The sequence below is a fragment of the Schistocerca cancellata genome, chromosome 1, assembly GCF_023864275.1.
Source record: "Schistocerca cancellata isolate TAMUIC-IGC-003103 chromosome 1, iqSchCanc2.1, whole genome shotgun sequence".
In the NCBI taxonomy this organism is placed as follows: domain Eukaryota; kingdom Metazoa; phylum Arthropoda; class Insecta; order Orthoptera; family Acrididae; genus Schistocerca; species Schistocerca cancellata.
Window position 1 is genome coordinate 100,955,208 of NC_064626.1, and position 72,089 is coordinate 101,027,296.

Below are 72,089 nucleotides of genomic sequence, written 5' to 3' on the forward strand. Positions count from 1 at the left end.
TGCGCGAACCTTACCGTCAAACCAGTGAGTTCGAAAGGGGGCGCATTACTGGCATGAGAGAATGTGACGCATCCATCCGGGAAACTGCTACTCGTGTGCGAAGAAGTGTTTCTGCAGTACAACGGGTGTGTGCTGATTTGTTCGTGGAAGACCGTAGAATGCGACCAGATCGCACCACTCAGACCACCCACTAGAAGGTCGACAACTCATCCGAATGGGAATACAGGAAAGATCTGCGTCCTACTCGGCTCTGGCGCAACAGTGGGACAATGCAACACATCGTACACTATCAGTGAAGTCCGTTGCCGTTGATTGTGGGGTGGATTACGTGTGCACCGTCCACTTCTCCGCCTGTCTTTGACGAATGCACAGTAACATGCTAGACGGCAATGGCATATAGAACGACGTCACCTGGAACCGTATCACATAATGTTTTGGGACGAACCCAGGTTCTGTTAGTTTTACGAGGTGCATTCAAGTTCTAAGGCCTCCGATTTCTTTTCTAATTAACTACTCACCCAAAATCGATGAAACTGGCGTTACTTCTCGACGTAATCGCCCTGCAGACGCAGACGTACACATTTTTCACAGTGCTGACTCCATGATTCCATGGCAGCGGCAAAGGCTTCTTTAGGAGTCTGTTTTGACCACTGGAAAATCGCTGAGGCAATAGCAGCACGGCTGGTGAATGTGCGGCCACGGAGAGTGTCTTTCATTGTTGGAAAAAGCCAAAAGTCACTAGGAGTAAGGTCAGGTGAGTAGGGAGCATGAGGAATCACTTCAAAGTTGTTATCACGACGAAACTGTTGCGTAACGTTAGCTCGATGTGCGGGTGCGTTGTCTTGGTGAAACAGCACACGCGCAGCCCTTCCCGGACGTTTTTGTTGCAGTGCAGGAAGGAATGTGTTCTTCAAAACATTTTCGTAGGATGCACCTGTTACCGTAGTCCCCTTTAGAATGCAATGGGTAAGGATTACGCCCTCGCTGTCTCAGAACATGGACACCATCATTTTTTCAGCACTGGCGGTTACCCGAAATTTTTTTTGTGGCGGTGAATCTGTGTGCTTCCATTGAGCTGAGTGGCGCTTTGTTTCTGGATTGAAAAATGGCATCCACGTCTCATCCATTGTCACAACCGACGAAAAGAAAGTCCCATTCATGCTGTCGTTGCGCGTCAACATTGCTTGGCAACATGCCACACTGGCAGCCGTGTGGTCGTCCGTCAGCATTCGTGGCACCCACCTGGATGACACTTTTCGCATTTTCACGTCGTCATGCAGGATTGTGTGCAGAGAACCCACAGAAATGCCAACTGTGTAGGCGATCTGTTCGACAGTCATTCGGCGATCCCCCAAAACAATTCTCTCCACTTTCTCGATCGTGTCGTCAGACTGGCTTGTGCGAACCCGAGGTTGTTTCGGTTTGTTGTCACACGATGTTCTGCCTTCATTAAACTGTCGCACCCACGAACGCACTTTCGACACATCCAAAACTCCATCACCACATGTCTCCTTCAACTGTCGATGAATTTCAATTGGTTTCACACCACGAAAATTCAGAAAACGAATGATTGCACGCTGTTCAAGTAAGGAAAACGTGGCCATTTTAAGTATTTAAAACCATTCTCATTCTCGCTGCTGGCGGTAAAATTCCATATGCCGTACGGTGCTGCCATCTCTGGGACGTATTGACAATGAAAGCGGCCTCATTTTAAAACAATGCGCATGTTTCTTTCTCTTTCCAGTCCGGAGAAAAAAAATCGGAGGCCTTAGAACTTGAATGCACCTCGTAAAATTATGGCCGTATTTTGGTTCGCGGCAGACAGGAAGAGCGGCATCACAGTGACTATGCATTCGCACAAGACATATAGCGCCAACTCATGGCGTTATGGTACTTTTTGGGAAACCGCAAACCGCAGTTGGTGCGTGTGTAGGACACTAAGACCAACATAAGCTACGTGAATGACATCCTGCGACCTGTAGCCATACCTTTTCCACACAACACCGCAGACACCATTTTCCAGCAAGATAATGTATTACCACATGTTGCTGCACGAACACGTTTCTTCTTGGTGTCACAGGATGTCAGCCTCTGGCTTTGGCCCGCCACATCACCAGACTCTTGTTGCCAGCTTAAAACGTGTGGGATATGGTGAAACGACGGGTGCAGTGCTGTGACCCAGTGCCAACCGCCACGGATGAACTTTGGAACCGGGCGAATGCAGCTTCCATAGCGGTATCACAGGACGCCATGAGCACCTTATAAGCATCGATGCCGCTATGCATGGAACAAGTTATCAGGGCCAGTGACGAACCCTGTGCCTACTAGGCAACAGAATCCGTGATGAACCGAGGTGACTGAAATGTTAATCATTTCTGCAGAGCATACCAGTGTTCGTCTCCCGTGAATATGAACATTCTATCTTCAGTCGTTCAAGGTGTTCTGTTCCTTCTGAACATGGGTGTATAGCCTGTACCACTGTCTCAATTGTTGTACAGTTTGCGATGTAGTATATAGTCTGTACCGCCTTTTTCACCCTGTTGTGTTCATTCGAGCACTTCAAAAATCTTTCGTGAGTGGCTATACGCAAGGACACCCTGAGCTCTGGACCACAAGGGTATCTAAGTACTGCCGCACTTATGAGGAGTTTGAGAAATATTTCCTACGCAAGTGCCGGTCTGCCAGAGTTTAGGAACGACTCTGTAATAAGGTCTTCAATGTGGAGACATTCCAGGTTCGTCAGGGTAGTTAAAGAAAAGAATTCGAGACGAAGTGCTAGTACGACCCTACGTCTGCCTGTGATGTGTTGAGGATAATGAAGGTGAAACTGCTGATACATATCAGAGGAAACACTGATAAATGTATCAGAATCCAATTTTGAGGAATATTTGTTTATCCTGGCGTCAACAGATCAGGTCCACGAAGACGAGAAAGCCTTGAATAATAATGTTAAATTTAATAACAACTATAATAATGATCATATTTCTGAATCAAACCATCACAGAAATCATGTCAGACAACATGATGTGCCAGAAGAACAGCGCAGTGGCAACAGTAAACACTAACAAAATCATAATAATCACTTAAATAGGCACAAGAAAGAACTTCATGAGAGCAGGCGCTGTCCTCTCTACGAAAATCACAATTGCTAGAATCAGTGGCACAACCAACAAAAAAAGTCATCAAACCAAAACCAAAGTTGGCGCAGTCAGGCTCTTAACATGTACGTGGCAGACGATGGCAATCCATGTCTGTGCAGGAGAACAACGACAGCGTTACATTCTGAAATGATGGTCAGACTAGGGATAGGGGCAGAATCAACCTCTCCTCTGGAAAATGCCAAATTGAAGTTGATGGTGTTAAGGTACAGGTAGAATTGTTTAAATTAGATGGTAATCATGGCAAACATTTCCAAGACCTCAAAATAAAACTAAGAAGCAATGAGGCTAATTGCATTAATTGGACGCTACGTGCGATGATTGATGTCACCTGTATTGAGGAACACATAGTTAACAAAATAAAGGAGTCTACATATTAATATTATTTATTTATTTAACCTGATGTTAGGGCCATAATATAGTCTTACGGCTGACCACGGTTCGACACATACAGCACTTTTTTACATAACAGTCACCTAAGAAATAACAATTTAAATATTACAAATAGCGTTAAAACGATTTGAGTGTCTATAGTGACAATATGAGTAAATAATACCGACAAAATAATTGAAGTATATAATACTAGTTAATAAAGTTAATACCGGCAGTACATTTACTGCTCCTGTTGCTCCCGCTAATAGTACAACAGTAATTTAAATAATAATGGAAGTATTAACAATAATGATAGTGTCAGATTCGAAAAAAAATTGACAAGTGTACAAAATAGATATTTTCTGATATAGCGAGTTCTGGGGAAAGAAAATTTAAGAAGACTGCACCAGCTGAAAATGCTGTGAAGTGAGGGAGATTTGGTTGGAAAAAATGATATACAAACCTAACCGCAGAGTACAGGGATAATGGTAATCTTTATTGTTGCTTTAGCAGACTTGTCATTAACTGTCTTCTGAAGCTGGAGATGTTACTCAGTTGCCAATGCAGGAAGTTATTCCAGAGAGAGTTTCTGCTACTGAGAAAGACTTAGAGAAAGTGGCTGAAAGAGTGGAACGGAGTGGATTTTGCTCTGATGAAGGTGGGTGTTTCTGACATGTGGTCCGGACAAGAGTGGTAAGGTTGAGGAGAGGTATGGAGGACAGTCTACGCTGGTAAGACAGTAGAGATGACAGAGGGTATGAAAATCTCTGCGCTTGTCTGCACGCAGCAGGATAGCTGTTCGTGTCGTGGTGAAATATGATCAAAGAACAGAACATCACAGTTATAAAGAACACAGGCACGTTAGTACGTTGACTTCCCTTGATCATGGTATAATACGCAGTCGTGTGTGATTTGGGCTGGCAAACGTAAATGTTATATTGTGAGAAGACGATATGAGCCTACTTGATTTATATCCACAGAGTCTGGGTTAAGAACTAAAAATTGTAAAAAAAAAGTGCCGTGAAGAAACGCTTAACATCACAAGTGGACGCGAGTATCAACTTGCTGCTACTCAGCAACTGTTGCGACAGTTAGACTTACCAGGCTTGCCAGCCAGCATTGTTACTAAAAAACTGTGTGCAACATCCACCTTCAAAATACAGGGTGTATCAAAAAGAATTATCCTATTTAAAAACTCATAACTATTATGTTGATTATGATGCCTGCGTGAACAACGTACTGTTGGAAAGAACAAACTCCCGAGGTTTACATGGTTCCTGCTGGGTAGCAGCAGTATGTGCCCACTTCAACTCTAGTAAGAATGGTGTCGATACAACGGAAAGAGTTTTGTGCTACGTTTTGAGCAGTGCGGTCGGCAGCAACTGTTCAGCATGACTTTCGTGGTAGGTGTTGTGTGGATCCGCCTACAGTATAGAGCAGTAGACGATGGCATGAAAAGTTCCGAGAAACAGGTTATTTGTGTAAAAGCAAATCGCTGGGTCATCTCCGAGTGCCGGATACAGAGGTCGAATGCATCCGCCATAGTTTCACAAGGAGTCCGCAGAAGTCCGTTGACCGTGCAGCTCGACAGATCAACATGCCTCAAATTTCCGTCTGGTGTGTGCAGCGTCAACGATCATAAAAAAATTCAGCTGCACAAAGCTCTTTGTGACGGTGACAAACAACAACGTGTGGAGTTCTGTAGTTTTGTTGTTGGCAAAATGGAGAATGACAGTTTTCTTCCACACTTAGTGTTTAGTGACGAGGCAACGTTCCATTAAATGGAAAGGTGAACCGTCACAATGTGAGAAAATGGGGTACGGAACACCCACATGAAGTTGTTCACCATGAGAGGGACTTTGCAAAATTTAATGTGTTATGTGCAGTTTCATGGAGAAAGGTGTGGTCCATTTTTCTTTATCGAGAACACTGTTACAGGAAGCACATATCTCGATTTGCTTGAGAACTTTCTTTTCACACAGTTGGAGACTGATCCGATTTCATTTACCAACAGGATGCGGCACCGCCATACTGGAATCAAAGGGTTGCTGAACATAGGATCGGTTGCACGACGGACCTGAGCAATACCATCAGGACAATGTGAGACCCCATACGTCCAGAATTGCTACAGAGTGGCTCCAGGAACACTCTTCTGAGTTTAAACACTTCCGCTGGCCACCAGACGCCCCAAACATAAGTATTATTGATCATATCTGGTATATCTTGGAACGTGCTGTTCAGAAGAGATCTACACCCCTCGTAATCTTACGAATTTATGAACAGCACTGCGGGATTCGTGGTTCAAATGGTTTAAATGGCTCTGAGCACTATGGTACTTAACTTCTATGGTCATCTGTCTCCTAGAACTTAGAATTACTTAAACCTAACTAACCTAAGGATATCACACACATCCATGCCCGAGGCAGGATTCGAACCTGCGACCGTAGCAGTCGCGCGGCTCCGGACTGAGCGCCTAGAACCGCTAGACCATCGCGGCCGGTAGGATTCGTGGTGTCGGTTCCCTCCAGCATTACTTAAAACATTAGTGGAATCCATCTCACGTCGTACTGCGGCACATCTGCCTGCTCGCTGGGCCCCACACCATATTAGGCTGGTGTATCAGTCTCTTAGGCTCTTCAGTGTAACTGGGATGGGTAGTAACAGAGAACTTTAGGAGTACAGAAATACAAGTCGATGAGGAATGAAATAAGTAGGAAGTTCAGGGAAGCTAAGACAAGATGACTGCATGAAAAATGTATGGAAATTGGAAAAGAAATGATTATCGGAAGGACTGACTCAGCATGTAGGAGAGTCAACCTCCGCTGAAATTAAAAGCATGGGCGGTAACATTAGGAGTGCAACGGGAAATCCACTGTTAAATGCCGAGGGTAGAGCGGATAGGCAGAAGGAGTACATTGAAGTCTCTGTGAGGGAGAAGATTTGTCTGATGTGATAGAAGAAGAAACAGGAATCGATTTGGAAGAAGTATGGGATCTCGTATTAAAATCAGAATTTAAGAGAGCTTTAGAGGACTTAAGATTAAACAGGGCAGAAGGGACCGACAGTATTCCACGAGAATTTCTAAAATCATTGGGGGAAGTGGCAACAAAACCACTATTCACGTTGGTGTGTAGAACTCACGAGTCTGGCGACATACCATCTGACATTTGGAAAAACATCATCCACTCACTTCCGAAGACTGCAAGAGCTGACAGTGCGAGAATTATCGTACAATCAGCTTAAAAGATCATGCTGACAAGAATAATATACAGAAGAATGGAAAAGAAAACTGATGACGTATAAAATGATCAGTTTGACTTTAGGGAAGGTAAAGCCACCAGAGAAACAATCCTGACGTTGTGGTTGCTAATGGAAGCAAGACTAAAGAAAAATCAAGACACATTCATAGATTTATCGACCTGCAAAAAGCGTTCGACAACGTAAAATGGCGCAAGATGGTCGGAATTCTGAGAAATATAGGGGTGAACTATAGGGAGAGGCGGGTAATAGACATTACTCGTATGTGCAAGCACCCAGAGGGAATAATAAGAGTGGACGACCAAGAACGAAAAGCTCGGAGTTAAAAATGGTGTAAGACAGGGACGTAATCTTTCGCTCCTACTGTTCAGACTGTACATCAAAGAAGCTGTGATGGAAATAAAAGACAGGTTCTGGAGCGGAATTGAAATTCAAGGTGAAAGAATATCAGTGATACTATTAGCTGATGACGGTGGTATCCTGAGTGAAAGTGAAGAATAATTAAACGATCTGCTGAATGGAATAAACAATCTAATGAGTACAGAAAATGGACTGAGAATAAGTCATAGAAAGACAAATGTAATAAGAAGTAGCAGAAATTAGAACAGCAAGAAACTTAACATCAGCATTGATGCTTACAAGGTATAGGAAGTCATGCAATTCTGCCACCTAGGCAGCAAAATAACCAACGACGGATGGAGCAAGGAAGACATCAAAACCATGCTGGCACTGGCAAAAAATGGCATTGCTGGCAAAGAGAAGTCTACTAGTATCAAACATACACCTTAATCTAAGGAAGAAATGTCTGAGAATGTACATTTGGAGCACAGGATTTTAAGGTAATGAAACACCGACTGTAGGAAAACTTGGAAAGAAGATTAAATCGAAGCATTTGAGAGATGGTGCTACAGAAGAATGCTGAAAATTTGGTCGACTGATAAGGTAAGGAATGAGGAGGTTCTGCGCAGGATCAGAGAGGAAAGGAGCATGTGGAAAACACTGACAAGGAAAAGAAGCAGGATGATAGGACCTGTTAAAACATTAAAGAAAGACTTCCGCGGTACTAGAGGGAGCTGTAGAGGGCGAAAACTGTAAGGGAAGACCGAGATTGGAATCATCCAGCAAATAATTGAGGACGCATGTTGCAAGTGCTACTCTGAGATGGAGAGTTTGGCACAGGAGAGGAGTTCGTGGCGGGCCATATCAAACCAGTCACAAGAGTGATAAGAAAAAATAGCCAGTGGAAAGGCTTAACTGTAAAAGTGTCCCCCTCTCAAAATATTAACTAATAGCGAGTAAAACGAACATAATTCTTAAGTGGCTGGCGTCTACCTGTCACTTGATATTATTCATATTTTTGCTGATGCTTCTCCAACAGGAAAACTCATGTGGAAAGTAAAGAAAATACATTAGGGATTGGGCCATGTGAGCAACTCCAAAGCCGTTACTTCAAACAACAAAACTTTAAAGACGTTAAGTGGAAACGCTGAATTATCGCAGGAAATACGTCTGTAATGGCAGTTACTTATTTAAGGGTGGAGTGAACCAACGTGCTGTGTTCATAGCAATTGTTTGCGACCCGGTGAAAAAGGTTGTTGCCCCAAGCACAGTTCTCGGTTAGACAAGTCCAGGCAGACGCCAACGAAAATAATTCGCGGAATTAACTGAATTTCACTGACGTCGTTGGAGTGCTGATAGACGTTAATTAGGAAGTGGATTTGCTCACCAAAAATAGCGTTTATTTCAAAATTCATTGTTATCTTCCAAGAAGATTTAACTGCTGCCACAGTTACCAGTAATACTACTGCCAGAACCAGTTATCTTTAGAAAATACAATTGTTTGAAAACACAGTGTTGATACATGTGTAACTGGCAATAACATTTACTGAAAAAGCACTTAAACATGGCAAAAGCATTAAACAATTAAAACTCAGTATGAAACATTAAAGCGTTATGCTTATAAATAGCTATCTCTCAAATTTCACTAAAAGTGAAATTTTAACAATATTCTGTTAATTAATTCAGCACATTATTCTCGCGGGTTTTAAGCACCATGAACTTCCAGATTAAACTTTTGACATCTTCCGTCCTCCGGCAGAAACTTAAACATTGAAACATAAAGGGAGGTTAATTAAATTAATTGCAGTTTATTATGAAAGTAGAAATATCCCAGAGTCTTTTCCATTGCCTTGTGCGATTTTTCTAGTTTAATGTCAGCGGATAAAGATTACAAAATAATTCGAACTGTAGCTCTAAAAGAGATCAGATAATGGGTGCAAAGCAGCATCAAACTACAGCTCTTGCCTGCGAACAGCGAAGATGAAGAGCCCAGAGGCGCACTGTTCTTTTAACTGCAGATGCGATTCGCTGCTCAGAGTAAAGTATTACGTTGGCGCATAGGTTCGTAGCGTTTTTCCATAACAAAATCAAGAGGTACACGTAACAGACTTTAGTCATCAATAATTTATTCTCCTAGACTATTTACAACAAGCTGCAACGCTAGGGTAACTTTTCTATTCCGCGACTGTTTTGAGGCGAAGAACTCGTGGAGGCATCTTCGGAGGGCATTTTCGCCCGGAAAGGAACTTCCTTGAAGTTTGTTCGATAAAGAGCGGAAAAGGTGAAAATATGAGGGCGCAAGATCAGGTGGGTGCGTAATGACTTCCCAACCCATCCCCTGTATAGTGTTTTTGTCAGTCTAGCAGAACACGGGCGGGCGTTATCGTGAACTAGCATTGCCTCACACCGTCTACCTGGTTGTTGTTCTTGGACAGCGTCTCCAAGACGTCTCAGTTGTTGACTATAAATGTCAGCACTGATGGTTATACCTCGGGGAAGCAATTCGTAGTACACCACACCATCGCTGTTCCACGCTGTTCCATCAGATGCGTAACATTATCTTTCGTTGCTACGCGCATGTCTTTGTACGGATAGTTGCTGCTTTGTTCGGACTCAACCGTTCGTTCCTTTTTCCTTACGTCTGCATAAAGACACCACTTTTCGTCGCCAGCAGCGGCACAGGATACGAATGATCGGTGCTGTCCACGAACCAATTTATGACGAGCATGCAGAGATGCACATATTGTCACCCGCAGATTTTTGTGTTTTTGGCATAGAGCATGGGATAATGATACTCCCGATTTTTGAACCTTCCGTATTGTATGCAAATGTCAAACGATTATCGAATGATCACAGCTTACTACCTTTGCCAGTCCTCGAGTATACTGACGTGGATTATTTGGATTAATGTTTTTAAACGATCATCAACTCAGAGGGTTTTCCTGAACGTTGAAAGTCACTAATATCAAAACGGTCCTCCTCGAAACGAGAAAACCATTTTCTCGCCTTGCTCTGTTCAATGGCATTATTCCCAAAACTGTGCAAATATTTCTGGCTGCCTCCGCTACTCTCATCCCTCCACTTGTCACTCCATGTTCAAGCGTCCACAGCTCCATTCGCCATTCCCAGATGACAAAATGACAGTACGTGCTCTCAAATAGCTACAGTGAACTACAAATAAAAAATGTCAATGGACAAATAAACCTAACATGCAAAACAAAACCGCTACGAACTTACGCACCATTCTAAATATTATGATCAGCTCATTACATCTGATTTTAAACAACTGCTGTTGCGCGGATGAAGACGAAGTAATTCAGATTTAATCCAAAAATTATGGAAGAGTAGATAAGTTACACATTTTAGTAAAACACGTATCACGATGAAACTTCCTAGCAGATTAAAACTGTGTGGCGGACCGAAACTCAAACTTGAGACCTTGCCTTTCGCGGGCAAGTACTCCACCATCTGAGCTACCCAAGCACGACTCACGCCCCGTCCTAACAGCTTTACTTCCGCCAGTACCTCGTCTCTTACCTTTGGTAGAGCACTTGCCCGCGCAAGGCAAAGCTCCCGAGTTCGAATCTCGGTCCGGTGCACAGCTTTTATCTGCCAGGAAGTTTCATATCAGAGCATACTCCGCTGCAGAGTGAAAATCTCATTCACCTACCACGATGTTCACAATTGCGATAGATGTGGGGCGAGCATTTACCCTTATCAAAAGACTCACACCTCGACATCACGCAGCCACGCAGCAATGACACACGTGAAATATGCTACATGGCCCTATACTTCGGTCTTCAGTCACCCAGGCTACGCAAACAAACCACATGCTCTCCCTGATTCATGATGTTGACGCTGTTTGTCGTTCTTCTGCTGTTCTACTACTACTACTACTAGAACAATTGTGTCGACCGTTTCCGAAGTCCATTATCTCGAAGTAACAACAGTTTTCAGTAATGAGAGAAAACTGTCACTCATTGTTAATTGGTTATCATTGTTATTCTTTATTTATTACAATTTTCTTTTATATTATGCTTTTATATTTGTACTGCCCGCAAAACGCATCACAGTATTTTTATTTAAAATAAATATTTTACTTCCAACGTACGACTTTTGAAACTGTAATCTGGAAATGTTTTGGTTTTAAAATGATGGGTACAAATGCAAGTAACAGACATTTTGTAATATTTATTCCTGTTACAAAATTATTAGTGATCACTAGAAAGAATAACACAATATATATCCATTGATTAATTTTTTTGAACAATTGCCGTCACATTTACATTAAAATCGCTCGTCATTATGGGACAACTACTTTTTACATCAAATACTGATCTGTTTTTCAGCCTTTTCAGGTGGTTCTCTGACATCGGATTCTTCGTCTAGTTTAGCTCCAGAAGATATATTAATGTCCACTCAGCGTGGTCCATAGTGGTTCCGTAAAAGGACTGCTGTATTGTTTCTTGTTTTACCATTACACCTTGACGTATCTCTGCTGGTTTTACTCCCACGCTGGATTTACTCCTCTTGCAGATGCTTTCACCACATGCTATATCAATGTCATAGCTATGCGCCCCTTGAACAGAAATAGTACTCTGTCGTTCCATTCTCATTAATTACGTTTTAGAGTGCTGTAACCGAATGTGCCACGAGAGGAAGGTTTCATAGCATCTTTCAAGAGATATCTTCGAGTCAGCAACATGTACATCTGATCCACGTTTGTAGGTAGTCGCTAGACAGTCGCAGAGTTTCCGATAATGTCACTGGGGTTCAAGACAGTGCTTTTTGAACGTGTTTCGTTTTCATTGCGGCAAACCAGCCATTATTTAGTAATATGTATTTGCGCCAAAATCCAACTCTGACCTTCCATTCTCATTAATTTCGTTTTAGAGTGCTTTAAGCGAATGTGCCACGAGAGGAAGGTTTCATAGCATCTTTCAAGAGATATCTTCGAGTCAGCAACATGTACATCTGATCCACGTTTGTAGGTAGTCGCTAGCCAGTCGCAAAGTTTCCGATAATGTCACTGGGGTTCAAGACAGTGGTTTTTGAACGTATTTCGTTTTCATTGCGGCAAACCAGCCATTACTTAGTAATATGTATTTGCGTCAAAATCCAACATCACACGTATACTGACACGAAAAACATAAAATACAGAAAGCTATTCAAAATACGAGGATGACACGGCGGTCATATGGTCCCGATGGGCCACTTGTGGCCTGAAGACGGCGTTCTCAATCAACGTAAAGTCGCATTTTCTCACAAGGGATATTAACATAACATTAAAATTTATTCTAAATACGACAGTTGTACTGAAATAACAGGATTTGGAATCTTTTGTATTTTCAACATTGCAGCGCGATCAGCAATCGTGATAATCTTATATGTGAGAAACTATCAGCTTAGATTGCGGTGATGACACCAACCTTTACCTACATTTCAGCTCCCGAGGCTCACCGCACGGCGTCCATGGAGACGAGGCCCACGCCAGAGCTGAAGTCTTGGTGTTGACTTAGTACTTATGTACCGTATTTTTAAAATGTGACTACGTCTATTCAGACTGTTTTAGTTTTATTTATAGACCATGCCCACTTAGCCAAATTACAGATTCAGGCATATCTTCAAAAGAAAGCAGAATTACTTGTGCTGAAACTTAGGTAACGGTTGGTTTCACTACCGCAATCGAGGCTGATAGTTTCTTACGTATTGGATTTGGAAATGTATCTTTTTCAGAGCATTAAATATGCACTGAATGTATTGCTTTTACGTACTGAATTGTCAGAATTTAACGTCTACTGCAACTGTGGCCATCGTGGACATAATGGTGTATGGAACTTCAGACAAACTTCGGAGTTCCTTTTACACCAGAAATGGCACCTACTGGAACTTGTATGATTTTCTAAAATCTGCAGCTCGAAGCACGCTCTTTCGACATATAAAAAAGTTAATAGTGGAAAAAATGGATTTAACGGGTTTTGGAAATGGACAGCTGACGTCGTCGTACTAGCGTCGTCTCCGCGGTTACTGTTTACTGAGCTGTGGCTGCACACTGGGTCATCGACGACTCGTTATCTTCACTGCCTTGCCACACTCGCCAACCTTCCGGGTTGTTTTTCCCTCTTATTGTAATTTCATCCCCCTGATCCACGTGCGCTAACCTTCCAACACCGCACTTGTGATTTATACCTCCACAACTGTAGGCAGAGTTAAGGAAACCAGAGACAGCACTTTGGTACCGAGCTCTGGCGGAGACGCGATTAAGCGAGACATCTGTAGTCTCGGCTCAGTCGTAATAGTGGGACTTATCACTTCTCTGTTAACTTGTGGCATTGACTGTTCCGGACGATGATTGGGAACTGTGGGCTCCTAACTTTCTAATCAACCTCCATATTATTGCACTTGGCCTCCCGTGGCCGTCATCAGAAACGTGCTGTGAGTTACAGTAAACTAGCACAGTTGTGATTAAGCAACTCGCACTGTGAATGCTTCCAGTACAGTTCTGCATATGCTACCAAGTGGTCCAGCGTGTCTCCGTGAAATATCACGATAGAAACTCTCGAAAAGTCGACCGAAGCACTCTCACTCCCAAGCGCAATAATATTGTGGTCGATTAATACACGCACAAGCACCGAGACGTAGATATCTGCTCCTATGTACCTAGGGACGGCCTTCTTAGCTGAGTGACTAACGACCCGACGAAGGCTACATGCCATCCACCTAACTGTCGATCCCATGCGTTGCGGGATGGTACATATGGACTAACGCAGACTGAACTAAGGCCAAACACGCAAGCGCTGGAAACTGGTCCGCCAGATACTGGCTCCCCTCCTACGCCACCCTTTGCTTCGATTGCGCCCCAGGAACTCTTTCTTCCCGACGCCGTCTGTTTCCCGATGACCCGGTGAATGCGGTCAAATGGGTAAAAGGAATGGCGATACACTACATGTACCGCGAAAGCGAAAAGGATGTCTTGTGAACGAGTTCGAGATCTTAACGAACAGAACGCAGCAACGAAACTGGGGTGTGCCGGGTGTGAGGAGAAGTTGACTCGCAAACGTGATGTTTCCACGATCCCCATACGATAACAGAAACAATCTCAGGCTGTATGCAGCAGCCCCTGACACTTCGACGGTTGACGTTGACGACTGGTGATGCCCGTTGAAATGACGACCACCTCTTACTGGCCGCCCACTTCGATAAGGTGATGCCGGCGGGCAAAAAGGCCCTTTTTCGCTCACGATGATGTCATAATTTTGGGGGTTTGGCTCCCTTATATTTGTTGATTTAAAATAATAACACTAATAACACAAAGGGCTAAGCGATTCTATGAGAGACAGCAGGTAGAACATATCGATCGGGATTCCTGAAAAAACAATGCCAGAGACTTCTATGAGACGTTAAAATCGAATTTGAAAGGATACCAATCCCCTAGTCTTTGTTTTATAGACGAAAATGGAAAGCTCGGCTTAACCAACAAAGAAAACTGTAAGATCATGTCTCATACTAAAATGAATACTTTCACGGCCGGAAATATCATGTCCATTATAATTATCCGGGCTGTTCTGCCGTGGTCGGTTGATGAATTCTGTGTCAATTCCCAACGTTTCGTCTCCGTCTGCGGGAGACATCTTCAAGGGGGTGGGTGTGTTGGACCTTCCGTCTTGCTACGGACCCCCTTGAAGATGTCTCCCGCAGTCGGAGACGAAACGTTGGGAATTGACAAAGAATTCATCAACCGACCACGGCATAACAGCCCGGATAATTATAATGGACAGATCATGTCTCGTTATTTTGAAAACCTACTTCATTGTGATGAACCGAAAGAAAGATACCCTACATGTGCCGCGATCCACAAACTACCCAACTCATCTCCACCTAGTAAAGAGGAGAGCAAAGAGATCATCAACAACCTTAAGAATTATAAGGCAGCTGGAGAGGATTCAGTAGTGGCGGAACTACTGAATCTGGAAAAAATGAAACTCTAGGTGTACTAGTCCAACTTTTTAAGGAGATCTGGGGAACTGGGATGATACCAACTGAATGGCAGTCAGCTTTAATCCATCCTTTATACAAAAAAGGTGATAAAAAGAATGTCAGTAACTATAGGGGCACCTCATTAGTATGTGTTCCATATAAGATTCTCTCCAAAGCGATACAGAACGGAATAGAAGGTCGTCTTGACCAACTGCCTGGGGAATATCAAGCTGGTTTCGGAAAGGGCCGTTCTTGCGCAGAAGAGATCTTTAACCTGAAGTACATCATCAGGTACAAAAAAAACGAGGAAATAACTACGTAGTCGTGTTTGTTGATTTTCACAAGGCATATGACTCCATTGACCGACAGGCATTAATGAATGTTTTGGAAGAGTTTGTGGTGGATGATTAATCAAGAAAGCTCTTCAAACAAACTTTCACTAACACAGTGTCAAAAATAAAATTTATGGGTGAGATATCAGAACCCTTTACAATCAGAACGGGTGTAAGATAAGGAGATGGACTGTCCCCACTCCTTTTCAACTGCATCTTGGAAAAGGTCATTCGAGGGTGGTCAAAGTTGTTAGCCCAAGGAGAAACAAACGAAGAGCAGTTCAGACTTGGTCCTAAGAACAAAGGGGTCTACATAGACTGCTTTGCCTTAGCGGAAGACCTGGCCATTTTTGCTAACAACATATAGTCATCAGTCAACAAGATCAATAGGCTGTCAGAAATTGCTGAAAAAGTTGGACTCCAGGTCTCTATTCAAAAGACAAAATATATGGCGAACATCTGTGGTGGACGTGAATGGATGATCACCAATCTGGGAAAAGTCGGACAAGTTAAGAATTTCAGGTATCTCAGCAAAGTCATCCAGGAGAATGGATTAGAAGGTGAAGCAATTAATGTCAGGATGAGGAGGTTAGACCAAGCATACCATCTGACAAAGAATACCTACAACATGTGGTGTCACCGCCAGACACCACACTTGCTAGGTGGTGGCCTTTAAATCGGCCGCGGTCCTTTAGTATACGTCGGACCCGCGAGTCGCCACTATCAGTGATTGTAGACCGAGCGCCGCCACACGGCAGGTCTAAAGAGACTTCCTAGCACTCACCCCAGTTGTAGAACCGACTTTGCTAGCGATGGTTCACTGACAAAATACGCTCTCAGTTGCCGAGACGATAGTTATCATAGCCTTCAGCTACGTCATTTGCTACGACCTAGCAAGGCGACATTACCAGTTACTATTGAGATTATGAAGAATGTACCGTCAAGAGCGATGTTCACCATTTATGGATTAAAGTTAAGTATTCCACCAGCTACGTCCGTTTTTTTCTAAAGTCTAATTTCCTTGTCCTGTTCCAGACCTCACGCCAGCCTGCGTGAGCTAAAACGCGTGCCTTTCGGCTTCCTCTAGTCAACCGGTGTTGGCTCTCCTGCCAACCCACAACACAACAAAAGGTCTACGAGTATAGGGGCAAAGTTTCGGCACTATAATACTGTTGTAAAACCTGATGGCTTATATGCGTCCGAAACTTTGACCATGAATAGACAAGGTCAAGCTGAGCGGCTGGAAAAGCGAGAGCGTAGGATATTAAGGAAAATCTTAGGTAATAGATGGGTTGATGGACAAAGGCGAATGAGAGCAAATGAGGACCTGTACAGCAAGACAGAACCTATCACAGCGTCCATTAAGAAGAGACGATTCTTGTCCTACGGTCATCTCACGACGATGGACGGCGATCGACTAACAAAGAGAATATGGAGTTTCACCCGATCTAAGATTCAAATGATTCAAATGGCTCTGAGCACTATGCGACTTAACATCTATGGTCATCAGTCCCCTAGAACTTAGATCTACTTAAACATAACTAACCTAAGGACATCACACAACACCCAGTCATCACGAGGCAGAGAAAATCGCTGACCCCGCCGGGAATCGAACCCGGGAACCCGGGCGCGGGAAGCGAGAACGCTACCGCACGACCACGAGCTGCGGACGCCGATCTAAGAAAACAAGGCCAAGATGTGAGAAAGATGCTAGGCAGATTGGTATCTCAGAGACAGAAACTCCTGAGAGGATCAAATTTGGAAGACTGGTGAGCAACTAACAAGGTTTTAAAATGGCATCAACGTCCAAAAGACGGAGAGGACCATTATCTGAAGAGCATAAACAGGCACTTCCTGGCCGGCCGGGATGGCCGAGCTGTTCTAGGCGCTACAGTCTGGAACCGCGCGACCGCTACGGTCGCAGGTTCGAATCCTGCCTCGGGCATGAATGTGAGTGATGTCCTTAGGTTAGTTAGGTTTAAGTAGTTGTAAGTTCTAGGGGACTGATGACCTCAGAAGTTAAGTCCCATAGTGCCCAGAGCCATTTGAACTACGCTCTTCCTGGTGGGCTCGGAAGATTTGAAGGAAGTCAAAGCGGGAACAAGAATAAGACCTGAACACTAGAGTGAAGTTGTTGTTACCACGTAGTCCATAGAGGCTCAACCCGATAGTAAAAAATAAAAAAGTTGTAGTTGCGACAGTGCACCTCGGAGGTAGGAGGGGGAGACATCATAGTCAGGCCTCCGAATTGGACTCCTGCCCGCCTTGCTTCCTCCATCCTGCCGCTGACTGTGCTTCTCAATTGCGGTGAGTCGACGTCGCATGTGGCGAGTTCTAGAAGTGTTTGTGTTGTTTCTTCAACTAAAGATAAATGGTAAGGCGACCGCTAATAAAGAAAAAAGTGGTTAACTTTACGGCCTAGTAAAATAAAAGAAGAAGAAGAAAGACAAACACAAAATAAAAAACTGGTAACGTGCTTGCCTACCATGTCGTGGGCCCGGATTCGATTCCCGTTGACTGGGTGTTGTACTGTCATCATTACCTCCTCATCACCGCCGCGTAAGTCGCCCACTGTGGCGTCACTGAAATAAGACTTGCACCCGGTGGCCAAACTTCCCCGGACGGGGCTTCCCGGTCATCAATGCCACACGATCATTCCATTTCATTTTTATGTACCTAGAGACGACAACACATTACTTGCAACACCAGTTTCATTCTTCTTCTTGTAGATACTGATTATGCAGAAGCTTATAAATTCTTGTAGGCATAACAAATAATGCTGAAACTAGATTGGCGAACACTATCTGGTTCGTTCAAAATTCCTCAATATTATGCTAATTCACCATACTGTAAATCACAAACTTTTTGAACCGAGCAGAAAATCCCAGCGATGCGTCACACATGCAGTAAAGCTCAGCCTCGTTTGCGACAGTGGTAGTGTCAAAAATGTTTGATTTATGTGATAATCAGAGTGAAACTTCAGCCCTCTACGAATTTTGTCGAAGTGTCGAATTGTACGTATGTACCAGGGACCTAGAAACAACGGAGAGGCTTCGTCCCGCCGTAGCCGTCCATGGTTCACCACTCCACAACAGGCCACAGCAGTCCACCCACGCCACTGCCACCCCCACCGAATCCAGGGTTCTAGAGTTATTGTGCGGTTCGGGGCTCCCAGGGGATCACCTCCCTCCCCCTCCCCCTCCCCCCCCCCGGGAAAGTGTCATATCATACGATTGTGACCCAAAATGTTTACGTGGTAGAGTAATTATGATGTACCGGTACGTGGAGACGTTGTACGGGAACCAGCCCGTATTCGCCGAGGTAGATGGAAAACCGCCTAAAACCCACTCACAGGCTGGCCGGCACACCGGACCTCGACACTAATCCGCCGGGCTGGTTCGAGTCGGGGACCGGCACGCCTTCCCGCTTGTGAAGCAGCGCAGCTAGCCGGGCGGGCCAAGTGTCGAATTAGTTACGTGCACCTCTGAATTCGAACATAGACACGCCGACAATCTTCGCATTCCCATATGCAAAGCAATTACAAAACGTTTCAATTCTCGAAAACAGGGCTGCATAAATGTCACCCACACTGACACATTTTTCAAACTTGTCAAGAACGGCAAATCCCATCTACCTCACTTGGAGAGACCTTTTACCAATTGATTGATTGAAATATATGCATGTTAACATATTCTATAATAAAGAAAGCTCCGATTTCTTTATCAGTTATGGCATTTTATACAAAAATTTTGAATTCCTTGCGAGTTAGCGGCCATTCTCACGGTAATGTACTATGGAGATCCGATGACGTAAGAGAAACTCTGTTCTGTCAGTTTTTACCGTCATGCCTTTTGTAATGATTGTTGATATCATTGCAGAATGGAAAAAGAGCTGTAATGTATTGTGTTGCCAACACTGAAGCATACTGTAATGTCAGTGGTCTCAGGTTATGTGTTGTGAAAACATCGTACAGCTGTCTCATGAATCGACACCACGAATGTTACTCACCAGTCGCCAAACGCGTGATATTGCTACCGCAGAATGTTACGAAACTACGTAATTCCATTATCTGATGCTTAGGGCTTCTATACAATTAGTCGCCACCAAACTTTATAACTGATCCATGAGAGACAACCAACATAAGATGTTCAAAAAACGTTTTTTTTTTTTTTTTTTTTTTTTTTGGCAACGTATCTTTGGTCATAGGGTTTCACTTTTGATGGTCTCTGATGGCATAGAAGGTGTAAGCACTTGATAATTGGATAACGTAGTCCCAAAACACGGTGTGATAAAAGTATCGCACATTTGTCAACAGGTGATTAACATCCTCAGTATCGAGTCTGTGTAGTGTCTGTCAGTTACGTTAAACATAACTGTTTACTGATCACACCTGTACCGAATGTGTCATGGGTCGCGTAGTGTACTGAAAAACGGATATCAGTATGTTTTTTTTTTCTTCTATGAGCCAAAGCAGCCTTTCCCATAGATGAGTTATGGGGAAAAATGACGCGATGCCCATCATCTTTTCTTACGTCTCTCTACAAACACAATTCATGAAAATACGGTCGGCAGTGTTCGCTCTGGGCCAAAACAAATCCTCATGAAGAATCACATACTCTCAGAAGTTCAAATGGTTCAAATGGCTCTGAGCACTATGGGACTCAACTTCAGAGGTCATTAGTCCCCTAGAACTTAGAACTAGTTAAACCTAACTAACCTAAGGACATCACAAACATCCATGCCCGAGGCAGGATTCGAACCTGCGACCGTAGCGGTCTTGCGGTTCCAGACTGCAGCGCCTTTAACCGCACGGCCACTTCGGCCGGCCTCTCAGAAGTCTTAAGTCATATTACATCTGAAACGTCCCAACTATTCGCACCAACGGCGCGACTGCTACGGTCGCAGGTTCGAATCCTGCCTCGGGCATGGATGTGTGTGATGTCCTTAGGTTAGTTAGGTTTAAGTAGTTCTAAGTTCTAGGGGACTATTGACCTCTGAAGTTGAGTCCCATAGTGCTCAGAGCCATTTAGCCTATTCGCACCAACTTGCCTCGTAAGTACGCAAGCGCTGCGCGCGATAACCTTATGGTTCCTTCCGATACACAGCAATTCTGACATTCTGCACTGCATGACTATGTGAGGAATGGGATGTCTCACGTAGTTCATAGACTTCAGGCTTTGGGAGCCAATCAAAGTGCTCAGCACAAAAATTCCAGTCGGAGACAACCTGCTCGCAACAGGAAGCCACTCACGGCTTCACTTTCTGTTGTAGGTACAGTATGATGATATATTTCGGATGAAGGATGCCGATCGGTGGTTTCAATATGTTGTTTCGTATATCTGGTTGAGATCGCTGCAAGCTCTTGGCTTAATGTGTGCATTTCACGCATATCATTTTCTTTTATTGCGTATTGTGTTGTTTTTGAATCACTTTCATACAGAGTAACTTTGGATGACGCGTATTTGTTGAAACTGACAAAAAATCAGCATTTCTTTCTGATATGTTTACAACCATGTGCCCATTAGTTGCGTTCTGCGGTTGTTCATATTCTCCCCTCTCAATTAAACGTAGGAATACCATTTTGAATGTATTAGTCAGTTTTTGTGCCTTGTTGAATACTTACACCAGTGTTAATGCTTTGTGTTGCATTTGAGACTAACTGCAATCATCCATCTATCTTCTAAATCACCCTTTGAATATTAAAACATCTTTCTACCACAATCTGAAATTTTCATTGCATTAAAAATTTATTTATTTATTTATTTACACGCCAAGTTACTTAGGACAAAATTGAGGAAAAAACTCCAATTTCATGGAACGTGTCAGTGCATGATATTACAACATAAAAGTAATAACAGAGGAAAGTAAATGTTTATGAACCCGAAAAAAAGTCAGTCCATCAGCTTAAGTAAACGCAATCAACAATACAACAAAAATCAGCTTAATTTTTCAAGGAACTCCTCGACAGAATAGAACGAGTGACCCATGAGGAAACTCTTCAGTTTCGATTTGAAAGCGCGTGGATTACTGTTAATATTTTTGAATTCTAGTGGTATATATATATATATATATATATATATATATATATATATATATATATATATATATATATATATATATATATATATATATATATATCGAGCGGCCAGTATCAAAATACCCAGACTGGACAGGGGTCCATAAGAAATTCCCCGAATCGCCCGTTTCTGAGTCAAAAAATATCCTATTAGAACAGGAAGAGCTGCTCCAAAATATAATACCATACGATTTAAGCGAAAGAATATAAGCAAAGTAGACTAATTTTCGTGCCGGACTAACACTCATTTCAGATACCGTTAGAATAGAAAAAATTGCAGCGTTATGTCTTTGAACAAGATCCTGAACGTGAACTTTCTACAACAGCTTACTATCTATTTGAACACACAGAAATTTGAACTGTTCAGTTTCACTAAACATATGCTCGTTCTGTGAAATTAAAACGTCAGGTTTTGTGGAATTGTGTGTTAGAAACTGTAATAACTGAATCTTACTGTGATATAGGGTTACTCTATTTTCTACATGCCATGAACTTATGTCATGAACTGCACGATTTGAAACTGGGCCAATGTTGCACACAAGTCCTTTACTACGAAGCTAGTGTCATCACCACACAGAAATATTTTAGAGTTACCGTAATACTAGAGGGCATATCATTTACATAAATGACGAACAGCAGTGGCCCCAACACTGATCCCTGGGGCGCCCCCCGCCCCTTCCTCACTTGACCGTACCACACTCAGAGCCTATGTCACAGCTATTCTCATCATTCCTTTCACTGAATTTGCAACTATGTGGCTTCATGCGGGGTGTCTCAGGTGGAATGGTCTATATTCAGGGATATTTATGAGTATGATGTTTCGAACATATCAGGGAGAACAGACACCATTTGGTACAGATCCCACAGCGGTATATATGCACGACTATACAGAAATTCCAGCATTAGCCGACATCGATCATTGAAATAAATTCGTTGGATACAAATGAAAATTTGTGTCGGATCGCAACTCGAACCCAGATTTGTCGTTTTACGTGAGCGGTCGCCTTAACCGCTTTGGCTGTCTGAGGACGGTTCATGTCAAACCCAAATTCGTGACTGCACACTACATACGTAGCGTCTCCTGTCCGTTGTCCTCATTTCTCGCAGCCTCACGCTGATTCCCGCAAGAGGTCGGATGAAGAGTGCATCCGCGCTGAATGGTCATGAATTGCCGTTAAGGGGCATATTCTTTGTGTGTGGTGTCTGTTTTTGCGGACGCGTCTGAACGCTACTTACGCAGTGCACGGTAAGTTGGGAATTTGGGATAACAGAAGCAGTTAAGGCGGCCACTCGCGTAAAGAGAGAATTCAGGTTTCCAGTACCGGTCCATCAAAAATTTTCACTTGTTGCCATTGAATTTATTTCAACGCATGATTGCGGCTAATGTCGGTATTTCATTTCATCATTCCGTGATATGACAGCAACGATCATTTGAAGTAAAAAACTTCGTACGTTTACTACAAAATTTTGTCTGTATGTGAGAAACCTGAATAAATTGCTTTCAATAGCTCTCTCTCATGCAACGTGTACTTCAGGTATAATACTCAATTGCTCAGCGAAAATGGCCGTTTGTTGGCCCTGTGTTACGCGTGTGAACAGTGTCGTGGAATAAAACTTTAAACTTCATGAAACGTAAAATCTGAAATAAGAAAATGATCTAATTAACTGCCAAAAGAAAATAATTGTGTGCGCAATGAAAACTATATAACTAAAACACAGTACCAAAGCACATTGTGAATATTACAATGTTTGATTAAGAATATCCACAAAAATAAATTACAGCTCTAATCGGAAGAAAATAACTGTTTGAAATTGCCAACGCTGTTGACGGAAAATTAATACACCTGCTAGGACGACATCTGACAATCGTGACTACACACTGCTCAAGAATGTAAGGTGATATCTGCCGTGAAATAAAAGTGACTTGCCTCTTTCTCAGCATACTGTTTTTTGTTTCTGCAGTACTGACGTTCTTGAAAACAAATATAAATCAGCAGATTTAGCAGCTTTAAAATTCCTCCAAAATCTTCTCTATTAACATAACTAATAACAAAGTATTAAATAAATTTCCATCTTCAAAATAAAATATTTCAAATAGTCTCTCCCAGACTAAGAACAACACGTCGCATTCTCTGATAAACTAGACTGCTCGCTAGCATGCCTCAAATAAGAATGTCCCAGCACTGCACAATTAACTGACTCACAACTCAACCATATATAAAACTAAGCACATAGTCAAGGATCTTATTCACTACTCCTGTGTACGGTCACTCATCTTCGTCCCACTCCAGTAAAGGTAAATTATTTACAATATCTGAAAACGTGTGAGAACCTTACTTCATCCTCTGCCACTCAGAAAAAAAATTTCATACGAATTGCCTCAGCTGTGGTGAGGCAAGGACAATAATTCAAAAGTAAATTACAAAGAAGTGAGTACAGTAAGCTACAATCATAAATACCAGTACAAGTTTTAAGACTTAGGCTTCAAAACACACAAAACAATTATAAAGAAAGCAGCAACCAGTCGCGGAAACATAATTTATTTATCTTAGTGCAAATGGTTTTCGGTGTTTAGATTTGGTTTTACATATTTTGAACCTGCTGCTCTTGTTGTTGTGTGAGTGACTTTGCAGCAGCCATTTTATCGCCTGTGGTTGGCAGTGATATAGTAATCCTTGTATCGGTTACCACCATACTCATGAGAAATATAATAGCGCATGGTACATTTGTTCATGAGGCTATAGTTCACATAGTAGATATAAAGTCGTTATCCACATATATGGATCTTTGTATGCACAACACCTTGTTACTCGCATTATTTAAGTAATCCGATTGTTTATGTCGTTTTAATTTCTACCTGAACTTTGTCACCTTTGGATTTGTGAATTCAGTAACATAGTTTCATCTATTGGAAGTAACATAAATGTACTTTTTGATGAGTTGTAGTTCGTATGTAGAACGGCAGATGGCCATTGATACCACTATTCGGTTTCGTCATTATGACAAATAACTTTCATTTCCTAAATTGGTGTGAATGGAATCATATATTTAGCGAGTTTATCTCTTATTACTATTTGACGATCGTAGTTTTGACGTATATATTTAATTTGTTATTATCATCTGACAAACAATGTTCAGACATTTTCACTTGTTTTAATAATTTAAATTGGTATTATCAATTACCGTTACTGTATTATTTTTTTGTAATGTGATTTATTCCTTATTGCTTGTATTTTACATTACTTTTGTATTTTACATAGAGGGCGCTTATTGAAACGTGGCGCCACCTCATGTTGTCTTGTTGTAGTATTGACGTATGATGTGTCACTTCATGATAGAAATCTTCCAAGGACAGTACTTCTACTTATGACATGTATCGGTTAGAAAAATGGTATGTTATGACTTTGAATTTGAATTTCAGACATCTGTATATGTTGTAATTAATGTAACTATGTTTTATTGTCATTTTTTTCGTTTGTTTAAGCAGTTGCTGCTTATATCCTGTCTATTTGTTTTAGCACCGATGATGACTCATATCAGGCGAAATCGATTACCAACAAGATAAATAAATTATGTTTCCGCGACTGGTTGCTACATTCTTTTTAATTTTATATTCCACGGTCGCTGTACAGAAAGGGAACCTTATAGAGCCAAACATACAAAAGAATGTTCTGATTTAAGTTTTGCATATGAAGAGTGCTTTGCACACGGGGAGAAGCACACATACTTTTTGCTGATTTTTGTAGGTTGTAGGTAAATATTGCATCACACAAAATCATTGAAGATTTGCTTTAATGTCTCATGTCATTAATATTGAGACCAGTATGCGAATAAAAATTAAGGTAAAATGTTGCGCCACTTAGCACCTCTAAGATATTGGTAATGTCCCTCGTCATTAATCTTGTGGATAAGAAAACGAATGGAACTAGCACAATATTGACACACTTCGTGAAGAACGTCCACCGATGAGGTCGCTGACCTTGTGCTATTGAATGCGCAGGTGAGAAATGCTGACGAATATGAAGAATGGTACAGTCTTCGGCACAGACAGTAAGACAGCTAAATATCCATCACTGACTACATTCTGAAGGTTGGCAGTAAATCTAGAGTCAAACACGAGCCGAAACAGGGAAGTGGTGTTCCACTGAGAACTCATATGTCCAGGTGAAGTCTCATAAATATGAGCAGACTTAGCCAAACAGTTTCCCATACACAACTCTTATGTCCAGTTGATGTCTCGAAGATAAACGCAGTTTCACTGTTTCCTTTAGGTATGTGCAAAACTTATTTAAATCGCTGGCAACTTCACTGAGTTTGTGATTTACGTTACATAAAGGCTATATGAAATCTACATGCGGTACTGTCTCTTTAAGAAATGACCTTGTTTCTAGCAATTATTTGAAACAGCATAAACACTGCATAAAAATTTAAGATAAAACCTATGCACAAAACATGAATATTTGTAGATTACAATAGTCAGTGTCATTAGGAAACATTTACGTACATAAAAAATTGTACAATATTCTGTACCAGACACAAAGTAAAGTTGAGAGGGGGAGTAACTAACGAAACATCATTATCTTGTAATGGTGACAAATGGCCATGAAAATGTACAAAGAAATATAGTGTCTAGACAACAATAGATCTTATGTTACAGAAAATGTAACATCGCCCTAACATCTACCCTGTAAAACATGGAAACAGTGGTAATAAAAACAGATACATATAAAACATACATACGCACAACGCAAGAGGAAGAAGGTATATAGACAGTATTAAGGACAAACAGACAAAAGCATCATGGTTCTTGTGAAGGAAAAGGAAAGGTAATTACGTGCTCTTCAAAGTCAATGTCGCAGACAGCATGTGTGATAACTTGTCCTACTGTCATTTACTACTCTTGTGTGCTGGTCAGCTTTCTAACTTCTTTACTGAATGTATACTACCTTTTTACTAAAACGTTTTCTGTCTTTCCTTGCCAAAAACATGATATTCTGACAATAATACGTTTCATGTCAATTTACCTGTCAAAAACTTCCGTGAGAAAGTCAAAAAGGACGCCACAAATTATTGGTTTCATCACAAGTTTCCGATAGTGGTTGTGAGTGTGAACGCGTGAATTCGTTAGTGTCGTCGTTCCTATTTAGTATGTTTTCAACACATGTCAATTCTTTTACCATCTTCTTTCTGTCCCTTTTCTGTTGCTGACTGACTTTGTCTGACTTTCTTTGTAATTCTTAACTGCCTGATATTCTGTTGTGTCTGAAAATAGTACAGGATTGAGTGAGATTAGAATCATTGACAGTTTTTGTAGACAAATTCTAAATATTTGTCTTCAAATCTTCGATATTCTTTGTCAACGTACTAAGTTGTTCTTTTCGCTCGTTAGAGATCAGTTTTAATGTATGAAGCTGTTCACTGACTTTTTCAACTGTGATACTAAGATGTTCGTGACGTTCTGTGGGCTGCAAGACTATTGCGCTAGGTAAAATGGTATTTAATTTTGCGAGAAGCTCTTCTTCGTCGTCCGGTTGTATAGTTTTTAAAATATTATGTTCAGTTTGAAGGCTCCGTAGCCTGGCATCGAACTTCGTAATAACAGGTTGCAAGTCTTTCCTAACCTCTTCTCGAGTTTCTACAGAAAAGTTTTGCTGCTTTTTTCTCACATCTCTGAACGTGTTATGTGAGTTCATTTTTCACACTTTTTATTTCTTCACTTGTTTCTACTTGTGATTTACTCTTCTTTAGTAGCAACTCTAATGACGTTGAACTGTTGATTTCCTCACACATGATTACAGGATTTGCAACGACTAAGAGTGAATTGTCAGATGTTGTCCCGTGTACTGTTTGATTAAAAGATATGGAAGCAAATCCCGAATCGATTGTCTAAGTACGTGGCTGTTGCGAAATTTTGTAGAGCTGAGGCGACTTGTCACTCGCCGATTCGTCTTCAGCAATTTCTTGTTCGCTGTTGAAAATCTGTATTGTTGCATCTCCTAATAAAGAATTCATACGTGATCGGCAGTTATTTACATTCTCTGAAATCTCAACTAAACGATTTATGTGTAACGACTGTTGTGCTTCTTCCGTTTCATTAATAATTGCGTCATTACTTCGTGACTTGGTTTGTGATCTAGTATTACGACGAGGTACTTGTTGTGTGACGCCTCCCTTGCAGCCTACTGACACTTCCACGATCAGCGAAAAATATAATGTACTTTTTTCTATGCCCAACCAGTATTCTTCACCTCACAGAGATATGTAAAAGCGAGTCCACGCAACACTACCTGTTACTGCAGTTAATATTTGTTATGTCAGCTCTTTGTACTAATTTGAGTCTATTACACAAATATTTTAAAGTTTCTTTCGTTAACACGTGTAGATTCAAATTAATCGTATCGACGAGCTGTGTTGTTTAGCTATTGCCACCAAAGATGCTTATTAACATTTACTAGGCGGCCGATCAGCGTTTCAAAACGAATCGATATCTTTGATTAGCGTATCACATGTACACTGAATTAATCCCTTCAAAAGACACAGGGTTCATTTAACGCAGGACGATGTTTTATCCGTTGGAGATCATTTCCTTTAATATTAATGTGGCATAAACCGTTATTATTATTATTATTATTATTATTATTATTATCATTATTAATAATAATGGAATAACATGGTTGACTGCTCGCGATACTCTGTTCGAAATCGTAGAACACTAAAATTTTTCCTTAACTCGGTGTTTATTAAGACAGCTTCTTTGAAATGATTCACTATTATGAATGATCACGCTTTAGCTCAATAATAAATGTCCAAACAGGATTTATAATCGAAGATCAATTTGCGATGCGATGTTTGAATATTATCTTCTGCAAGAACTGAAGTTCTTAAATTGTGGTTAGTGATATCGATATTTTATCTAGTGAGATGTTTGCGTCATCTCAGTTCTGTGAGTTTCCGTACTTTTGACAGTAAATTAAACGAACATAAATTTACTTTTAACGTGCCCTGCATCCAATGAAGTTAACTATTTCACGCAGTGGCGCGTGAACTTAGAGAAGCGAATACTCAGGACTCAAAAGCTAGAAGCTCGGACACTAAAATCTCGAACACAAAGATTCCTAGACGATAAATACTCCCAGACGCTAAAGACGTTAACAATACGTGCATTGCGTTTACATTGAACTAGTGAAACAAAAGGGACGTTCGTTAGAAACTCTTTGAATGAAGCCCCTTGCTACTTTGCATATAATACTCTATTCCACTGGCTCTCACTATTCTTTCATTTAATATTCTCTACTTTAAAACGGGAATTCCTGATTGTATATGAAATATGGGAATTCTTCACGGCCAGTTCGAATACATTTTAGTTTCAAGAAAAATTAGATTGTAGCAGCTGGTAGCCATAATGTTGAAATATAAAACGGAATTACCAAACAAAAATTATTTTGGGTATCAAATAACCAAAAGTAATAAATTCCTTTACGTAATAGATTTATGTGTGAAAAATATAAGTAACACTGAAACAATTCAACACAGTTTGAAGTGTTGTCCGTCTACACAACAAAGAACTTCACACTCGATATTTTCGTGCAAAGAAAAGAAATTCATTTAAAATCACACACGAAAATGATAATGAAATTACAGTAGCTGAAAGATAACATCAAAATGTTAGCTAGAACTTTTATAAATCGGTATCGCACTTTCTGGCACTGTAGAATAACAAACGGAGGAAAATGGGACGTCTCTTGGGTAGGTATTTAATGCGTTGTGAAACTGTATATTTGCGGAATAAGCAAGTATAAATACGAAGTCCACTAAATACCGCTCGACAGCTTTGGAAAATGTGAAATTGACATTGCACTGCACGGTGTGCCTTTGTTACGCTATCTGAGGACCGGTCACGTAATCTCCTCAGCCAATCAGAACTCACAACGAGAGTACATCACACGTTATGTAATCAACCAAGCGTATCGTAAGACTTTCAATGCGCGAACACTCAAACGACGAAAAAATTTTATTAATGAAACAGGAATAAAGTAAATATTCCAATGTAGCACACAAAATGTACAATTCCAAACAAAGCGATGCTCTGACATACCTGTAACGTTGAGGAAAAATAAAGGCGCCAGTTTCTCGAAATGGCAAGGTATTGTAGTCGCTAGTCGTGCTTGTAACAGTTTTCGAAAGAATTATTGCATTACAGTTCCGGTGAAGTTCACTCACTTAAACAAAAAGATGATGTAATATTTCTTTCTGGCTATGTGTTCGAAAGGGAACCCGCGAAATGTTTGGTGCTTCAACCATATAGGGGGATGGCATGTCTGACGTCTCTCCACATTCTGTCCACGTTCTGTGTGAACGGAGAGATCCTTCGTATCTGCGAAGTTCACACTCTGGTTCACTTTAAAGTGCTGAAAATCATATCTTCCTGGGAGGATGTTTTCTTTTCTTATTCTGAACAGCACTTCCTTGGTCCGAAATCCAAAGGGCTCAAGGAGCATTTTTCCAACCCTCGCTGAATTCCACCGAACACCCAATTTCCTACGACTTCACAGGTCAGTCATCCACCACAACCAGATTTTTTCTACCAATTCACGTTGTGCCTTTATGTTCCAGTCTAAGTACACCATAGGAAATAGCGAGATACAGCCGTAGACAGCGTAACCACACTTCGGGAAATCGCGACCTTTTCGTAGAACAACAACCAAGTATTTGTGACAACAATGTAACCTATCCCTGCTCCCCCATGAACCACGGACCTTGCCGTTGGTGGGAAGGTTGCGTGCCTCAGCGATACAGATGGCCGTACCGTAGGTGCAACCACAACGGAGGGGTATCTGTTGAGAGGCGAGACAAACGTGTGGTTCCTGAAGAGGGCAGCAGGCTTTTCAGTAGTTGCAGGGGCAACAGTCAGGATGATTGACTGATCTGGCCTTACAACACTAACCAAAACGGCTTTGCAGTGCTGGTACTGCGATCGGCTGAAAGCAAGGAAAAACTACAGGTGTAATTTTTCCCGAGGGCATGCAGCTTTACTGTATGGTTAAATGATGATTGCGTCCTCTTGGGTAAAATATTCCAGAGGTAAAATACACTCCTGGAAATGGAAAAAAGAAAACATTGACACCGGTGTGTCAGACCTACCATACTTGCTCCGGACACTGCGAGAGGGCTGTACAAGCAATGATCACACGCACGGCACAGTGGACACACCAGGAACCGCGGTGTTGGCCGTCGAATGGCGCTAGCTGCGCAGCATTTGTGCACCGCCGCCGTCAGTGTCAGCCAGTTTGCGTGGCATACGGAGCTCCATCGCAGTCTTTAACACTGGTAGCATGCCGCGACAGCGTGGACGTGAACCGTATGTGCAGTTGACGGACTTTGAGCGAGGGCGTATAGTGGGCATGCGGGACGCCGGGTGGACGTACCGCCGAATTGCTCAACACGTGGGGCGTGAGGTCTCCACAGTACATCGATGTTGTCGCCAGTGGTCGGCGGAAGGTGCACGTGCCCGTCGACCTGGGACCGGACCGCAGCGACGCACGGATGCACGCCAAGACCGTAGGATCCTACGCAGTGCCGTAGGGGACCGCACCGCCACTTCCCAGCAAATTAGGGACACTGTTGCTCCTGGGGTATCGGCGAGGACCATTCGCAACCGTCTCCATGAAGCTGGGCTACGGTCCCGCACACCGTTAGGCCGTCTTCCGCTCACGCCCCAACATCGTGCAGCCCGCCTCCAGTGGTGTCGCGACAGGCGTGAATGGAGGGACGAATGGAGACGTGTCGTCTTCAGCGATGAGAGTCGCTTCTGCCTTGGTGCCAATGATGGTCGTATGCGTGTTTGGCGGCGTCCAGGTGAGCGCCACAATCAGGACTGCATACGACCGAGGCACACAGGGCCAACACCCGGCATCATGGTGTGGGGAGCGATCTCCTACACTGGCCGTACACCACTGGTGATCGTCGAGGGAACACTGAATAGTGCACGGTACATCCAAACCGTCATCGAACCCATCGTTCTACCATTCCTAGACCGGCAAGGAAACCTGCTGTTTCAACAGGACAATGCACGTCCGCATGTATCCCGTGCCACCCAACGTGCTCTAGAAGGTGTAAGTCAACTACCCTGGCCAGAAAGATCTCCGGATCTGTCCCCCATTGAGCATGTTTGGGACTGGATGAAGCGTCGTCTCACGCGGTCTGCACGTCCAGCACGAACGCTGGTCCAACTGAGGCGCCAAGTGGAAATGGCATGGCAAGCCGTTCCACAGGACTACATCCAGCATCTCTACGATCGTCTCCATGGGAGAATAGCAGCCTGCATTGCTGCGAAAGGTGGATATACACTGTACTAGTGCCGACATTGTGCATGCTCTGTTGCCTGTGTCTATGTGCCTGTGGTTCTGTCAGTGTGATCATGTGATGTATCTGACCCCAGGAATGTGTCAATAAAGTTTCCCCTTCCTGGGACAATGAATTCACGGTGTTCTTATTTCAATTTCCAGGAGTGTAGTCCACCATTCGGATCTCCGGGCGGGGACTACTCAGGAGAACGTCGTTATCAGGAGAAAGAAAACTGGCGTTCTACGGATCGGAGCGTGGAATGTCAGACACCTTAATCGGGCAGGTAGGTTAGAAAATTTAAAAAGGGAAATGGATAGGTTGAAGTTAGATAAAGTGGTAATTAGTGAAGTTCGGTGGCAGGAGGAACAAGACTTTTGGTCAGGTGAATACAGGGTTATAAATACAAAATCAAATAGAGGTAATGCAGGAGTAGGTTTAATAATGAATTAAAAAAATAGGATTGCGGGTAAGCTATTACTAACAGCATAGTGAACGCATTATTGTGGCCAAGATAGATACGAAGCCCATGCCTACTACAGTAGTACAAGTTTATATGCCAAATAGCTCTGCAGATGATGAAGAAATTGATGAAATGTATAATGAGATAAAAGAAATTATTCAGGTAGGGAGACGAAAATTTAATAGTCATGGGTGACTGGTATTCGAGAGTAGGAAAAAGGAGAGAAGGAAACATAGTGGGTGAATATGGATTGGGGGAGAGAAATGAAAGAGGAAGCCGTCTGGTAGCATTTTGCACAGAGCTTAACTTAATCTTAGTTAACACTTGGTTCAAGAATCATAAAAGGAGGTACTACAAGGTATCAGATAGATTATATAATGGTAAGACCGAGATTTAGGAACCAGGTTTTAAATTGTGAGACATTTCCAGGGGCAGATGTGGACTCTGACCACAATCGGTTATGACCTGTAGATTAAAACTGAAGAAATAGCAAAAGGGTGGAAATTTAAGGAGATGGGACCTGGATAAACTGAAAGAACCAGAGGTTGTACAGAGTTTCAGGGAGAGCATAAGGGAACAATTGACAGGAATGGGGGAAAGAAATACAGTAGAAGAAGAATGGGTAGCTTTGAGGGATGAAGTAGTGAAGGCAGCAGAGGATCAAGTAGGTAAAAAGACGAGGGGTAGCAGAAATCCTTGGGTAACAAAAGAAATATTGAATTTAATTGATGAAAGGAGAAAATATAAAAATGCAGTAAATGAAGCAGGCAAAAAGGAATACTAACGTCTCAAAAATGAGATCGACAGGAAGTGCAAAATGGCTAAGCAGGGAAAGCAGAAAGGTGGAAGGAGTATATAGAGGGACTATACAAGGGCGATGTACTTAAGGACAATGTTATAGAAAGGGAAGAGAATGTAAATGAAGATGAAATGGGAGATACGATATTGCGTGAAGAGTTTGACAGAGCACTGAAAGACCTGAGTCGATACAAGGCCCCAGGAGTAGACAACATTCCATTGGAACTACTGACGGCCTTGGGAGAGCCAGTCCTGACAAAACTCTACCATCTGGTGAGCAAAATGTATGAGACAGGCGAAATACCCTCAGACTTCAAGAAGAATATAATAATTTCAATCCCAAAGAAAGCAGGCATTGACAGATGTGAAAATTACCGAACTATCAGTGTAATAAGTCACAGCTGCAAAATACTAACGCGAATTTTTTACAGACGAGTGGAAAAACTGGTAGAAGCCGACCTCGGGGAAGATCAGTTTGGATTCCGTAGAAATATGGGAACACGTGAGGCAATACTGACGTTACGACTTATCTTAGAAGCTAGATTCACAAAAGGCAAACCTTGTACTTCTATCAGAGACAGCAAAGGACTTGGAAGAACAGTTGAACGGAGTGGACAGTGTCTTGAAGGGAGGATATAAGGTGAACATCAACAAAAGCAAAACGAGGATAATGGAATGTAGCCAAATTAAGTCGAGTGATGCTGAGGGAGTTAGACTAGGAAATGAGGCACTTAAAGTAGTAAAGGAGTTTTGCTATTTGGGGAGCAAAATAACTGATGATGGTCGAAGTAGAGAGGATATAAAATGTAGACTGGCAATGGCAAGGAAAGCGTTTCTGAAGAAGAGAAATTTGTTAATATCGAGTATAGATTTAAGTGTCAAGAAGACGTTTCTGGAAGTATTCGTATGGAGTGTAGCCATGTATGGAAGTGAAACATGGACGACAAACAGTTTGGACAGGAAGAGAATAGAAGCTTTCGAAATGTGGTGCTACAGAAAATGCTGAAGATTAGATGGGTAGATCACTTAACTGATGAGGAGGTATTCAACAGGATTGGGGAGAAGAAGAGTTTGTGGCACAACTTGACTAGAAGAAGGGACCGGTTGGTAGGACACGTTCTGAGGCATCAAGGGATCACCAATTTAGTATTGGAGGGCAGCGTGGAGGGTAAAAATCGTAGAGGGAGACCAAGAGATGAATACACTAAGCAGATTCAGAAGGATGTAGGGTGCAGTACGTACTGGGAGATGAAGCAGCTTGCACAGGATAGAGTAGCATGGAGAGCTGCATCAAACCAGTCTCAGGACTGAAGACCACAACAACAACATGTTAACCTTAGCTCGCTAAACCCTCCTAGAACTTACGATTGCAGTTGGTATTAATTACTGGTTCCTGCCAACGTTTTGGGCAGCAAAATTTACAGTTTAAGGTGTAAGATATGACATTTTGTCTTATTTTGTATGTGACATACCACTGGAAACCTTGTAATTAACTACTGCATAACTACCGTATAAATTACGACTTCTTTTGAATAATAAAATGTGGAGCAGCAAAATTTACAATGGTGGAGTAACAGTGTCCTCCCCTCCCCCCCCCCCCCTACTTTAATTCTAGAGTTAAGCAATATTGTTACGTCCAGGCCGTACCATGCCCTCGGCATATTCGCATAATATAGCCAAATGTTTATCTCGAACAAGACTAGCAATGTCATTCCTTCATTCGGATCCATTTCAGATGTCGTCTTACATCTCCCTCTAAGAACATCTCTGACGAAAAAAAAGGACGACCAAAAATTTTATATGGGGCCATAGCTCTGCTTATTTTTATATTGTACGTATTTTGGTTTGTGGTTGCGCGCGATGAAATAGTAACGTTGTTGTTGGCAGATCACGTCTGCTGTACTCGCTGTAATTGCCTGGCTAGATCACATGTGATGTGCCCAGACTGCGTAACAAACCACATCGTACAGAGCATTCTCGATTTCACAGTTTCAGAAACTATCGTGCCGTATTTGGTGGATTTCGTATTTATGCGTATTTATTCCGCAAATATACAGTTTCAGTACTAAAGCGCTTTAAAGATCTATCCAAGAGACGCCCTTTGCTTTTCGATCTGTTGTGCTACAGTGCCGGAAAGTGTGATCCCGATATTTAAAAATTTAACCCAAATGTTTTGACATATACGAGTTGCGGTGATTTGTTACGAGAACCTGTGTCGCAATCTAACCACGTAGTCACAAAAAACCAGAGGTCTTCTGGGCGAAAAGAGTCGACATGTGTAAACTTTCTACAGAATTTTGTATGTACGTGTGAAAACTTGATAAATTGTTTTCAAAAATCTTCTCCACATGCAACGTGTACTTTAGGTATCGTATTCAATTACTGAGCAAAACTCATTGTTGGTTGGCCTAATGTTGCCCATGTGAACAATGTCGTGAAAAAAAACTTTAAACTCTATGAAACACAAAATTTTAAATTAAGAAAATGAATCTAATTAAGTGCCAAAATAAAATAATTGTGTGCTCAGCGGAAACTATAGAACTCAATACCGAACTACATTAGGAACGTTGCGTGATATGCAGCACAATGTTTGACTAAGAGTATCCACCAAAATAAATTACTGCTCTACTCGGAAGACAATAGCTGTTTCAAATTATCAACATTGTTCACTGAAAATCAGTGCGCTTTGTAGCACGTCATCTGACAATCCTGTCTCCACACTGTTCGCTCAAGAACGTAAGGTGAGGTCTAACGCTGAAATAAAAGTGACTTGCTCAGCATGCCTTTTTTGTGTATGAATTACTGACGTTCTCGAAAGCAAATACAAATCAGCAGATGCAGCAGCTTAAAAATTACTCCACAATCTTCTCTACTGGCATAAAGAACAAGGAAGCATCAAATGAATTCCCATCTCCAAAATAAGGTATCCCAGATAGCTTCTCCCAGGTACAAAGAGCAGATGTCATGCTCTGAAAAACTCAACTGCTCGCTACCATACCTCGAGAATAAGAATGACTCTGCCCGCACGGCCTGACTGACTAAAAAGTCAGCGTCAAATAAAACCAAACACTGAGTCAGGGATGATATTCACTATACCTACAGCGATTCATCTTTGTTCCTGTACTGTAAAGGTGATTTACTTACAATATCAGAAAACGTGTGAGAACCTTAAATTTTCTTGTGACGGGTGCCCTAGTCGGAATGGTTTCGCAGGTAGAACACGTGTACATTATTTATTTTCTTTATTTTTCAATAACTGTACAACAGTTAGAAAACATTACAAAATGCTTTTTGGAAAGTATCAACTGAAAAATACGTATGTTAACACATTCACCTCTAAGCATATCGTACGCTTCATATTACAGCTGTTGTATAGTTCACAATAAATATTCGAACATCCCACAGTCAGCTTCAGGGAGTCCTTCTTGTGTTGCTTCTCTGACTGCCTCTTGCATGTTCGCTAATAAGGGCAGCGACGTCCCTGATGCGACCAAGTAGATCATCTACGGTTTACACCTTTCGATTCTCCACCTGAGACTTCATCCAATTCCATAAAGAAAAATAAAATGTCGTAAGGTTTGTAGATCCTGGTGGCGAATTAATAATACTACTACGACCAACTCAGCGATTAGGGTAAGTGCAGCTGTGATGTTCCCTCAGACGTCTGGCAAAATGTGGAGCGGTTCTGTTACGCTGGAAGTACATTGAAGTCCACGTACCCAATGAAACGCCCTAGAGGCGTTCAAGGAACAAATTTTCAATAAATACAAGTCAATCTCTCCGGCCTTTGCTCTTCTACAACTACTGGATCCATCAACACACCTGTCATGTCACAGCAAACATTTATATTCCTGCTATCGATGATTCCGTTCCTTGTAAACGTGGTCTCATTTGAGAATACTATTAATGGAAGCGAATGACGATTGTCATTTAACCTGTGACACGATTCACGTTGTGTGGCATTATTTCCAAATTGAAGATTGTGGACACGCTGAATGTGAAATGATTGCAAGTTTTCCGCGAGTAATGTACGCCACATACTTGTTTGTTGGACATTGATTCGCGCACCAAGTCACCCTAAGCTGGTGGTAGGATTACACTGCACCATTTCAACAATGTATTGCTGTTCCTGCACAGGTTCTTGAACTATACGCTCAGAACAAAAACGGGAACCTTTTTCTTGGAATGAACTGAAAACTGGTAAATACACGATAAGGGATTCGACGTGTCGGAAAGAGCTGACGGTACACTTCGATAGCAGCAGGAGCACTGCCATTGCAAAAGCAGTAAATATGCACCATATCTGCATATTCTTCATTAGTGTTTATATATGGCAATGCAGGGAGCGCTTGTACTAAAACAGTTAACCGATGTTTCTTACCGATACGCTCTCAATCGCTAGCATTACTTCACTCACAACACACCATGGACGCTATGCGTTCAACGGACTAGTTTAATGGCAGAAAGTCATCCCGAGCGAGGAGATTGAAAGCAGCGAGGTTAAAATAAAACGTCAAAGACGTTAGGGTAAGAAACATACGTGCGCGGCACTAGCCCAACAAGAAATGTATGCAAAGCGTGTTCTATGTCGGAATCCATTCGGAATAATGCATATGTCCATATGAAATCTTTTGCATAAAGTTATCGCTCTTTTAATATCCCTGAATACTGCCCTTTCCTCCTGGTTCAAAATGGTTCAAATGGCTCTGACCACAATGAGACTTAATTTCTGAGGTCATCAGTCGCCTAGAACTCAAATCTACTTAAACCTAACTAACATAAGGACATTATACAGATCCATGGCCGAGGCAGGATTCGAACCTGCGACCGTAGCGGTCGCGCAGTTCCAGACTGTAGCGCCTAGAACCGCTCGGCCACCTGGGCCGGCGTTCCTCCTGGGACACCATTTATGTCTACACCAGTAACGGGTCTCTTCGTGGTGCCTGATTCACTTCAACTGTTTTGCCTCAGTAAGAAATGCACTTGCTGTGCTTCGCCTCACATTCTACTTCTGTCTTCATTTACTCATTTACAGTTATCTCGTGAGTCGACGTGCAGCAGTTTGCTGATCTACACATTCCGGAGCAGCGTTGTCTTCATACCAATTTTACTACATAAATTTCGTCACGGTTTATTAAAATTTGAAAGTTTTTGCCCCGGGTGCTTAGTTCCAGATCGTAGCAAATATACAGTATTTGTCTTCTACAAGTATCGTCTATAAGTTGGGGCTCGTTACTCGATTGTTTATTAATATAATAGTATTCCTGTTTAAAAACCTATTGACCAGATTTTTTCTGAAACTCTTTAATGAAATTCCTCTTGCGTCTGTGTAAGTGCTACCGTTGTCACTAAAATTTCCGAGTCAGATTAAGTTATCAGGGCCGGCCGTGGTGGCCGAGTGGTTCTACGCGCTTCAGTCCGGAACAGCGCGACTTCTACGGTCGCTGGTTCGAATTCTTCCTCGGGCATGGATGTGTGTGATGTCCTTAGGTTAGTTAGGTTTAAGAGTTCTCAGTTCTAGGGGGGCTGATGACCTCAGATGTTAAGTCCCATAGTGCTCAGAGCCATTTGAACCATTTTTAGGTTATCAGGGAATTGTTCCTGAAGTTTGGCTAAAAATCAGAGTGAACTTTGTTTCTGTATTTTAACTGAACTTTTAGCATAAAATTTCAAGAGGATGACAGGCTCTTACTTTTCTTCGTTAATGACCAAGCTAATGTATGTCGCAAAGGTAACATCTGTCGATGTAGGACTTCCACATTAAAGACAAACATCTTTAAGTGATCAGCTGTGTTTTTTGCCTTGCAGACTACTGCAGGCGTCATTATAGACCCATTCGCTTATTCTCATGTTTAATTTCTGTTTAAATACTTATAACTGCAATGTACAGAGTGTGGTAATAATAGGTGTCTGTAATTCACTTCTAGGCTCATGTGCATAAAAGTAACTTTCCAATGAATCGTTATTTTCAGCGGATTTACTTCGGTCTGATTACAGTACATTTCCAATTCGGACAAATTGCCTCTTGGTCTCGACTGTCGACTTGGCGACCGATGCGACGTGAGCGGCCCGCGGAAGCGCTTTTATAAGAGTTCGTGCTGGCATCGTGCCACAGCCCAGAATATTACACATTCCACGAAGGCCGTACCGGTTTCCGGTGCCGTTATGACACATAAGAATGCTAGTGTGTCTACAAGCATGAGTTGAGCCTGCATTTGGTTCTAGGCGAAATAGTCGTGATATCCTCCACCGTATTCCGGAGCTAAATAAGACTAAAACTAGTGGTATAAATACTGACAGATCATGAGAGATAAAATCATATTATTGATTTGATTGTGTCTTGGTATACAGTTCCCAATAACGTGGTCATCAGCGAGAGTATTATTACTATCACCTCAACAGATTCGTTCTTTTTGAAAGGCAGGTGTACTACTTTGCACATACGAGGAGCAGGATTTCTTCTGTATAACGTTAGATTAATTTTGTGTTAGATTTCGAAAAGTAAAAAGACAAAGCAACACAAAAATACTATCGCTCTCTTACAATAAAGAGATCCAAATCCTGGTCTTCTTCATACTTACTTGTAAACTCACGTATGCAGCTACGAGTCCTGCTAGGGTCTATACTTTTAAGACAATTTTATTGGGTCTCTTCTTTGTCTGTTTGATTCATACAAATTTCGCAATTGATTTCAAACTAACTACAAGATGATTTAGAGCCTTGAAGCTTGCAACATAGATCATAATTGGATGAGACTGCAATATTAATTCACTTTCGTGTCTGGTGCGTGGCGCGGGGTACTTTGGCTTCCTGTCTGTTTTCAAGTTCAGCACGGATTTTGCAACTGATTAAAAGTAAGTACCAGATTTACTAAAAAAATTGGAACTTCCAAAATAGCTCAGAACTGGATGACAATGCAGTATTAACTCGCTTTCGTGTGTGCATCGTGTGAAGAAGATTGCTCTTTTTACCTGTCTTCTTGTCTATCCGGTACGACTTATGCAATTGACTTTAAACGAACTTGCCACATACCTTAGAATTGGATAACAATGGAATATTAACTTGCTCTTGTGTCTGGCGAGTGACGGAGGACACTTCGTTCTTCTGTCTGTCTGTCTGTTTGGCACAAATTTTTCAATAAATTTTTAACTAACTTTCCGATGAGCTAGAGACCTGCAACTTTCAACATAGGTCGGAACTGGATGAGAATGCAATATAAACTCGCTTTCATCTATCGTGTGTGGTGGAGGGTAAAATTTTTTCCTGTACGTTTGTCAGTTTGGTACGATTTTGCAATTGATTCAGGGTCTGCTGTAATCTCCTCGACTGAAAAGTTTCACACAAACAAGAGCAGTAAGGTCTGTTCTGAAAAAACTTTTCGATGAACTATAGGTTTGACACTTAAAATGTGTCGCGTAATTGGGTGACAGCTGAATTCAGCGAGTATGTAAACGATTTGTAACCATAAAATAATAATATCTCAGAACTGGATGACTGCTGAAAAAAGCGTGTTCATTAAATGTCAATAGTGATTAGAGCACTAGTGAAAATTTCATCAAAGGCCACCCAACGCAAGTACCGCTTAGAGAAGAAGCAAAAACGACAAGTAAGACTTAGGCAGAAATCGGAAGCAAGCAAGTCTGTAAGAAAAGCCAAACGACCTAAGCAGCATAAAGAAGTTAGCGAAAAGCAGTGCTGTATCTAGCGTGTAAATGCCGGGGAACGAATGGCTCAAGCTAGATCGATGGAGATTTGCCACTGACGTGCAACGACGTGATCAAGCAAGAGCAAATGAAAGAACCAGAAAGCTTATCTCTCGCCTCGAAAGTCAAAGAGCGCGATAAGTTCAAACGAGAGCAACTGAGATTACCGAAGCGCATATTTCTCAACCAAAGCCTTTTGTATTGATACAATCTGAGTTAAGAGATACAGAGAAAAGTCAAGAACGTGAAGGAGGACTACGATGTTAATGTAAGGGCTGCGCTCGTTGGGTAACTGGTGAGTCATATTTTCACTCACTCATAAAAATTCTTTGCGACAAGTGGTGTGATGTCTATGAGAAAAAATGCTACTCTAATTAGGTAGTGAAATGTATTTGGTATTCGCCAAATCTGTGCTCGCCTTAAAAAATGATTAATTTGCTTTCCATCGATGCAATACAGATTTGATGAATTAAAAGAGTTATTCTGAGTCCATATTGGAATAAATTGCCACCGGGTGATATTCCTTGTAAAATTGCGATTCTAACTGAACCATCCGCATTCTAACTGAATCATTCGATATGTAAAAGTGATAAGTCTTCCTGGCAGATTTGGTCAATACGGCTTCAAAGGATATGCAACGTTATTCGTTTTCGAAAGCGCTGCAGTTAGCGAAAAGTTGCCTGAAATTCTTTCTCGACTCAGCACAAATCCAGATACTGTTATGATGAGAAACTCTGTAGAATTTGAAGATACCCGGAGACTATAACATCTCACCAGATCAGATATACAAGACACTTGATTGACTTCGTGCAAATAACCACTCGCAGAGGATGTAAGAGTAAATCGATAGCTCCCAATCCCTACATGCCAAATAATGATTTATTGTAAACCATGCATGCTTCCAGTAATTAAGGAAATGATGAAATCTTTCAGGTGGTCTGAATCGAGGCTAGTACGCTATTTCGATCTGTAGAAAAATAGTGACTGGAAGCACCGAGAACCTAGGTACGAACCGCATACAAGAAGTGACTTTTATAATGACATCGCATGCTAAATTTGACCAGATAAGTTTCTTGCATCGGCTAAGAGACAGAGCTATGATGACACAAACAGTTTTTGTACCGCCCCTAGGATAGGGCAGTTTTTGCTAGTCCATGAGCTTGAATTACATGAATGGACAGGTCTTTTCTAATGTACTAACAGTAGGGCACTACATACTACAGTCTATCTTATCAACTAATTTGTTAAAAGATATTTATAACAGAGGCAAGGATAATAAACTAAAAAGATGGCGGGAAAATCCAAATTTGAGATCGCTACTGAAAGGATCCCTTCTGTGGCATAGGGTACGAGCACGAGACAACTTGCTTCATATTTAGGTCAAGTTATTTCATATCGTTAATACAGCTTTAGGCCAAAATAGTTCACTTTAAACATATCACGGACAGAGTCATCAACCCACCATCGCATTGAATCCCAGATGCGCTGATGTATCCATTGAGGTGCATTTCTGCGGCCTTCCGCAGCATGGTCAAGAAGATTCTCTGCATCTCGCATCGTGATTCGACACGAAATGGCCTTCAATGCACCTCCAAACAAAAGTCTAATGGGTATAGCTCAAGAGAATATGGACACCCGAGAATTGGTCCATCTCTTTCTCTCCGTAGTTCGCGGTGTAAACCCTTCACTCGAATTTGTCTTGAAGACGTGAGGACGTGGACCGTCTGTTACAGCCACACAGTCGACGTGGGATTTGCGAGTGGGCACGTACACTTCAGACTCAACGGCGCTAAGGTTCTATCCACTCACCTTGCGTGTTACAACGGATGTGTCCCTCTCGCAGAAGATCTTTGTGGCCGTAGCTCCGCTGATTACACCCGTTGTGACTGCAATGTGGATCGGGACTCTCCACATCTGCTGAAGGCTTTCGTAATGTTTAACCTTAGCAGAGTAATTTATTGCTACCGTGTAGTTTGAAGCCACCACACTCCATCGCAGTCACAATGTAAAGAACACAAGTGAATTGAAAACTCACTGTCGCAATATGTACGTGTCACAAATGCCAAAACAGGAGTGCTTAAATCTGGGCGCAAAACAGAAGTGACGCCACGAACATATTATTCTGCTATCATGGCGTATATCTTCTCATCTCAGACAGTCACAGCCCAAAGAAAGGAACGCTCACTTTTAAGGAATAACCAATGTGAGACGAGAAAGCGTGTTTCTGTGCTCTTTCACGTGATCACCCACAATTCGGGGATGGCGATTTCATCTTTCGACATGATCGAGCACGTGTTCATAATGCACGGCCTCTGGCGGAGTGGTTACACGACAATAACATCCCCGTAATGGACTGGATTGCACTGAGTCTTGACCTGAATCCTATAGAACACCTTTGGGATGTTTTGGAAAGCCGAATTCGTCGTGCCAGGCCTTACCGACCGACATCGATAGCTCTCATCAGTGCAGCACTCCATGAAGAATGGGCTGCCATTCTCCGAGAAACCTTCCAGCACCTGCTGAATGTATGCCTACGAGAGTGGAAGCTGCCATCAAGGCTAAGGGTCGGCCGAAACCATACTGAATTCCAGCATTATCAATGGAGGGCACCACGCACTTGTAAGTCATTTTCAGCCAGGTGTCCGCATACTTTTGATCACATTGTGTACTAAACGCCGAGGACTATCTCATCTGCTCAATAATATCCAAATGGCAGTACTTGTCATGAGAGTAGAAAACGTTAATAATTATAATTATATGTCAGATCAGAAAACGTTCATAAATTTAATTACATATCAAATCATAAGTGATCCTGGTTTAGGACGCAAGACGGTGTTTGTGACAGAGGGAAGTTCAACAGGATATCGTGGGCAGGTAATGCCCTCAAGGCAGCTGGACACTATTTGCTTCGTCGGGGCTGGCCAAACACGCCTGCAAGCAGTACACTTGTCACCTCGCGAGTGGCGCCGAGGGTCGAGGTCAACGGAATGATAGCGAACTTTCCAGTCGCGTAATGGAAGAATCCCGAATACAACTTTGAACAAACTTTAAGACAATCGCATGTCGAGGAAAGCTTCAATAGAATAGTCCCAACGGATATCACAGAGCCATGCCCACCCAGAATGAGTGTAGAGCCAAATAGAAGCTCAGAGGGCAGTGAAAGAAGAAATACTAGAAGTAGTAGAGAGAAGATTCGGTGAGTAATCATGGCAGCCAGATTGAAGTGAAGCTCCTCAGCAGCACCTTATGGAGCAATAGGCACTTCAACTCCGAAAAGACGGTGATAGACTCTGGTGAACACATGCCAACTGCAAGCTAAGCAGCTATTTTCATTATTAGTTGCAACATTATTGAGCAGAGGCTTCCTGTATCGGTATCAAAGAAGTAGGCTAGAAGAATTTTATTGAATAGCAGGAAAATGTTCCTGCATGATAATTGTCTCATTTAACATAGCAAGTGGTTCTTGAGTGATAGTGAATTATTTCAAAGCTCTGATGACTATGTTTTACGCAAAGTGGCCACTAGTCACCAGACCGAGTTTTAGTGGAAGCATCCGTCTCTCATAAAGGTCCTTCTTGTAACAGTCTATTAAGCGGTTTTGGTTTGACACTTCAGTAAACCAATGTGGTGACAGAAGAATAAACGAACTGACTAAAAGTAATAACTTGCTACTTGAGCTGATCAATCACGCCAATGCCATGAAAATTAGCAATCTGTTGTAACCGAAAAAACGCCCCAAACATGATTTTCTTCGTCCCATCTCTGCTATGAAGGTTGTCAAACAAGCTAACTAAACCCATGTTGTCGTGTTTACATACACAAAAATGATTTGACGGACACGGTGGGCAGCTTTCTGTGTGCTGATGATGCTGTGGTGTAAGCCAAGGTGTCGAAGTCCAGTGACTGTAGGAGGCTACTCGATGATTTGGACAAAATTTCTAGTTGCTGTGATGAATGGCAGGTAGCTCTAAATGTAGAAAAAAAAGCAAATTTTCGCAGATGAGAAAGAAAAATAAACCAGTAAAGTTCGGGATTACAATAGTAGTCTCCAGTTTGACAGTCACGTCGTTTAAATATGTGGGCTAGCATTGCAAGCAATCTGAAGTGGAACGAGCATGCGAAGACTGTGGTAGGAAACGTGAATAGTCGATTTTTTGGGAGAACTCTGGGAGTGTGGTTCATCGGTAAGGAAGACCTCATATAGGACTTTAGTGCACCTCTTCTAGAGTGCTGTTCTAGTGTCTGGGATCCGTATCGGGTCGGATTAAAGGAAGAAACCGAAGCAGTTTTGAGAAAATTTAGAGAACCGGCGTTTGGAGCTAACTGCTAAATTATTCAGTTGCCTACAACGTAAATGACCAAGAAGATACGAAAAATTAGGGCTCATGCAGAGCCATTAGATAGTCATTTTCCCTCGTTTCATGTGCAAGTGGAAGAGGACGGAGTATCGACGTAGATGTAGAACGTCCGGACAGCGCCATGCAGATAACACCAAAGACGAAAGAAAACAAGTTTGGTGTATGAAAACTGTGCCGGGACGCGACGTACTAGGTTGGACAATATAATATTGCAGGTATCTTGCCAAGTGAGGTGCAGGTAACGTCGCAGCTGAGAATGGCGAGATGAAGTATCTAGAGGCCGCGGTAAGAAATTCCACGCCACCGTGTAACAGCGAGGAGCGGAGTGATTTATCTGAGTTCTTTCCTCAGCCGACATTGGAGGCGGCCAAAGTTGAACGCGTGGGAAGAGTCTCCCCAGGGTGGAGGACGGTGCTAGGTGGGAGGCAGGGGGAATAAAGGGTGGGGGGGGGGGGGGGGGCAGGCAACTCTGGCAGCGGCGACAACTGCAGCCGCAAGTTTTAATCAGCGGTGGGCGGTACCGGCCACAAAGGCGCCGCCCTCGTTACCAGGGCAGCGCCGGGACGGCTGGATGGTTCTCTCTGCATTGTCGCATCGCTCGTCGCGCAGCGCCGCTGATGAATCCCCACTCCGCGGCAGTCTTTTAACGGGAGGGCGTTCCGCCGCAGACCAGACCACACACGGGGGACTTCTAATCGCATCACTTTGTGCCGGGCTCTTCGCCGTAAGTGGCCTCCCTCGTTCCGCGGCTCCGGCTCTCACTATGACGAACTGCAAATGAGGGCGACAGGGTGACTGCGAAATGCGCGCGTAACTGCGCCAGACGAAACGAGCTGAGCTCAGTAATAAAGTGTTCATCCCGTTACTCACAATATATACAGGGTGTTTCAAAAATGACCGGTATTTTTGAAACGGTAATAAAAACTAAACGAGCAGCGATAGAAATACACCGTTTGTTGCAATATGCTTGGGACAACAGTACATTGTCAGGCAGACAAACTTTCGAAATTACAGTAGTTACAATTGTCAACAACAGATGGCGCTGCGGTCTGGGAAACTCTATACTACGATATTTTCCACATATCCACCATGCGTAGCAATAATATGGCGTAGTCTCTGAATGAAATTACCCGAAACCTTTGACTACGTGTCTGGCGGAATGGCTTCACATGCAGATGAGATGTACTGCTTCAGCTGTTCAATTATTTCAGGATTCTGGCGGTACACCTGGCCTTTCAAGTGTCCCCACAGAAAGAAGTCACAGGGGTTCATGTCTGGCGAATAGGGAGGCCAATCCACGCCGCCTCCTGTATGTTTCGGATAGCCCAAAGCAATCACACGATCATCGAAATATTCATTCAGGAAATTAAAGACGTCGGCCGTGCGATGTGGCCGGGCACCATCTTGCATAAACTACGAGGTGTTCGCAGTGTCGTCTAAGGCGGTTTGTACCGCCACAAATTCACGAAGAATGTCCAGATAGCGTGATGCAGTAATCGTTTCGGATCGGAAAAATGGGCCAATGATTCCTTTGGAAGAAATGGCGGCCCAGACCAGTACTTTTTGAGGATGCAGGGGCGATGGGACTGCAACATGGGGCTTTTCTGTTCCCCATATGCGCCAGTTCTGTTTATTGACGAAGCCGTCCAGGTAAAAATAAGCTTCGTCAGTAAACCAAATGCTGCCCACATGCATATCGCCGTCATCAGTCCTGTGCACTATATCGTTAGCGAATGTCTCTCGTGCAGCAATGGTAGCGGCGCTGAGGGGTTGCCGCGTTTGAATTTTGTATGGATAGAGGTGTAAACTCTGGCGCATGAGACGATACGTGGACGTTGGCGTCATTTGGACCGCAGCTGCAACACGGCGAACGGAAACCCGAGGCCGCTGTTGGATCACCTGCTGCACTAGCTGCGCGTTGCCCTCTGTGGTTGCCGTACGCGGTCGCCCTACCTTTCCAGCACGTTCATCCGTCACGTTCCCAGTCCGTTGAAATTTTTCAAACAGATCCTTTATTGTATCGCTTTTCGGTCCTTTGGTTACATTAAACCTCCGTTAAAAACTTCGTCTTGTTGCAACAACACTGTGTTCTAGGCGGTGGAATTCCAACACCAGAAAAATCCTCTGTTCTAAGGAATAAACCATGTTGTCTACAGCGCACTTGCACGTTGTGAACAGCACACGCTTACAGCAGAAAGACGACGTACAGAATGGCGCACCCACAGACTGCGTTGTCTTCTACATCTTCCACATCACTTGCAGCGCCATCTGTTGTTGAAAATTGTAACTACTGCAATTTCGAAAGTTTGTCCGCCTGAAAATGTACTGTTGTCCCAAGCATATTGCAACAAACGGTGTATTTCTATCGCTGCTCGTTTAGTTTTTATTGCCGTTTCAAATATACCGGTCATTTTTGAAACACCCTTTTGTGCGGTGCCTCTTCTTTCGGACATTTCCGAAAGAACACACACCACGTGTATGTAACTAAGGCGAGGACGGCCAATGTCTTCACTTCGTGTGCACATCAGGCTCGCACTCTTACTGAAATCGGCGAAATACTTCGAGTAATGAGGGCAATGGGCAAGGGGCACTGAGCCCGAACGCTGATCGCAATCAGCGACTGGCTAGTTTATCTTCCCTATTTACGGCTAGTGATCTTTGTTAGAGACGTTAGTGAAAACAGGGGGAGAGTGGAGGGGTGTGCAGTAGAGAGTCGCGCATTGACTGCCAGTGCGAACGGTCATGCAGGGGATTCTGGATTGGCTTGTCACGTGATAGCGTGTACGTTCCACTGGTGTGCTGCTAGAGGAGAGAAGTGATCAGTATGAGGAAGTAAACACACCCGGTCTTGCTGGAGAGGAACACCGTACGCCGCTGCTTGTGGAGGTTTCAGTAAGGGCTGTTGGCACGTCGCATGGTGTTAGTTGCAACCCGTAAGCAATTATGGAATGACGGCCTCGGTGTTTGTGTGCACAGGCGGGATTCGTGAGAGGCTGCCCATTCCGGTTTTCCTAGATCAGCACTGAAATTAGCAGCGTGCAGCTACGCTGAGCTTAATTATTATTTGCGACTGCAGACTACTATGAAGATATGTGCCACCTACTCAAGATTCTTCCGCTATCGCCAGCAGTTCTAGTTAGTCGTTACGCAATTTGAATTGCCTGGCCGAACTTATTTATCTGATCTCTCTGTCGACTCAATCTACCCCTCCCTATATTTAAGATATTTTATGCTCTGTTTACTTAACCACACCGCGGAGAGAGTGTTTGCTGTGTATGATTTGTGTGGCAACTTGATATCAAACGTGTGTTCTTTTAATTGGTGGCTGGAGCCGTGAACTCGTATTTAGTAACAAAATGTTTCTTTGGGGCGCCAACTTATTAGCGCGGGGCCAGTATAGTTCAGTTTAGGTTCACATTTCTGTCTTTGTAGTCTTTAATTGTCAGTACCGGCTGGTAATTGAATGTTCTAGTCTGTTGTAGACTTATGGACACTCCCACGCTAAACTGGTGGCTTGCGAGCCGGCTGTAGTGTACCGGCCAGATCATGTATGAGCGAATTATGAAGCAGCTCGCACTAATTTAGAGTTGAGAACCAAATCTTCAGTTACTTTATTGCCGACTGTAATTATCATCTGTGGAAATTTTGAAATCTATATACACTATGTGATCAAAAGTATCCGGACACCTTGCTGAAAATGACTTCGTTCGCCCTTCGTGGCGCCCTGCATCTGTAATGCTGGAATTGACTTTGGTGCCGCGCGGGATTAGCCGAGCGGTCTAGGGCGCTGCAGTCATGGACTGTGCGGCTGGTCCCGGCGGAGGTTCGAGTCCTCCCTCGGACATGGGTCTGTGTGTTCGTTCTTAGGATAATTTAGGATAAGTAGTGTGTAAGCTTAGGGACTGATGCCCTTAACAGTTAAGTCCCATACGATTTTACACACACGTTTTTTTGACATTGATGTTGGCCCACCCTTAGCGGTGATAACAGCTTCCACTGTTCCAGGCATACGTTCAGTCAGTTGCTGGAAGGTTACTTGGGGAATGGCAGCCCATTCTTCACGGAGTGCTACACTGAGGAGAGGTATCGGTGACGATCGGTGAGGTCTGGCACGAATTCGGCTTTCCAAAACACCCCAAAGGTGTTATGTAGAATTAAGGTCAGGACTCTGTGCAGGCCAGTCCATTATAGGGTTGTTATTATCGTATAATCACTCCGCCACAGGCCGTGCATTATGAACAGGTACTCGATGGTGTTGAAAGATGCAATCACTATCACCGAATTGCTCTTTAACGGTGGGAAGCAAGAAGTGCTTAAAACATCAGTGGACGCCTGTGCTGTGATAGCGTCACGCAAAACAACAAGAAGTGCAAGCCCCCTCCATGAAAAGCACGACCACACCATAAAACCACAGCCTCCGAATTTTACTCTTGGCACTACACACGCTGGCAGATGATGTTCACCGTGCATCCGGCGTACCCACACCCTGCCATCGGATCGGCACATTGTGGACCATGATTCGCCACTCCACACAACGTTTTTCCACTGTTCAATCGTCCAATGTTGACGCTCCTTACACCAAGCGAGGCGTCGTTTGGCATTTACCGGCGTGATGTGTGGCTTACGAGAAGCCGCTCGACCATGAAATCCGAGTTTTCTCACCTTCCGCCTAACTGTCATAGTACTTGCACTGGGTCCTGATGCAGTTTGGAATTCCTGTGGGATGGAGTGGATAGATGTCCGCTTATTACACATTACGACGCTCTTCGAGCCGGCCGAAGTGGCCGTGCGGTTAAAGGCGCTGCAGTCTGGATCCGCAAGACCGCTACGGTCGCAGGTTCGAATCCTGCCTCGGGCATGGATGTTTGTGATGTCCTTAGGTTAGTTAGGTTTAACTAGTTCTAAGTTGTAGGGGACTAATGACCTCAGCAGTTGAATCCCATAATGCTCAGAGCCATTTGAACCATTTTTGAACGACGCTCTTCAACTGTCGGCGGTCTCTGTCAGTCAACAGACGAGGCCGGCCTGTCGCTTTTGCGCTGTACGTGTCCCTTCAGAATTCCACTTCACTATCACATCGGAAACAGTCGACGTAGGGATGTTTAGGAGTTTGGAAATCTCGCATAGAGACGTATGTCACAAGTGACATCCAAATCACCTGGCCACGTTGGAAGTCCGTGAGTTCCGCGGAGAGCACCATTCTGCTCTCTCACGATGTCTAATGACTACCGAGGTCGCTGATATAGAGTACCTGGCACTAGGTGGCAGCACAATGCAGCTAATACGAGAAACGTATGTTTTGGGGAGTGTCCGGACACTTTTGATTGCATAGCGTATTACTGTAAATCCTTGGTTGAGCCGTTTTGCTACTGTTTAAAGTGTTAATTATTCAGTCAAATGTCTTGTTATCAAATAGCGTGTGTCAAGATAGCCTTTCAGACGGTTTCAAAATTAACCTTTCAAGTTCTAGTTAATTACTGAGTTTTAATTGCATTTCTTTAAATAGCCTTTCAGGCATTATTGTTAGTTAGTTGCATTTTCTTTAAATCAACCCTTAAGGCGTTATTGGTTGTTGTTTGCTGTTCCTTAAATTCAGCCCTTCTGGCGTTTGCTTTGCGAATTTGTTGTATTTGTGTCTTAGCCGTCTTTTTTAAATTAGCCCTTCAGGCTACGTGCGGAAAATATTTTTATGGCTAGATTGTTAGCAGTGTTGTGAAAATAACTAATAAATTTTTAATCACTAATGTAGTCGAGTTAAATCAGGTAATGTCGAGGGAATTAGGTTAGGAAATGAGACACTAAAGTAGTAGATGGGGATTACTATTTGGGGAACAAAATGACTGATGGTGGTCGTAGTAGAGACAATGTAGACTGGCAATGGGAAGGAAAGCGTTTCTGCATAAGAGAAGTTTGTTAACATCGAGTATAGATTTAAGTGTCAGGAAGTCTTTTCTGAAAGTATTTGTATGGAGTGTAGCCATATATGGAATTGAAACATGGACGATAAACAGTTTAGCTGAGAAGAGAATAGAAGCTTTTGAAATGTAATGCTACAGAAGAATGCTGAAGATAGAGGTGTAGATCACGTAAGTAATGAGGAGGTGCTGAATAGATTTGGGGAGAAGAGGAACTTGTGGCACAATTTGACTAGAAGAAGGGATCGGTTGGTAGGACATGTTCTAAGGCTACAAGGGATGACCAATTTAGTATTGGAGGGAAGCGTGGACGGTAAAAATCGTAGAGGGAGAGCAAGAGATGAATGCACTAAGCAGGTTCAGAAGGATGTAGGTTGGAGTAGGTACTTGGAGATGAAGAAGCTTGGAGAGAAGCGTGGAGAGCTGCACCAGACCAGTCTCTGGACTGAAGACCGCAACAGCCTGTACTGTCAAGGCTAACTTAAGGTTATGAAAGCCTGTGTTACCTACTCATCAACTTTGTACAAATAAACAGTTACAGTGACCACTGTGTCTGGATGGCTTAGTGGTCAGAACAGTTGCCTAGTAAGCAGCAGACCCTGGTTCGAATGCCACCCGGACACAGGTTTTCAGTTTTCCCCATTGATTTCAATTAATGCCGGTTCATAGCCGATTGCTCTGTGTCCTTATTGACAATGCTTGTTTCGAAATGAATTTACTGAAATCAGGCGTGTTTGGACAGAATATTAAAATCAATTCCTTTGAAACGGCGCGAGCCTAATGTAAGAGGGCTTATTGCCCCAGGCAGCCACATTGTATCTTCCTAGTGGCTATGAAGAATAAAAGCCATATATTATGTTCACAAAATCACCGAATTTATTCAAGACAGTCTCCCCCTGAATCAAATCACAGCTGAAATCGTTTGAAAAATGTTGCCCTTTTTTGAAGTGGCATTTAGTATTGCAGCACGGTTTTCCTGGATGTCCTTAACTGCGTCACAACGGTTTCTTTTCATTGCCAGCTTCAATTTAGGGAACAACTAGAAGTCAGATTGTGCCAAATCTGGAAAATACAATGGGTGACCCAGAACTGCGACCCATTTAATGGCCAAGAACTCGTGTTCAGCCTTCGCTTTGTGAGCTGAGGGGTCCAATTCTTGCCCACAATCGCTGGGGAATGAAAAAAAAATTGATGGTGTCTCTCTGCTCCACTGCTATTTTCCAACGAGTGTCAGACACGTACTGTCACATTGGCGGCCATGAAGCCCACTGCACCAATGCTAGCGCTTTGATTTTCTACACAACTGTTTTTGAAACTTCAAGCATCGTAACGCTGCAGCTCGCCACGAGATGGCATTGTTACGGCACAGGGATTGAAAAATAGAAAATTTCCAAAAACTCCTTCACCTTGCTACGTGCAAACTGCGGTTACGCCAGAGGCAGGCACAAACCAGGATATAAATAGTATGTCGCATGTGGATCAGGCCTTGGCACGTTACAACACCGCTCTGAAAGAGAGAAGGCGAGCTCAGCAGAAAGCAACACAGCATAGACAACCAAAGAAAACGTGACAGACATATTTGTTAGCTCGTAAGAGATGTTTAAGGTAACTGTACATGTTTCATAACGAGTAATATCGGAGAACATGTTAAGCAATTAAGAGACTGTTAAGCGAATATAGCAGAAAAAGCACACATGTGGTCATTACTAATCGAGCATAACGTCATAGCCTCACGTTAGCTCCCTTTAAATTGCTGAAATCTCTAGCTCTCAAGGAGATGATCATTGGGATCGATGGCATTCACAGTAATAGCACTCGATTCCGAAATATTCCAGAACGGTTTACGAACAGACCGAAGATGTACCTGAGATGAGGGTTTTCGCCTAATGAACTTCATGCTCTTTGCCGCCTACCACAGCTGTGGTGGAAGCTGTCTTCCGACAACACCAGGTCTTGGAGTGCTGACAGCACCGAATTTCAGCGTGGAAACTGGTAGCAGGGCCTCGTGAGTTCAACACAGAGGTGCCTTTGGGTGTGGAGACCTACGAGTACATGGCTGGTACGAAGATCGACTGTCCACGCAACTCCGACAACACCACGTCGCGGATGGGTCGTCAAGGGACAACACAGAATTCAGAGTGGGATCGAGCACACTCCAGCAGCTAGTACGAGACCACTTGTGCTGGATCATAGCCGCGCCGGCAGAGCACCACGGTGCGAGGTTACTCACTCGTCGTCTGGGCCTGCAGACGAGCAGGTGACTTGGCAGCTGTGTGCAGGAAAGGAAAACACAGCTGAATGAGGCATCGGCTACAAGGCCCCTGTGGAATAAGACGAATGTAAAAATGGTTAATGAATAATTGCGCTCTGACAATGTTTCACTCGCTCAGATACCCATCTGCTGTCCTGACTTCTTGCAGAGGTGTCTTCGCTTGGCATCTCTGCAGCAGTACAGTTGGGAATTCCACATAAGCAGTCCTAGAGGAACTGGGCCGCACTGTGTATGCTGGTGCAGCATTGCGATAAGGGCTGCAGTCCACTGTCAATCAGTATCCTGTCGGTCTCCTAAACGGGGGTCACTTCAATACGCGGCGTTCACGAATAAATACTGGCTGTTCGACCACCCTGGTTGTCCATTTGGCAAGTCATCGAGTCGTGGACTGCTGTATTGTTAGCTTTACCTGTAAGGCCGCTACCGCTGTACCATCATCCTGATAGGACATTCCACCAGAGGAGTCCGTCTGCAGCGTCGATGGGCCAAAGGCCGAACTGAGGCCCTCCCAGCAGATTCAGCCAGCCAGACGCAGGTCTGAGGTTTTTACGTGGATGTCTTCATTCCGTCACACCGAAATGAATGCCAGCTGAGCCCATAGAGCCACCTAGTATCGCAACTGAGTCTGCAATGACAGGGCTGGTGATTATCGCTGGAACAACCAGTTTTCATCTCCAGCTTAATCTGTCAAAACCGCTCAAAATAAGTGGTTCCTCAAATAATAGATTTTCGGTTTTTTGTTGTTTTATCTCCAAGTAATAAACGTAACCTCCGTACAAACCTGAAAAATACGAAGGCGAAACCCGCCGCTGTGGCCGAGCGGTTCTAGGCGCTTCAGTCCGGAATCACGCGGCTGCTACTGTCGCAGGTTCGAATCCTGCCACGGGCATGGATGTGTGTGATGTCCTTAGGTTAGTTAGGTTTACGTAATTCTAAGTCCCGGGACTGATGACCTCACATGTTAAGTCTCGAAGTGCTTAGAGCCATTTCAACCATTTGAATGAAGGTGAAGGAGTAAGAGATCTCAGTCGATATGGGATTGAGACTGTGGCACATTGTCCTCATTCTCTGTAGCAAAGACTTTGAAGGTACGGTATCAGTTTATCGCGCTAAAGAAACCACAGATTAAGGGTTCAATCGCTATTCCAAGTTTATAGCATTTCAATCAGATTTTATTCTTTCACAGAGAATCGTGAATGTTTTCTCCTTATGTGAAGTCGGAAGCTTGTTGTGCATCCTCCCTTTTCTAACATTTTAAAGAATACAGAGCATTGTACTTAATTGCTACTACACTTTGTAAAATATTTCCAAACTAGGGGTTGGTGCCATTGTTCAACACAATCTACGCCCAAAGACGACAGTGACAAACTACCTCATAGATCAGGTAGGGCCACGTCCTGCACACTTCTCGTACACACCCATCATCTAATACGCCACCCCACATGGCAGCAGGTACGTCACAGTCTCTGGGGTGTTATACCGATTCTTATAATTTGGTCTTTGTTCCTAGTTTCTGTCATTTTTATTAAACTAGCACTGGTCGTTTTTCCGAACATTCCCAATCAATGGATATTTTACGAATACACAATATTCGCTTTTTTTAAAAGAAGTTTCATTTGAAAAACGAAAAATTTTGTACTGAGATGTTGATATTTTTACCTAGTTATCAGGAAAAATAAAAAAAATACGTGTTATAAATGAGACCAAACAAATATCGAAAAACAGCGGTTATTCAGAACTAAAATGTCGGTATCGGCTTCAATTGGTCAGTTTTTCCCATCCCCAGGCGGCGGCAGCAGCCTGAGAATATATTACGTCACGAAGTGCTAACGGCACTGTGCGTCAGGAAAAAGCTTCATCCACACCATTGTTAGAGTGCGACACTTATTTCCAGTGCCCGCCTGACAGGGACACAAGACTACAGTGAACACTGTCCGGAAACAAAAGGTTACTACAATGAGCTGTTTTTGACTCATCCCGGCCCCCCAAACTGCACCAGAGAACACCCACCCCGCATTCTTCCTTGAGTGTACTGCCACAATATGTCACCACTGACAAGATTTTATCACAGTAATTACAGGGTTATTACAAATGATTGAAGCGATTTCACAGCTCTACAATAACTTTATTATTTGAGATATTTTCACAATGCTTTGCACACACATACAAAAACTCAAAAAGTTTTTTTTAGGCATTCACAAATGTTCGATATGTGCCCCTTTAGTGATTCGGCAGACATCAAGCCGATAATCAAGTTCCTCCCACACTCGGCGCAGCATGTCCCCATCAATGAGTTCGAAAGCATCGTTGATGCGAGCTCGCAGTTCTGGCACATTTCTTGGTAGAGGAGGTTTAAACACTGAATCTTTCACATAACCCCAAAGAAAGAAATCGCATGGGATTAAGTCGGGAGAGCGTGGAGGCCATGACATGAATTGCTGATCATGATGTCCACCAAGACCGATCCATCGGTTTTCCAATCTCCTGTTTAAGAAATGCCGAACATCATGATGGAAGTGCGGTGGAGCACCATCCTGTTGAAAGATGAAGTCGGCGCTGTCGGTCTCCAGTTCTGGCATGAGCCAATTTTCCGCGGGCTACGCGTGAAACTTGCCCGCACGCGTTCAACCGTTTCTTCACTCACTGCAGGCCGACCGGTTGATTTCCCCTTACAGAGGCATCCAGAAGCTTTAAACTGCGCATACCATCGCCGAATGGAGTTAGCAGTTGGTGGATCTTTGTTGAACTTCGTCGTGAAGTGTCGTTGCACTGTTATGACTGACTGATGTGAGTGCATTTCAAGCACGACATACGCTTTCTCGGCTCCTGTCGCCATTTTGTCTCACTGCCCTCTCGAGCGCTCTGGCGGCAGAAACCTGAAGTGCGGCTTCAGTCGAACAAAACTTTATGAGTTTTTCTACGTATCTGTAGTGTGTCGTGACCATATGTCAATGAATGGAGCTACAGTGAATTTATGAAATCGCTTCATTCATTTGTAATAGCCCTGTAATTTATGAGAGCCATCTTAACAAATCACCTAAACACCCCTGAAGGTGACAGATATCTTCAGAAACATGTAGTGTGAAGGGCAGGATAGCCTAGTGACGGTTACCCTGGATTTCATCTCCATTACCATTCCAACTGCAGAAACGGAGAAGTTTGCGGGTGAGATGATTTTTGTTTCATCTTTGTTATACATTAGTTGTTTGACATCCACAAAATTTTGTGTTAAAAGTCGTGGTTGTCGAATTGCATATAACGTTACAAAATTATATTTTGTTTAGAAAGCAGCGTAAGTAACACTGCTAACGAGGCACCGTGGCTTACTTGCGAAACAAAGGTATCTTGTCTGCTCTCAAGGAAGAGTATCAGACTCGACATTAATCGCATCAATAGAAGAAATAGACCGACATAGAGCCCTCATCAGGCTCAAATGCTTAAAGTCGAAAGAAGACCGCATCGCCAAAATTATAATACGTATGAAATTGTCGCCTTCAGTGACCAAAAAGCAATCAACATTAAAGTAAAAAAGAGAGAAATAAAATAATACATTTTTGTCACTCTGATGCTGATCAAGGGAAAACGAAAATTACCAAATTTCTGGGAAGGATTAAAATAAGCTCAAAGGTGACACTGGAAAAGGATAGCGAATTCGCACAGACCAATAGCGGGTGACGAAATGAACTTCCACCGGCGATGGGGTGAGGTAAGATGGCACAGTACGCGACATACGAGTTCTGTGTCTGGATTAGCATCCGAAATCACCTTATAGATGTAATCTGGATCTGTTATATTGCCTCGAAGAGTATCGTAACGAAGCCTCACCGGTGCTACTACCAACAGTAACATGGCGAAGGAAAACCTGGGGCCTAGGTAAGCAGTAGCCCTACGAAAACAGCTACTACCTCAGTCATTCATCTACTAAAAGTTGCCTCACTTGTTGTATTGTTAAATATTATTTCCCGTACCCGGAATGACGTCTCGTATTCTATTACACCGAAAAATGATTTTACTTGCTAGGGAGACATACAGAAAGTAAGAAAATATTACATTTTAAAATAATACGAAATTTACGTATCGTACTGTAATCGAATTGCTTTGACTTCTTTGCATAAAAATAGTCACTATTACCAGTGAAGTCAGAAAATGCCATGAAGGTAAGCTGTTTGTCATCTGCCTCTTCTTCTGTAACTGCTCCTGAGTTCTCATATAAGATTATGAACTTGGTTCCTGTCCTGAAATACGTGCCCAGACCCTGAATATGGCACATTAATAACGGTATCTGACTCCAGATTAACGTTTCGGAGATGCTGTCTCTCGGAAATAGCCCAACTGCGGTACTGAACTAGAATATTAACTACAAACCCAGTACGATGCTGCCTCAGTCTGTGGTAAAATCGTGCCGTAGCTGCTAGATTTATGCAGGACAAATGATTTTTGTCGCATGTGGCCTACATCACATAATAACTTGAAACAGAAAGCTTGTATTGTCAACGCGATAATGGCAATCGCCACTGCATAACTCTAAGAATTACGTTAGCGGTGCCTCAAATGGATTGCTGAAAATTTCTTACGGAAGATAATACAATTTCAATGAATCTGAGTAGTGGAGCACCGAACACATTGCAATATAAGTGAGTGGAACACGTTTTGTGTGAAACAAATGTTAAGTATTCAAACCTGGAGGTAAGATTCACGTGATAATATTTGTGAACAAAGGAGAGGTGTAAATAAAGATTTCGCAAAATCGAAATATGCAAAAAATCAAGCATAATGACTGAAGAAATCTGGTAAGCAAAGGCAACCGTTAGGGTTAAGGACAAACTTCGAATTAGAAAGTTCAACATCCCTCCAAACCTCGTGGTACAAAAGTACATAAAAATGAATTCCCATTTCTTGCTAGTAATAAACTTGCGACTGAGAGATTCTTGAATATATAGAGCTGCTTATTTCATAGACTAATATTGATCGCAATGTGTTTGATCAAAGGCACGAAATTATCAACGATGATATCGAAATGCAACATGCAAAGCGAAAAGGACATAATCTTACAAGACTTCAGTACCCTTCTGGGTTCGAGTCATGTGAATACAACCCGAATGCTTGCTACTTGCTGCGATCTCAACATTATGTTGCTGCTCCAATGCACCCACCTGAAATTAATAACATTCTGAAACACTTGTCCTTCGATGTGCTGTGCAGGACGGAAGACGAGAGAATAGGGCTTTCGTTTCCAAACTGCTTGAGACGACCAACCGGTCTATTTGCGCCCAACGCTCTGATCGGCCATCACTGATCAAAGTTCTAGTGTCGCTACGAGAGATTCCTGTCCTTTCGTGTTTGGCAAAGATGTGCACTCCTGCGGACAGGCACTGCTAGTACAGTAAGTGACAGTCCGTGAGTCGAAAAGTGTTTTCACATGACGCGCCTGTGTGCGATGTGTTATATGAGCTCGCGACAGAGGATCACATTTCAGAATATTTCTCCTCATGACACTATCTTTTTGAAGATACTTCTGTTTCACCCATGTGATAAGAGTCTCAAAGCATACCGTTACGTATAAATATGAAAAATATCGATCACAACATGGGGAGGTCAACACAAGAGCATCACAGACGTTATTTCAGTTCTGTAGATAAACGGAACCTGTGGAAGGTGGTGTTCCTAGATATTAGAAAAGTTTTTAATTCAGTTGTACTGTAGTGTATTAAGCACATGTAACATCGAATTACGTCTGTTCGAAATTTTCTTAACAGTAGAACGTAGAGAGTTATCCTGGACGTTTCTCCATTCACATTTTCCACTTGAACGAACAGATGCAATATCTTGTATGCTCTATGGAAATGTAACAAAATCATCAGTATTCATCTAAAATATGACATCTCGCAGCCCCCAAGTTTATTTGTTCACTAGTTATGCGTCCACACCTGTACTTCGAAGCGTCTAGGATTGTGCTCGGTGTTTATGACATCATATTTCTTGAACTATGTGTTGTACAATGATATAATATAGTAGGTACATTCAGATGCATATATAGACATTGTCTACAAAATGTGTTGAGAATGGAGTTTATAACTACGAAGTAATATATCCAAACGTCATACACGATGCGGCACTTTTTCACCCATTTCATTGGTTATGACGTCATATCTCTTGAACTATACGTCGTGCAATGACATAATGTCGTAGTTACATTCAGCGTCATATGTGGACACTGTCTGCCAAATTTATTTTGAACGGAGTTAGGAGCAAAACCGTAATAAATTTAAACATCATGCTTGGTGAGTTAGTTTTGTCAAGCATCGTGTTGTTTACGACGCCGTATGTCTTAAATTATGTGTGGTACAATTATATTTTGTTCTTATATTCAGTGGTGTATGTATATACTGTCTGCAAAATGTGTCGTGAATAGAGTAAGTAGTAAAGAAGTAATAAATTACAACGTCATGTCTGATGCGGTAGTTTTACGGCACGAAAAGCAGAAAAGTAGTAAGCGGGGTTGTTACCAAAAACAATTTTCGTTAAGGTTTGAAACTATGTGCAAAGTTTGTTGCAAGTCGCTAAGTTCTCTCACTCTCAAATTCTGGATGAATAAATTCTAAGAATTGTCTCATCGGAGGCTATGCTTCTTTTTGACACCAGTCCGTCCCCTTTTTATAGGTAGGTACTTCTAAACCCCCACAGAGATTGTTGAGTGACACTATGGTATATGTGCACCAGTTTTGGTTGAAATCGGATCAGTGCTTTTGGAAGAGTTGTGGAACGTACATACAGACACACATACATGCCTTACATACATAAATTAATTTTTCTAATAAGTATGGATTTATTTATTGCTTCTTTAGCCCTACAAGATTAAGATCTTAGGGCTCTCTTTTACATTTGACCAGGAACAATGAAGACCAAAGATATTACAAATACGTTCAAAGGAATAACAATAACAGAAATAATAATAATAAAATAATAATAATAATTTACGCTAATAATTACTATAATACTTGGCTATAATAATAATAATAATGAAAATAATAGTTGACACTAATAATAATGTTAATAATATTAAAGGGCATTAAGAATGATAAAGATTAGTTTAGTACATGTGAATAGTTAGTTAGTATCATAGAAGCCGAAGGGGTAAGAAGCAGGAGAAGAGTGAAGAGGCAATGATGATGGCTGCTAGGAAACACCTGATTTTAAATAAAGAATTCTTCCAACATAGGGGTTGGAAAAGTTGTGGCTGAGGGGTTTGACTAGAGTGAGCTGCCGGGTAGTATATGGGACAGACTGCTATTTTGACAGACGGTGGGCCGTTAATTATCTTTTGAAGTTTGGAAGGAATTTAATTTCTCCGATTTTCGAGGAAGAATGTTTTAGTTTCGGGATCCTGATACAGAAAATGATGTAGAGAACACGGCACTGTTTTGTGATGGCAAAAGAGGATTTCACTTTGTTGAGAGCGACTATTTCCACTGAGCTGTTCAGACAGTAGTGTAAGAGTCGAAGTTAAATAAGAGGGAGTTCAATGATTGAGAAGACTATTGAGCGGACATGGATTGTTATAGTCCTTACGCTGGTTGGCACGCACCCATGATAATTGTTCGTAGGCAGGAGACGTATGGTCGACACAGTGTACGCAACAAATGTATCGCACACAACCAATAATGGAAAGTTATAGCCAGCGTGCGCTTTGGTACGATAGTCCTTGGAGAACAGTATTAACCACAGTCAAATATCGGGAGTATTAGTGACTCTAAAAGCTTATTTTTAGGCTAGTAATGAAATATTTTTTATATTTCTGTAGTGGATAAAGTGACACTGACACTTTCTTACAGATCACAGTTGGATTTTCAGTTCAGTCTAAGTGACGGTCCAGAATTAACCTCAAGTTCTTTCCAGAAGAGGAGAAGATTAATTCTGTGCCGTTAGATTCTCTTAACTGCGTAGTAAGAATTTTCTCTTTGCGACTGAAGTTTCTTGCTGTTTAGGTGGATTAAGCTTCAAACCTACGCTTTGTGCCTATCGCAAGGTAAAAGGTGCACTGGACTGTGAATGAAAGCAAAATAGAATCAGTGCATGGTCCAAGAATAATAAGTGCAATACAGACCAGCGAGGAGGAAGGAAGGCTATGTGTTGAAGTGGTTACGGTGTAGGACCTCTCGGCGGGCCAGCAGTGTTCAGACCTTCCTCGCGCCAATGTTCGCTTTATTCAAATTTGTGTGTATGTTGCGGTGTAACGTCCCATGCAGCGGCGAGGTATAAGATACGGACCTATAATGACAGATGATTCTGCACAAACTACTCTATTATCAGCCGAAAGGGAGTAGCTTCCAGATGGGAACAGCAAACGTTTGACGATACGGCGACAAGTCAACCGAACCCTCCACTGGAAAACACGTCTGGTGTCGTCACACACGACAAGGCGTTAGTGACAGTACGTGTATCATATGTTAAAAATCTCTTGTCGACGCACCCAATTTGTACGACTGGTAAATGATGTGCCTCCTTGCCCGATGTAGGTATTCGTATGAATGAGAATGTGGTCATTCCCAAGAAAATGATGAAAACATAAGCAGCAACAAATGCACGCAACAGTTTCACAATCATGTCCTGTTAAAACATACTTTTTTAACGTTTTTCAACTTGCGTTTAGTTTTAAAAGTCTTGACTCTTGAATTCCATTGTTGTAACATAGTTCACACCTGTTTATTTGTTTTAATTTCTGTGTGACGTGTATGTCGTATCTCGCCCGCTCTCTCTATTCATCACATGTGGTAAGAATATGTTACTGTCGTAAGTGCGACGGTAATGTATTCTTACCACTGATGGCTCAAAAACATAGTTTGGTGTTGGGAGTGCCTATATTGTTGGCGACAGCCCAAATCGATTTCGGCTTCCCGACCAGTGTTCTGTTTATACTGCGGAGCTTTACGCTGTTCTCCAGGCTGTCCAATACATACGTCGCCATCAGCGGATACAGTATGTTATCTGCTCAGACTCTCTCAGCTCTCTCCTCAGTCTCCAAGCTCTCTACCCTGTCCACCCTCTGGTCCATCGGATTCAGGACTGCCTCCACTTGCTCCAGTTGGGGGGGCGTCTCTGTGGCGTTCATCTGGATTCCAGGACATGTTGGTATCTGTGGAAATGAGGCGGCCGATATAGCGGCCAAGGCTGCAGTCTCGGCCCGCTATTCACGTGATTCCCTTCGCCGATCTACGGAGTGTTTTATGTCGTCGTGTTGCTCTTTTATGGCATGCACATTCGTCGACACTTCCCAATAACAAATTGCGGGACGTGAAAGCTCTTCCCTGTGCTTGGACCTCTTCCTCCCGAACTCGTCGTCGGGAGGAGGTAATTTTACCTAGACTCCGGATAGGGCACTGTCTTTTTAGCCATAGACATCTTTTAAGCGGCGATCCTCCCCCACTCTGTCCCCACTGCTCTCAGCTGTGGACTATGAGACACCTTTTACATGAGTGCCCCTATTTTACTCCGTTACGCGCCCGTCTACAGCTGTCGCCTGATACATCTTCCATTTTAGCAGATGACACGCCATCAGCCGATCGCGTTCTCGAGTTCATTAGTGACAGTAATTTGAAGCTCTTTTTGGGGCAAACAACCCCCCTTCTATAGTGGTTTTTTAAGCTTTCCTTCTGTTTTTGGTTTCCCCACTTTTTTGAGTTTTGCTCCCATTACTGCTGGTTTCCAGTTTCGATTTTTTAGCTTTTCCTAAGTCACAGACCGGGCGCTAATGACCGTAGCAGTTTTGCGCCCTAAAACCATAACAAAAAAAACTGCCAAGAAAAGAGAACAAACATTACAATGACCGGACGGACAGGTCATAATCTTGTGAAAAAACGAAACAATATGACACGAGGGACTTCAGGACACGCTTGCCCGCTTGGCAGTCCAACTCTGTACCTACTTACCCACGGTGCCGTTGTTGTTCTACTGTGCTCTTTACTGCACTTCCTGTTCTAGGACTGTTCATTGTTTCTAATTTGCTTTCTTTTCACAGTTCAGTACATCTTCTTGCTGATTTCACGCTTGATTTGAGTTCAGTTTCTGAGGGTCTATCCACTGGGCCATCGTACCGCTAAATCTGAGGCAGGTGAGGTGTGGAGTTTTCCTTGTCAGATAAGGCAAGTAAATCAGCGTTCATATGCAGGATAGCAAACTTTTTTTGTATTTGTATTTAGATATGATTGGAGATCATCAGCCTATATGTGATATTTGCAGTGGGAGAGAATTAACATAGCCGGCCGCGGTGGCCGAGCGGTTCTAGGCGCTTCAGTCTGGAAGCGTGCGACTGCTACGGTCGCAGGTTCGAATCCTGCCTCGGGCATGGATGTGTGTGACGTCCTTAGGTTCGTTAGGTTTAAGTAGTTCTAAGTTCTAGGAGACTGATGACCTCAGATGTTAAGTCCTATAGTGCTCAGAGCTATTTGAACCAGTTTTGAGAATTAACATTGTATAATGATAAGAGTAATGTAAACCTACAATTATTAAAAAAAAGTTTCAGCTTCGAAAATGTGATGGAATGAATCTTCTTGGTACACTCAACGGTGCTATGAAATTTTACTTCAGTCAGGAGTGAGACATTTGTAAACAGTGAGTGTAAACTATGATCTCAAATGAGGTTCCCACATGTAATCGCCAGGGGAAGACAACTAGAAGGTAACTCGCTGATACGTCGCTCGTCTTACACCCTGACAACATTTCATCCATGTTTGTAGGTGTTAATAAGAAAAACCGGTTCAAAACCGACTATTCTTGTGGAAATCACGTCATATTGTAGGATTTTGTTCTGCCAACGTTGAAAGCTGCATCTTATTCGGCTCTTTCATTTCCTCACATTTTACTTTTTTCATGTCTCGCAGTACTTATTTCATTAGTATATTTGAGATTCTGCAATAACCAGTTCCTTAAATACATCGATGTAGACACTTTCGCAAACTCTTTGCTCATTCACTGCATCATTATTAGGGCTTTGATGAGTCGTTTGTCTCTAGCCAGTGGCGTTAGTTGTGAGTCTGCGAGCCACGTGGGATGCATTTTCGGAGGAAGTCTGAAACTGCATTGCACTATGATACTTTGGAGTTTGCAAAAACAGACATAATGTCTGCAGGGATACCGCAATCACTTTTTTATGCAATGTTACATATAATCCGTGTTGATTGCAAAATATTTATTCACATGACCGGTTTCGGTTCCTCTAGAACCATCTTCAGATCTTCAATTTCGGTTAGAAGAGTAACCCATCCGCACTCAGCAACCTTCACATGCTGCGCAGCATTTGAAGGTTGCTCAGTGTTACCCGAGTGCGGGACAGGAGAAGACTGGAAGTCGATATGGAAGACATAGGGCACCCAGTATTAGATTCTCACAGATCTTTGGAGACTTGAGATCAAATAAAGCAGAAGGTGAAAACTGTAGAGGAAGTCAGAGATTTGAATATTTCCAATAATTATTTGAGGACGTAGAGTGCATGTGCTACTTTGAGATGAAGAGTTTACCACGGGGGAGAAAATCCTTGGCAGGCGCTATCAAACCAATCATATGACTGTTGACTTAGAGAAATAGATTAATTAACAGTATAAAATAAGGCAGAAGAAAGAGAATATATTCCTTCGAAATTTCTAAAACCTTTTATAGATGAGGAAATTAAAAGACTATTCAAGTTACTGTGGAATCTATGGGACAGGAAATGTACCATCAAAAATATTATCCACGCAATTCCAAAGACAGCAAAAGCAAGTAATGCATCAAATCTGCTGACAAGAATAACATATCGAAGAATGGAAAAAAATTGATTTGTCAGTCTGGATTTAGAAAATATAAAGGCCTCAGAGAGGCTGTTCAGAAGTTGATAGAGCAAACAAGCTTAAGTAAAATGGAGATGCATTCATAGGACTTGTATAAATAGAAATATTCGACAATGTAAAATGGTACAAGATGTTCGCAGTTCTCAGAAAAATAGCACTAGGCTATAGAGGACGGCGGATAATACATTATATGTACAATAATCACAAGAGAACAATAAGTATGAAACGTCCCCTTAGAACAATTTCTGGATTACTGTGCTGATAAATCTCTTACACTATTTGCTTTTCAAACAGCTGAGCAAAACTGAACGTACTCAAACGTTCACTAAAGTGACACACTATATTTTTAGCGCAACGCAATCTGACTTTCAGAAATCCCTACAAAGGACTGGCCCTGACTAACATTAACCTGTACCTTTCACAAATCGCTTACCTCACAAAAATCTTCGTTACTCAAGCTACTGCAATACAGCGAGCGCCACTACTGCCAGCTAAATAAAAGATTCAAACTACAGAAGGCACTAACTACTGATAGGCATAGTTAGCAATTGAAAGATGTTAATAGAGAACAAACAATGTATTTACCTTAATAGTGTTGAAAAATCATAATATACATAGCAGTTCATGACATCCAGTCTTACAAATTTCAAAACTCCGCCATTTCTCTCCCCACATCCACCACTGCTGGCAGCTCACCTGCAACTGCGCAACGCTACGCGCTGCTCACATCCAGCTGCCCAACACTACAATGGCAGACAACAATGCAAACTGGCCACAGACTCCACACAGCACAGCCAGTGATTTTCATACAGAGCGCTACGTAACGTTGCCAATAAGAAAACGTAAACAGCCTACTTACATAGCCCCCATGCTCCCCACAAAAAAATTTTACAAATTGTTTTGGACAGTGGCCAATAATGATTTGATAAAATTTTTCATAATTACAATAACAAAGATATCAAATGCACACACTTATTGATACAATGGTAGTCAAAAGCTAAAATTTTCTCACAATCCATAAAGATAGTCCTGATCGTTCATCATAATAGTAATTACAGTTTTTTTCACAAAGTCTCATTAGTAAAAGAATTTGCACACAGAAGTAGTGGATTTCCATGCAGTCTTGAAGAAGTAGTGTTGTCCTTCCAACAGTAAGACAGTGCTGACTCTTGACATGCAGACAGGTAATGGGTCACAACAGAGCAAACCCACAGCAGAATCATTCGACGTTTTGAAGAATATTGGTAGGTAGGTCATCACAGAGTAGACCCACTATAGTCTTGGTAGAGAGTATGGTATTGGTGGGCCACCAGAGGTGCAGACCCACTGTAGTCCTTGTAGAAATAATGGTATTGGTGAGTCATCAAAGGTGTAGACCCACTGTAGTCCTTGTAGAAATAATGGTATGGGTGGGTCATCAAAGATGCAGACCCACTGTAGTCCTTGTAGAGATGGCCAGCAGCCATCTGTTGTGACTGTATAGGTGCACAATCACCATTGAAGAGTCTTGCAGATAATATAGCAAGTCCATAACCACCAATTTCATAACTCTTAAAGTACGATTCTTGGTTTCCAACAACCTTTTTCACAAATCAGCGTCCCTAACCACTACTCATTATTCCTTACCTTGTTACATCATATACATATTCGTCGACACTTCTTCAATATTTCATCATAACAGATACGTAGCATAGTCAAATAACTCATATAGCATCAGCTTATTGATCATAAACATACCGCAACAGCATAATACACGTAGTCACCGTAATAATAACATCATAACACCTCAGTCAACTCTCAAAATCGTCGTAGCTTCCTCCAATAATTAAAAAAAATTCTCTGCTCATGTCAAAAGTGTCATCTGCCTCAAACGTACTTTAAAAATCGTGATCCCATACCAAATACATCATTCAAAGCTCTCATAGTATCACAATGGTTCCGAAAAAATATGAACAGTTCACAAAGTACAGACAAAATACAGTTTCATAAGTGTGAAGTTATCCAACTGTGTAATTGTGTAAACATGTGTCACTGATGTAGTAAAAAAAATTTATCTCTCAGTTAAATGGTCAGATTGCTGTGTAATTTATGTTTTAGAGGAATATGGTACCGATGTGTAAAGTTGTATAAGCAAATACCATATTAGCTAGGGCTCCTTGTGCTTGCCAAACACATGGTACACAAAGTAGGCGTGTACCCCCCTGAGGATTAATGTAATTATACCCTCAGGTGTTACAGATTACAACAATGGAATGAAATGTATTATGGAAAACCTTTGTATCATTGTACTTCAAATATCTTTAAAAATAAATGATTTAAGTACAAAATTAATCTCTCAAATACGTGTCCTGTAGCGCTAAATGTGCGTCTTGCTGTAAGATAATTCTGTGGAAGTGTCGTAGTTATCGTCCTCTGTAAGCAAAGTTCTGCTGAAGTCAATGTACTTACCTCATCATAAACAAAAGTGAAATGCTTTGCGAATAGATATCGTAGTTATTACGTACCTTACCGTGATCAAGAAAGTACTATAATGTAATGTATTGTTGTGCTACGAAAGAGGCTGTCTCATTGTAGCTATACCACAGAAGTTACTACTAAAACATGTTTTACTTTCCAGAATAATTCAGAAAAACTGTGCTGATATGAAACAGAAACACTGCAAAAGCAACATTGTAAATTGTCACTCATTAGTAGCGTCGTGATAAAATCGTGTAGCTGTCACATAAACTAACCACTGTGTCATCTGGTATTTCACTGAAAGTATTTTAAATCCAGAATGTTTCTTCAAGTAAACCAAAATGTTGCATTAAAATCTCATTAGCAGTACCAGTATATGTTCTAAGTATGTGAGCCTTATAGTCGTTACGTAATCGTGCAACTAACAAGCAAGAATGCACACACACAGTAACACTGTGTCGTCTGTTCACAATAACAATGCATTCGTAATTTCTGTTTAAATAAGTTCTCTTGGTTCTTGACTGGATATTTAACTTCAAACATTGTTGCATGTTAACAGATTCCAAGTCTGACAAAGCATACTAGCGATGTAAAGTGAAAAGTTATATGGCAAAGCCAAAGTTAAAAAGCAGATTATCTCTCAATAAGAGGTTTTACATGTGAAGTGTGGTGCAATCCTTTACTCTTCATAGTACTCAGAGTTTGAACTTGAATGCAATTATCATGCGGTAAACGTCAGTAAAGAATACTGGAATTTTTCTCAAGGTTAGCGTCTATGTTATTTTTCTCTGAGCCAGCTGGCGCATGTGGCTGCCTGCAGTGCGACTCATTGTCTGTCTCTTTGTTGGCGCGCGTTGTTATTGGGATTAGGAGACCTAACTTCTACAAATTTACCTTGTCAAGAGGGCACTGCCCTATTTAAATCCCGACAGTTCTGATGGAATTCAGGTCTGTCGTTTTGTCGGTAGTTTACATAGTTTGTTGTTTGTCAGTCATGTGGTGGAGAATTTCTCCCGGAATCGTAACTGCGCGCTGAACTGTTGCGTCTGAAGTTATTCTGTCTCCCTTGACAATAATTGTTTTTGTTCCCATATTGCCTGTTTCTATGGTAATCTCTGTCACATTCATTACTACGGAAATGCGATTTTCCTCAGTAACTATTATTACTCTGCCAGTGGTTGTCATATGGGTGGTGTCTGTTTTGTTCACGATTTGCGTTGTAAGAATAGCCTTGTCTTTCATCGTGGAATTGCGACGGATGGGACCTGTAATTGTTGTGTTCCTGTTTTCGCGTTCCGCAATTGTCAGTGTCAATTTATAATTCTTGTAAGAGTCCCTGAAAAGCTTCAATGTCTTCTTTGCAACGTCCTGCTAAAATAATATGTCGTAAATGTTCAGGTAATTTGATTAAGCAAATACGGATGAGTTCTGAGGGGCTGTATTGGTTTGACAGGTACTGATTCTTGTGCAACATGTTTTCAAAATATTTGACAAGACTGGAAAATTCAGATTGTTCGAAATGTTTCATCATTATGATGCTATGTTTTACTCGGTCTTGTGTAGCTTGAGACCAATACGCTGAGAGAAAGGCGTGATAAAATTCTCCTTCACTGTGACAATCGTGAATGACCGATCGCATTCTTACAGCTGGTTCATTCTCCAAGTAGCCACACATAAATTCTAACCTGTGCTCCAATGACCAGTTGGGAGGAAAACCATGAGAAAATTGATGAAGCCATGCTTGTGGATGAATGTCGTTGTCTGAATTCTTAAATGTCTTGAATTTAAGTGTAGTAATGAACAGCTTATAGTCGAAATCATCGTGTCGGCGAGTCGCACATCGCTCATTATTACTTCGTTTCGGCGGTTCCATCTCAAAATCCAATGCGCCTTGCCAATTTCTTTCATAATTTCCGAAGTGTCCTGTGTTATTATTTTGTGGTTGTTCCGTATTTCTATGTCCCTCTTCCCGTACTGGAGCACGAGTGTCCTCTGAAATATGTAATTCTTGTATTACCTGCGTTAACTGATCTTGTACTTCCCAGATTTCTCTTTTGTACTGTGTATTGATTTGATTTTGATTTTGTTTGAATTTTCTAATTTGTTCATACTCTTCTGTGTCAGTGAAGGCTACGGGTCTTGTGTCATTCAGATCATCATCTACCTTTGTAGATAAGTTAGTGACCTGACCCGAAAGTTCGGCTACTTTCTCCCATAGTGAACACATTTCCTCAGTGTGTTTTTCTGAACCATGTTTCAGAGTGTCCATTTGTGTTGAAATCGAATCTACTGTGTCCTTTAAGTTTTCCTGAGTTTTTGCAAGTTGCTTAACTGAATCGGTAGATGCAACTGAGTCAATTTTAGCCCACAAGGTCTCATTATTTTCATGAACAATGGTTTGCAGTTCTTTTATGGCTGCTTCGTGATTCTGTAATGCATTTTCATGCCGCGAAAAAATAGGTTGAAAATGCTCACAAATTTGTGTTTTACGTCATTACAGACTTTTTGACATTTCGATTCAATGTATGTAACTCAGTAGTTAAATCTTCACGTGTTTGTTCAAGTGTGGTGTCTAACTTCCGGAGATTTTGTTCCATTGTGTCTAACTGTTGCTGTGTTTGTCTCTGGTGTTGTTCCATTGTGTCTAACATTTGAAGATTTTGTTCCATTGTGTCTAACTTTTGAAGATTTTGTTCCATTGTGTCTAACTTTTGAAGATTTTGTCCCATTTGTTTCTGATTTTGTTCAAGCATTGTGTCTAACTTTTGTAGCCTTTGTCCCATTTGTTGCATTAACTGTAATAACAGTACACTGGTGTCTGAAACATGTTTCTCAGTGCTACTCGGCAGTGCATTTGAACCGGCAATATTCGCATTTTGAAAAGTAGAAAATGTGTCTTGATTTATTTGAGAAAACGGTGAGGACACAGAACCTGAATCTACAGTATTTGCAAGATTGTGTCCTGTCATTTCGTAATCCTGAGGCGAGCTGTTGCCGACCGATCGATCGATAATGCTTCCCTGTTCACTAATTGTTTCACTGCCTACACCGTTATTTGACTCCCGCTCCATTTCCCTATGCACAGTTACCAAATTACTATTTTGAATATTTGTTAATTCATTACATGGTGGCGTTAACACACTGCTTTCGTCTTCACTGTTATTTCTCAGTTTACTTTGGAGCCTAGTATTACGTTTTTCACACGCCATTATTGTCACAATATTTCACACGACAACACAGAAAAACACAATTTGATGAGCAAAAATAAGAGAACACATTAACATAGCACTGAAAATAATATCTAGTTAATTGCAAGCGCAGCTGCGAAATACTTGGTGCAAATTTACATGCGTGCCACACCTGTTTTACTGTACAACAATGAAAGACTGCAACTACAAAGGAGATTCTCTCTACATTTACGCACTAGCAATAAAAAAAATCTACACTAATTACACAAACTACAAGAAAAAATCAGAAGATTCCAGAGAAGTATCCTCGGCTAAGGGTCGACATATGAAACGATCCCTTAGAACAATTTCTGAATTACTGTGCTGATAAACCTCTTACACTATTTGCTTTTCAAACAGCTGAGCAAAACTGAACGTACTCAAACATTCACTAAAGTGACACACTATATTTTTAGCGCAACGCAATCTGACTTTCAGAAATCCCTATGAAGGACTGGCCCTGACTAACATTAACCTGTACCTTTCACAAATCACTTACCTCACAAAAATCTTCGTTACTCAAGCTACTGCAATACAGCGAGCGCCACTACTGCCAGCTAAATAAAAGATTCAAACTACAGAAGGCACTAACTACTGATAGGCATAGTTGGCAATTGAAAGATGTTAATAGAGAACAAACAATGTGTTTACCTTAATAGTGTTGAAAAATCATAATATACATAGCAGTTCATGACATCCAGTCTTACAAATTTCAAAACTCCGCCATTTCTCTCCCCACATCAAGCACTGCTGGCGGCTCACCTGCAACTGCGCAACGCTACGCGCTGCTCACATCCAGCTGCACAACACTACAATGGCAGAGAACAATGCAAACTGGCCACAGACTGCACGCAGCACAGCCAGTGATTTTCATACAGAGCGCTACGTAACGTTGCCAATAAGAAAACATAAACAGCCTACTTACATAAGACCACAAGACCAAGAACGAACTGCTCAGATTAACAAGTTGTAAGAGATAGATACAGTGTTTTACTTCTAGTGTTTAGATTATAAATCGAAGAAACAGTGGCGGATATTGTGTCCTCCAGAAGATACGGAACACAGCTATTTATAGAAGAGCGACAAGCTGCGTTGTTCAGGTGCAACAGAGTTACAACCAGTGTCCAAAGAGGGAGCCACTCACAAAGGCCTACTTTACGATTACTCCTTACGTCACGCAAATAGTTTCCTAGATGACATCCATCCGCTAACCGCGGGTAT